The sequence below is a fragment of the Heteronotia binoei genome, chromosome 20 (assembly GCF_032191835.1).
Source record: "Heteronotia binoei isolate CCM8104 ecotype False Entrance Well chromosome 20, APGP_CSIRO_Hbin_v1, whole genome shotgun sequence".
Lineage (NCBI taxonomy): Eukaryota > Metazoa > Chordata > Lepidosauria > Squamata > Gekkonidae > Heteronotia > Heteronotia binoei.
Window position 1 is genome coordinate 8469616 of NC_083242.1, and position 60948 is coordinate 8530563.

The following is a 60948-nucleotide window of genomic DNA, read 5'->3' on the forward strand; positions in this document are numbered from 1 at the left end:
ATCCTTGCATAAAATTCTGCGGCACAAACCATGATGCACACTGAAGTAGTTGGGTTTTCCTGTTCCTGCCTCTGTTGCATCACTGGATTGACAGTTGCTGAGATTCTAGCTCAAGCGGTCAACTTTATTTTTTGCTGGAAACGATCCATGCAGCAATCCCCTTACCCACCCTACCTCTTAGCTGCTCACCTGGTGTCCAAAAGAAGCTTTGTGCCAAGATTGATATTATTCTACCCTGCAAGAGAAGAACATCAGTGGTTAAGTGTGCAGACTCTTATCCAGGAGAACCGGGTTTGATTCTCCACTCCTCCACTTGCAGCTCCTGGAATGGCCTTGGGTCAGCCATAGCTCTGGCAGGAATTGTCATAAGAACATAAGAGAAGCCATGTTGGATCAGGCCAGTGGCCCCTCCAGTCCAACACTCCGTGTCACATAAGAACATAAGAGAAGCCATGTTGGATCAGGCCAATGGCCCATCCAGTCCAACACTCTGTGTCACATAAGACCATAAGAGAAGCCATGTTGGATCAGGCCAGTGGCCCCTCCAGTCCAACACTCTGTGTCACACAGTGGCAAAAATTTTTATATATACACACACACTGTGGCTTGAAAGGGCAGCTGCTATGAAAGACCTCTCAGCCCCACCCACCTCACAGGGTGTCTGTTGTGGAGGAGGAAGTTAAAGGAGATTGTGAGCCGTTCTGGGATTCGGAGTGGAGGGTGGTATATAAATCCAATATCTTCTTCATCTTCTTAACGACACTAAAAATACATAATTCAATCCTGGCTGGTTTCCCAGCAGAGAATCCTGGGAAATGTAGTTTAGTCAGGATGCTGACGATTTGGGGAGAAAGAGGGGGAGAAGGAAGGACAGCAGGTTCACGCCTGTCACGAACAAACTCTGGTGCGTTGGTGACGTCTGAATGCCATATTCAGCGCAATATGATTTTTAAAGTACCATTTCTGCATCCCACTGCTGGAAACACTTTCTCGACTCCATGCTCCAATATGCATAACAAAGGCTTGTGGAGAGGTGCCCTTGTGGGGAACTCCCTGGAGGGAGGATGAAGGCCTTGAGCTGAAATCCAGGGAAGAACAAATGACACTGAAAGGTTTTGCGCGGCTGAATGCATTTTTCCAGTTTGATACATCACTCATAATGAGGGCAAAACTCACCCAGACAACCCCCCTCGTCTGTTGCTGCGCTGATGAGCCAGGAGTCATGTACAGAGCTGGTCTTCAAAAGTTGGTTGTGGGGAGGGCAGAGTGGGGTCTCCAATATGGCGTTGTGTTTACCCACACTGCTCTTCTTGAAAGCGACATCCTCTCTTCCCCCTCCCCAGTTCTGGAGAATTGTCAATGAATCCTATAAGTAGGTGGGGGTATAGCACAGAGATCAGCTGGGCCCTGTTTTAAGTGCCATTTGCCCCTAAGGTAATAATTCCAGAAAGGAAAGCGCATTTTGTCTGCTACAGAAGATTTAAACAGGGATTTCATGACGCCTTAAAGATATACAATTTTTGTCTTTTGAAAACAAAAATGTTTTGGGTCCCCCCCCCCCCCGCCCCCCATGCTAAAAAAGTCAAGGTAGTCCCCTGTGCTAGCACCAGTCGTTTCCGACTCTGGGGTGACGTTGCTTTCATGACGTTTTCACAGCAGACTTTTTACAGGGTGGTTTGCCATTGCCTTCCCCAGTCATCTACACTTTTCCCCCAGCAAGCTGGGGACTCATTTTACTGACCTCGGAAGGATGGAAGGCTGAGTCAAACTTGAGCTGGCTACCTGAACCAGCTTCCACTGGGATCAACTCAGGTCATGAGCAGAGGGCTCCGACTGCAGTACTGCAGCTTTACCACTCTGCGCCGCGGGGCTCTTCCCCCATATGCTACCACTGAAGAAAATGTCATGCATCCAGGCCTCATTTTGGGCAGGAGCTCACAGGAGTGGAGCTCTGGAACCTTTGCATTTTATTCTGCTCTTTCTCTCTTACCCCTTTTCCCCAATATAATTGCTACTGGGCGCCATTGTCAAAGATCAATGTTTACAAAGCGGTTGTGATGACAACCCTCATCTACGGCTCTGAATCGTGGGTTTTATACCGTCCTCACCTGCGACTCCTTGAGCGCTTTCATCAGCGTTGCCTTCGCACCATCCTCAATATCCACTGGAGTGACTTTGTGACCAACACTGAAGTCCTCAAGAGGGCGGAGGTTACAAGCATCGAAGCACTGCTGTTGAAGACGCAGCTGCGCTGGGTAGGGCATATTTCTAGGATGGAAAACCACCACCTTCCCAAGATTGAGTCAAGCCGAGAGAGAGAGAGAGAGAGAGAGAGAGAGAGAGAGGGCGCCATTGTTCAAACCCCCTATAAGAAAACTCTAAGATTTGACAAATTTTCTAATATTCTTCTGCACAAAAGGAAAATAACCAAAACGTTTCAAGCAGGCAGATGGAAATCTTCCTCACGCCACTGTGGCCACGTAGGAGAAAGTAATTTAAAACGTATGATGGGGATAAGGTTTTATGATGACTATTCTAATTCAAGAAGCATTTTAAGGTAGATGCTAAGCTGATATAATTTAGTACACCTTCTGGTGATGTCAGGATGTGTGCGGCACAGGGCTCTTTTTCTAGCAGGAGCTCCTCTGCATATTAGGCCACGCCCCCCTGATGTAGCCAATCCTCCAAGAGCTTAGAAGGCTCTTAGTACAGGGCCTACTTAAGCTCCAGGATGATTGGCTACTTTGAGGGGGGAGTGGCCTAATATGCTGAGGAGCTCCTGCTAGAAAAAGAGTCCTGGTGTGGCATATGCAAATGAGTTGTGCTAATGAGGTGTGCTAATGAGCTCCGGCACCTCTTTTTCTCCAAAAATGACCCCTGCGAGGCATCTAAGGTTTCACTTACATTTTCACGCAAGAGACAATTGCTCAAAGGATGAAACTGGACCGCCAACGAGGGACGAAGGAGCCATGAACGGATGATTCGCCCCCAAATTGCCACCTGAAAGCGAACCAGAATGGGAAACGATCTTAATTAAAGATAGCGCCAATACATATCCTGGAGAAATCACAAGGCAGGTTAATTAATAGCTTCGAAGGAGAAGAAGAAAAGCCACCGAAGGATTCTCAAGGCCTCCAACAGGCAAAGTGAGCTATTTTTCCTTGGAATGAGCAACGCTTACTCAAGCGATGCTAATGCTTTTTTTTTTTTAAAGTGCATGCCCAGTGAACCGAAATTTAAGAAATGAAAGCATTTGCAAATGAGCATCCTTGGTTCAGTCTTTCAAAGCACAAAATAATTTTTATTTTCCCTACGCAGAGACAGGTACGGTTCCAACCACTGCCAGGTAATTAAAACGCCGCTTCTTTGGAGACAAGGTCCGCCGTGGTTTAATGGATTAAGAACCTTTGGTTAAATGCAGGTTTAACCTGCCAAATCCCAGTAGTTTTTTTGTACTGTTAATTTGGGCCAACACGGTATTGCTATCTGATACAAGGAGGCTCACGGTGAACTTGGTGAAGCAGGTCGTTTAAGGATAATCACTGGAATTATTTCATTCTTTCTGGCAAGCAAAGTCATGTTACGCCGTGGTAATGTCAAACAACAATAAATTGTTACATATCATCCCAATAGAAAATGCTGCCTTGGCTCATCTTCGTGTCAGTTTGGTTAAGTGGGTGGACTCTTATCTGGGAGAACCGGGTTTGATTCCCCACTCCTTCACTTGCAGCTGCTGGAATGGTCTTGGGTCAGCCATAGCTCTTGCAGAACTGTCCTTGAAAGGGCAGCTGCTGTAAGAGCTCTCTCAGCCCCACCCACTTCATAGGGTGTCTACTCTGAGGCTCTGAGATTCAGAGTATAGGGCGGGATATAAATCCAATATCTTCTTCTCTTGTTGGGAACATGGCACAAAATGTAAGATCGGGAAGCAGTTCAGAAGACTGTCAAGACGTAAAGTTGCGGACATGCAACTGAATCATACTGAACCCCAGACTCTTGGTCTCTCAAAGTCAGTCTGGTCTCCTCTGAGGGGCAGCAGCTCCCCACGGCCTCACAGCAAAGTCTTTCTTATCACCAAATACATGATAGTTTCAACTGGAGGTACCAGGGCTTGAACCTGGGACTTTCTAGGTGAGAGAGATTTCCAGGCGCTGTACCGCTGAGCCAATGTTTCTCCTCATCTCAGTGTAGTCAAGCTGCTGTCTACCCTGTCTGGCAATCTCAGAGAAAAATATTTTACACAGGGATGGAATTCTAGCAGGAGCTCCTTTGCATATTAGGCTACACACCCCTGATGTAGCCAATCCTCCAAGAGCTTACAAGGCTCCTTTTTACATATCCTGGAGAAGGCGGACTCTTTGGCAAGTGGACTCTATGGCATTCTATTCAGCTGAGGTCTCTCCCTTTACTGACAGAAGCAACTTTGGTTGCTTAGCAACAGCCTCTGGCTAGCAGCTTCCCCAGGCTGAAGGAAGGAGGGAGGGAGGGAGGGAGTTACAGGAAAGAGGCGGCTGCCATGACCTCTGAGGAAATGCTTCATGAATTTCCTACCAACTGGCAACCCTAGTCAGGACTGGGCCAAATGAGTTCTCAATAGTCTTTCTGTCCTTTGCCCTTCCAGAGGAGGAGGGAGTGGAGCCCTCAGCCAATCGAAGGAAGGCTTTCTCCAGAGCTCTTTCCCTCTGCCTCCCTCCTTCAGCCAATTGAGGGAAGGCTTTTTTCTTCCTTCTTTGAAGCAGTGCAACAGGCTGCTCAGCCAATGGGAGAGTAGGGAGAGCCCCAAATTGCCAGAACCAAGGTTGGTTGCCCTTTACTGACAGAATCAGCTTGGCTGGCTAGCAACAGCCACTTGGATGGGAGAGAGGAGCGAATTCAACCAATAGCACACAAGTACTCTTGATTGATGGTTTGATGGACCAAAGATTGATGGAGTGCACTCCCAACCAATGGGAGAGCTCCGTTTCCAAGACGAAAGGGCTTTTAGGGTTAGGGATTAGGATTAGGGTTATACGATAGAGCTGGAAGGCGCCATACAGGCCATCTAGTCCAACCCCCTCCTCAATGCAGGAGCTGCCTAGAGCAGGAGTGGCCAAATTTGTAAGAGTCACATAGAACAAACATCCGATGTTTAAGAGCTGCGATACATGAGCATTAGATGTTTGAGAGGTGCAAAACTGGAAGGAAGAAAGGAAGGAAGGAAGGAAGGAAGGAAGGAAGGAAGGAAGGAAGGAAGGAAGGAAGGAAGGAAGGAAGGAAGGAAGGAAGGAAGGAAGGAAGGAAGGAAGGAAATAGATGAGAGGAAGGAGAGACGAAAGAAAGCAACTTTTAATGTATTCCCCAAGTCACCAGCTAGCTTGGAGAAGTGATTTAAACAGAGAAATGCCTTCTCTAAGCCAACTGACAGGGCAGTGAGGGCTTCGAGAGCCACAAAATATATGTGAAAGAGCTACAGTTTGGGCACGTTGGGCCTAAAGCATCCCGCACAAGTGTTTGTCCAGCTGCTGCTTGAAGACTGCCAATGAGGGGGAGGGCACCACCTCCCAAGAGGTAGCTAATTCCACTGTTGGACAGCTCTTACTGCAAAAAAGTTTCCCCTAATATCCAGCCCGTGCCTTCCCGCCCTTCATTTAGACCCATTATTGCGAGTCCTCTCCTCTGCTTCCAACAGCAACAGCCGATGTCAGCTATTAAGATCTAGCTGGAAGCTCAGCTCTCCTGCAACCGAATCAGCCCCACTCATCGATTCTTTATTGGCATGGTTCAAAGCGATGCCTTTGGAAAAGGAGAAGCCAATTGCTTTGCTCTTTGCACCAGGAGATTACATTTCCTCTGTTTGCACACAGATAGAGCAGAAGGTCTCCCTCTGATGAACTTTGCTGATCTTCCTCATTACACATGCTAGAGTCACGCGGAAAAGGACTCTGCGCCTGAAGACTTGTGCCGAAGGGGCACAAACGCTTGGTTTATATTTTATTGATGTTCAAAATACATTTTGAAAGGACACAATATGCTAAATTTTTTTTTAAAAAAAAAAACTTCCCTGCAGAGCTTTTTAGACTGGCTTATATTTGCAAAGAGATTTTTTAGGGTGTGTGTGTGTGTGTATATATATATCTCCCCCAAATTTGTGAATAAACAAAGGGGGGACATAATAAAAAGTAGTCCCCTGTGCAAGCACCAGTCAGTTCCGATTCTGGGGTGACCAATGGTTGATCAATGGTTGATCAATGGTTTTCCAAAATTTGGGACCATATGGCCATGGAAAAAATAGCATCAGGTCTTAATTCTATAGATCCCTACATGGCCCATGAAAAGTTTATTGCAAAATGGTTTCCGATAATTGGAAAGTTAGACAACGATCCTTGCTATGTAAATTCGCTCTTGAAATGTGAGAGTTATAAATTTCTGTTACTAATGTAAATATGGTTAGTTTTGGGCAGGCCTTTCGGTTGTAATTCGAAATATTTGGTTACAATTTGTTTAGGGGTTTTTGAGGATATATGTACACATATTTTTAAGAAGGATTCTTTTGACTATTTTGTATGTATACAATTTTATTTTATGTTCGTCTTTCTAAAAAATAAATTTAAAAAATCTACTAAATTGAATGGGGACATGAATTTTGCCAATTAATTAGATGGCGGGGCGGGGAGAGGGTTTTTATTTTTTAGTTGGCTTGGATAAATTATTAGTAGAAAGTATGTGTTTTTAGCTAGGTCTTTAAGAATATTAGCGGATAGAGTATTAAACTGAGTGAGTGGGTGGGAGGAGCAGAATACGTGACTGTGTGGTCTGAGACTGGTGACCTGAGACTCTGTATAGATCTTTGGTAAATGATGTCGGGTCAAGGGATTCCAGTGCTCCTGTGGAGGGGAAAGTACAGCGGTGGGAGCAGGCAAAACTGGAACGGAAGGAGACTGAGACATAAGAGGGCTCGTTCCCCTTCCAGCCTGTGTCCCATCCCAAAGATAGCAGGTAGATGGGCCAAGTGGAAACACTCGCCTCCGTCCCTGATATTGTGCAACGCCAGGTCCATAAATAATAAAACCTCAGTCCTGCAGGATTTCTTTATCAGTCAGGACACGGATCTGGCTTGCGTGACGGAGACCTGGGTGCGGGACGGGGAGACAGTGGCTCTCTCCCAAGTAGTTCTCCTGGGTTCTCTGTTCTTCATCAGGTTCGGACTAGCAGGCGGGGGGAGGGGTGGCTTTTTCATACGGGAGGATTGCTCCTTCAGGGCGCTCCCTCCGCCAAAGATCGTAGGCGTAGAATGTGCTGTCCTGGTGTGGGATGTAGGGGAGAGTTTAGCAATCTGGCTGGTGTATCGTCCGCCTAGCGCACCAGCCAGTGCCCTACCGTCCCTGATGGAGGCTGTAGCAGGCTGGGCATTGGAGCACCCTCGGCTTATAGTCTTGGGTGACTTCAATGTCCATGCCGAGGACGCAGCTTCCACTCGGGCGACGGACCTAGTGCTTTCCATGGCAGCACTGGGACTCTCCCAATATGTAACAGTGCCCATGCACCAGACTGGGCATACATTAGACCTGATTTTTGCAGTGGGAGTTGGAGTGGATCAGATTTTTGCCGAGGCGGTGCCAAGGTCTGACCACTATGCCCTGAGGGCTCGTGTGAATACGCCACCTCTACCCCATTTAGGCGGTGAGCAAGTTTTAACTAGCCCTCGTAGCCAGATTGCGGCTTCAAACGGCTATGCGGGATCCCTGGCCCTCTGGCGACTCGCTGGATGAACTGGTGGAGAACTGGAACAACCAGCTCTCCACAGCCATCGATGAGATCGCTCCCCGACGTCCTCTTCATCCTCGTTCACGATCCGCTCCATGGTATACCCTGGAGCTGCAGTCAATGAAACAGCGATTAAGATGACTAAAGATACAGTGGCGACATGGTAAACAAAATATTAGAGAATTGGAAATAGGCTGTGAGGCTTTTGCGAGTTTTTTCACAGATAAAGTCTCGTTGCTCCGACGCGACCTTCCCGCCATAATTGATACAGGGAAAGAACTTGGGGGCACCAAGCACATCTTCTGGTCCAGTTCTGGATTCCTTCAGTCCACTCAGCCTGGAGGAAGTCGACAAGATCCTTTTAGCTGTACGCCCTACGACTTGTAAGTTGGATCCGTGCCCGTCCTGGCTTATAAAAGCTAGCCAGGCGATGCTACGCGAACCACTGCAAGGTATCATCAATAGATGCCTGATAGAAGGGATCTTTCCCACACCCCTTAAAGAGGCTGTGGTCCATCCACTCTTGAAAAAACCATCTGCAGATCCGGCCGTATTGGTGAACTATCGGCCGGTATCAAACCGTCCCTTCTTGGGTAAGGTTATAGAGCGGGCAGTGGCAATTCAGCTACAGGGATTCCCGGAGGACACTTCCGTACTGGATCCATTCCAGTCTGGCTTTCAACCAGGTCACGGGACGGAGACGGTTCTGGTCGCTCTCATGGATGACCTCCTGCAACATCTGGATCGGGGCGGCTCAGCAGTGCTGCTATTATTGGGCCTGTCAGCCACTTTTGATATGGTTGACTGGCCGCCTTGCTGACGTGGGGATTCAGGGGTCCTCCTTTTAGTGGTTGACCTCCTTTCTCCAAGATCGGGGACGAAGGGTGGTGATAGGGGAGGAGTCATCCCAGAGGCACTCACTCACATGTGGTGTGCCTCAGGGTGCGGTTCTGTCCCCGATGTTATTTAACATCTATATGCGCCCCCTTGCCCAGATTGTCAGGAGGTATGGACTGGGTTGTCACCAATACACAGACGACACCCAGTTCTATCTATTGATGGGTGGCCAGTCCGACTGTACCCTGGAAAATCTGGACCTGGCTCTTCAAGCCATAGCATCTTGGCTCAGGCTGAGTCGGCTGAAGTTGAATCTGACGAAGACGGAGATTCTCTATCTGAGCTGGGGTGGTCTAAGGAGAGGGGTCCAGCTGCCGGCTCTTGATGGGGTGCCACTGATACCAGCCCCTAAGGCCAAGAGCTTGGGCGTGCTTCTTGAGTCCTCCCTTAAAATGGAGGCCCAGGTAGCAGCCACTATTAGATCTGCCTTTTTTCACCTCCGGCGGGTTCAGCAGTTGGCTCCTTTTCTGGAGCACAATGACTTAGCAATGGTGATCCATGCTACAGTCACCTCAAGAATAGATCACTGTAATGCTCTCTACATGGGGCTACCCTTGACGCTGACTCGGAAACTACAGCTAGTGCAGAATGCTGCGGCACGGCTGTTAATGAGGCTCCCTCGATGGGAGCACATTCAGCCAGTGTTGAAAGAGCTGCACAGGCTACCTATTGTGTTCTGAGTCCGTTTCAAGGTGTTGGTATTGACCTTTAAAGCCCTTTATGGTCAGGGACCTGTTTATCTGCGGGACCGCCTTTCCCCATATATCCCCCAGAGAGCACTGCGTTCAGGGACAAAAATTCTGCTGTCCACCCCTGGACTAAAGGAGGCCAGGTTGCGTTTGACACGAACCAGGGCCTTCTCGGTGGCAGCACCAGAGTTACGGAATGCTCTCCTGGAGGCCATAAGGGCCCTGCAGTACCTTCCTACATTGCGCAGGGCCTGTAAGACCGAATTGTTTCGACAGGCCTTCAATGCTTAAACTGAGAGAGAGCTGCCACCGGACATCAGCTAGAGTTTCCAGTGACCAACCGTCTGAAAAACAGAACCACCAACATAGTAATGGTACAGCACTGTGAAATAGTTTTTAAATTTTAATTGTATTAATGTTTTATAGATTTTATTGACTTATTGTTTTATATCGCGTAAACGAATGTTGTGAGCTGCCCTGAGTCCGCTTGCGGAGAGGGCGGGATAAAAGTTTAATGTAAATAAATGAATAAAATAAAGTAACCTCTCACCGTAGGGTTAGAACGGAGATCTTTGAAGACTGTTATGTCTTTATAGCCCGCCTTTCTCACTAAGACAGTGTTAAGCTGATATAGTCGATACGATAAGACATCTTCCTAGCAACGTACTTTTGGAGGCAGCGCTGCGACATAAAGCACAACTTTGCTTAAGACAAACAGGCCTAGCCAGTGCTTAGCCAGATGTTTACTGTACTAATGAACTGTGCAGTTGTAAAAAAAGCCGCATACGTCCTTGGAGAAAACCCAAAATCCCTTTAAATTGCAACCATAGCAGCGGATCGAGACTCCAAAAATGGTTGTCTCGAGAGGGGAAAAGACAGACGTCATTACCGGGAGAAGTCAAACTTAGTGCATCGCTCGTCCCTGTAGCTGGATCGTTTCCTGCCAGGTTGTGTACTTGGACCCCATGATTATTGCTCCCACCTGTGCAGTTTGTGTGAAATGTGTCTCGTTTTCCGAGACCCCCTCTCTCCCGCCCACCCCGGCTCCTGCCCGCTCAACACACCCTGTCTTCTGAATCTTATTCCTGAATTAGAGAAGCTCAGGAAAGGGTGAGCTGCCTTCCTGGGCCATTTTTTTGGCCTCCATTTGCATAGTTAACTGTGCATTTTCTCCGCAGCGGATGAATTCTTAAAAACCCTGCCAATAGTTGAGAAATTCCACATAACACGCAGAGCCGGTGCTAGGCTTTCCGGCATCCTAGACAAGTCACCCACGAGCGCCCCCGCCCCAACGTTTAAAAACATAGGGAAAATGACGAGCACCAAACTTGCAACTTTTCATATTTTTAATTTACTGTTTTTTAATTGTGATTTTTTTTTTTAAAAAAAATGTGATTAAGTTGTTTTAAAAAAATTGTGGGAATAAGGGCTTGCTGGCCATGCCAGAAAGGAGGGCGGCAGAACAAGGCAAGGCGGGAGGCCGCATCAGGGAGAGAGGGGGGGTGGCTTGGCTTTGCTGAGGGCCGCTTGGTGATGAGAGAGGATGAGGCGACAGCGGTCAGGAGCCAGAGCCGTGTGTCGGAGAGGGGGAGCCCAGCATCGCACCCTAGGCCAGATGGCGCCCTAGACGACTTCCTACTTTGCCTACTCCACGCACTGGCCCTGGTAACACGTTCCTTGCTACCAGGCGAATTACTTGGCGCAGCAGAAGGGATTCATCTGCAGCTATCAGCACCCAAACATACCACTACTGCCGTGTACGGAGAGAGCTTCTCTGTTGCTTGTTAAGTATAAGTTTTTGGTTTATTCTCCTGTATGCCCAACATGATCCTTAACTTCAGCAAACCTTCTTCCCTCCACAAGGGGGCAGTGTTCATCCAGAGCTGTGGTACCTGGCGGCGGCAAAGTGAAGATCTCATGCAGAGGTGTGATCCTTCTGCGATTTGAGGCGACAGTAATTTTATCTTCCTCTTTTTGAGGTTGGTCTCATTGCTTGTTAGCCTGTTCACAGCTTACCAGTGGAATTACTCTTATTTAATTAGCATGTTTGTATCCTAACTTTCCAGTGAGGAGTTCCGAGTGGCATGCGTGGATCTCCCCTCCTCTATTTTAGCCTCACTACCAGCCTGAAAGGTAGACTTAAGGGGAATAACTGGCCAAACGTCACCCATTAAGGTTTATGTTACATGGTTATTTGAACCCTGTGGGTGGACCTCTTGGTGGCACCTGGGTCTTGGCCACTATGGGCTTTTTCACACAGTCTATGTATTCTGGTATGGAAGCTGGTCAGTTACTGAACAGTAACGGGTTTCTGCTGGCATTTCAGACAGACCCGATTCAGTAACTGGCTGCTACCGGAAAACTCTCACCTTTTCACACACTCTCGCGGCTGTCCCGGTAGTGAGGCGTGCCTGAGTCGTTACAAACAAAGAGCAGCTTCTTCCACTTTTCAACCCCTCCTTCCGGGTTGAAATCGCTATGGGGTGCTGTGTGAAATGTCCAGTATCTAACCCGGGAGCAGTTTTCGCGCCCTTTTTTGCCCGCCGGTGCGCGCGATCTCCGGCTTTTTTTTTTTTGGAACGTCGGGCTAAGATCGCTATAGCGCTATAGCGATGTATCACAACAGCATCACCATAGGGATGCCTGGGCTCCATTAAGATGCCAGATATCGCCACCGCTGAAACCTGGTAACTTATCTCAATAGCCATCGCTATGGTGCTGCTGTTGTGATACGTCGCTATAGCGCTATAGCGATCTTAGCCCGACGTCCCCCCCCCCCAAAAAAAGCTGGAGATCGCGAGCCGGAAGGCAAAAACGTCTGGCGCTGGTGGAAGCGAGATAAGAGCAGAACAGTGTGAAATGGCTCGCTTCAATCACGGAACCCTACCGGAAAAAAAAAACATGTGTCTGAAAACTCCCATCCCTGTCTCGGATCACTGCAAGCGGCACAATACCGACTCCCTTCCAGTTTCCACTGGTAAGTGTGAAAAGGGCCTATGTAACACACAGTGTTGGAATGGATGGACCATTGGCCTGATCCAAGATGGCTTCTCTTCTGTTCTGATGTCTGGGGCAGTGATGCTCTGCATTCTTGGTGCTTGGGGGAGCAACAGTGAGAGGGCTTCTGGCCCTGCTGTGGATCTCCTGATGGCACCTGGGTTTTGGCCACTGTGTGACACAGAGTGTTGGACTGGATGGGCCATTGGCCTGATCCAAATGGCTTCTCTTATGTTCCTATGGCTGGGGCAGTGATGCTCTCTCTTCTTGGTGCCTGGGGGACAACAGTGGGATGGCTTCTGGAGTCCTGGCCCTGCTGGTGGGCCTCCTGATGGTCCCTGGGTTTTGGCCACTGTGTGACACAGAGTATTGGACTGGATGGGCCATTGGCCTGATCCAAATGGCTTCTCCTATGTTCCTATGGCTGGGGCAGTGATGCTCTCTCTTCTTGGTGCCTGGGGGACAACAGTGGGATGGCTTCTGGAGTCCTGGCCCTGCTGGTGGGCCTCCTGATGGTCCCTGGGTTTTGGCCACTGTGTGACACAGAGTATTGGACTGGATGGGCCATTGGCCTGATCCAACATGGCTTCCTATGTTCCTATGGCTGGGGCAATGATGCCTGGGGGATAACAATGGGATGGCTTCTAGAGTCCTGCCTCTGCTGGTGGACCTCCTGATGGCCCCTGGGTTTTGGCCACTGTGAGACACAGAGTGTTGGACTGGATGGGTCATTGGCCTGATCCAACATGGCTTCTCTTATGTTCCTATGTGACAGAGTGTTGGACTGGATGGGCCACTGGCCTGATCCAACATGGCTTCTTGTATGTTCTTATGTGACACAGATTGTTGGACTGGATGGGCCACTGGCCTGATCCAGCATGGCTTCTCTTATGTTCTTATGTGACACAGAGTGTTGGACTGGATGGGTCGTTGGCCTGATCCAACATGGCTTCTCTTATGTTCCTATGTGACACAGAGTGTTGGACTGGATGGGCCATTGGCCTGATCTAACATGGCTTCTCTTATGTTCTTATGTGACACAGAGTGTTGGACTGGATGGGCCACTGGCCTGATCCAACATGGCTTCTCTTATGTTCTTATGTGACACGGAGTGTTGGACTGGATGGGCCACTGGCCTGATCCAACATGGCTTCTCTTATGTTCTTATGTGACACAGAGTGTTGGACTGGATGGGCCTTTGGCCTGATCCAACATGGCTTCTCTTATGTTCTTATGTGACACAGAGTGTTGGACTGGATGGGCCTTTGGCCTGATCCAACATGGCTTCTCTTATGTTCTTATGTGACACAGAGTGTTGGACTGGATGGGCCTTTGGCCTGATCCAACATGGCTTCTCTTATGTTCTTATATGAAGCAGAGGTCAATCCATGGCTCTCAGCCACAAGGTCAAGACAGAATGATTGGCTCTGTTTTGTGCAAGTCAAAAGGAGGCCCTGTTCACTCTGTTCTCATCCACCCTGCTGGCAGTTTTCCCATTTGGCCTTGTATGGCAAAGGATACAGGATTTCCAAATCAGCTATTCCCAACATACCGAGCCAGAGAGGCTTCTGTTTCACTTCCTTCGGGGTTTCCCCAGCTCTCTGATTACAGCAGACAGAGGTGTGAAGTCAGAAGCTGCCTTGTGTACATTTGCATCAGTCATGAGTACCAGGAACAACCTACTGGAAAGAAGACAGACAGTGCCAACTTTGCTGCCACATACACCCAGACAGCACAATCACTGGGCCTAACAGCATTAACTACACCATCTCAGGCTCATGCACTTGTTCATCTTCCAACATTATATATGCCATTAAAAGCCAACAATGCCCTTCAGTTCTCTACATACGGCAAACAGGACAAACCCTATGCCAAAGGATAAATGGACACAAATCTGACACTAGGAATTACAGAACTGAGAAACCTGTGGGAGAACACTTTAACCTTCCACAGCATTCAATGGGTGACCTCAAGGCAGCTGTTTTACTGCAAAGGAACTTCAAGAACAGAATGGAGAAATTGCTGAATTACAAATTATTATGAAACTTGGAACAAACACCTCCCCAGGACTGAACAGGGATATTGGTTTTTTTTTAATCTCATTACATATGCTAAACCCACTCTTTGTGAGTATAGCTATACATCCATAATATTCCAGTGTATTTCTCTTTAATAATGTTTTATGTTGACACATTCAAAAAAGGGATATTGGCTATTTATCTCATTACACATACGTAACTCATTTTCATTTTATGTATTCTTTTTTTCTAATGGCAAACTAGAATGATGTTTATAATGTATAGCAGGGGTCCTCAAACTTTTTAAATAGGGGGCCAGTTCACTGTCCCTCAGACTGTTGGAGGGCCGGACTGTTGTGGTGGCTGCCATTACTGTACAAGGCCGCGGGCCGTCAGTTCTCCGTCTTCTGCATCTCTCTCCCTTCCCCACACCACACACCCCAGCCTGGGAACTCACCTCACCTCGGTATCGCCTCACACTCTGTCTCTGCCGCCTCAGCCCAGTGCCGGAAGTGTGCATTGCTAACGCGAGTTTAGGTCGAACGTCACTTCCGGTCTGATTTTGCCATAACCCGGCAGGCCGCATCTGGCCCGCGGGCCGTAGTTTGAGGACCCCTGATGTATAGATTGTTGTTGAGAAGTAAATTAGGTGGACAACAAGGGAAGACATGTCCTTTTTGTGATTTACCTAGACTTGCAGAAACACCAATTGTCAGGAAACTTTTATTACCTTTTATGGCTGTCCAGACCAAATGGCCTTCTAAATTGTCACACCGTTCCACCGTGCGATCCTAGCCAGTTTGCCCTCTTGATCAACAAACTACATGTATTTCAGCCCACTGTACGTGATCCCCTCGTCTGAAGAAGTGTGTTTTTAGCAGATGAAAGCTGACGTTCTGAATAAAACTTTGTTGGTCTTAAAGGTGCAACTTCACTCCTGCTTAGTCAATTCTTCTCTTTCTCTTACAAGTTTGGAAGTTCAGCACCGCTGTGATTACGGTCCCGGTGCTGGACCAGTCAGCAAAAATTTGTGCTGTAGGGTATGGGAATTACCCAGAGATGCTGCAACAAGACAAAAGAGATCAAATAAGGAGAATGCACTTTATATACTTTAGAACGAGATGAAAGGAGCTTACGAGTTTCGGGGTTATGACTTTATCCGCCGCGAGCGCATCTGAGCAAAGACAGCAGCAAAGTCTTCGCATCTGAGGTTAGAATTCAGTTGAGTTACTTGCTCTCGCTGAGAATTATTAAAATCCTGGAGAAATAAAACACTTTTTGGGAGGGGAATACTACCAAGGTACATTCCTGCTTGATCAGGGCTTTCTTTTGTATCAGGAACTCATTTGCATATTAGGCCACACACACCCTGATGTAGCCAATCCCCCAAGAGCTTGCAGGGTTCTTCTTACAGGGCCTCTTGTAAGCTCCAGGAGGATTGGCTACATCAGAGGGGTGTGGCCTAATACGCAAAGCAGTTCCTGCTACAAGAAAAGCTACAAGAAAAGTACCATACACAGCTTAAATATGAAAAAGGTCTTATTTGCAAGCCATTAAACACAAATGTACTTAACAGGCTGTTTCTCAGAGCACAACACATGCGGCCTCAACAACAGGAAAAGCGGCCACTGAGGCTGCGCTCCGTTTAATGGCCGAATGTGTGAAATTTAGTCTCATTAACACAGCAAAACACTTTTCATTTGTTGTTAAGGGCCTCTAATAAAGGTTATGACTTGCATGAATGGAAATTATTTTCATGTTAGCATGATAACAAAATAGAAATTGTAAAAAAAAAAAAAGGCGGGGTGCTTGGTGCTTAATTTTTACCAAATTCAGGAGGAAAAGGAAGCGGCTTCTTTGGAGTGTAGGGCTTGGGGTTGAGTGGAAAGGACTCCGTTATTAAGGGTTTTCAGGGCTTTTTGTGTGGGGGAAAAGTCCAGCAGATCATTTGCATATTAGGCCACACCCCCATGGCACCATTGTTTCACACTGGGCTTTTGGGTAGAAAAAACCCAGCAGGAACTTATTTGCATATTAGGCCACACACCCCTGATGGCACCATTGTTTCACGTGAAAAAGCTCATCAGGAACTAATTTGCATATTGGGCCACACCCTCTGATGCCTAGCCAGCCAGAACTGCATTTCTGCTCAAAAAAAAAAAAAGCCCAACCCAAACAGTTCAAAATCAAGCCAGGGAAATCTTGGGCCTAGAGGGCAAGAAACAGCTCTCAGTTAAGGATTGTTCTGTCTCCTTTTTCAAGCCCAGTGATCCTTTTTCGACCCTAAAAGTTGCAACGTTAATCAACCATTGGGTGTTTGTTGTTCCACTTTGGGTTATCAATTTCTGCATGGGAAATACCTGGAGACTTTGGGGGAGGTTGGCTTGGGACATAACGCCATAGACTTCACCTTTCCAGGCAACCATTTTCTCCAGGGAAACCAATCTCTTTGACCTGAAGACCAGTTGTAATCCTGGGAGATCTCCAGTCCCCACCTGGAGGTTGGCAACCCTAGATTCACTACACAATATAAATGGCCGCCCCTATGCAATATAAATGGCTGTAAACAGGAAGGGAGAAGAAAGGAGAGGAGAGAGTCAACTGCTGTATCAGCTCCACTGCCCTTTCCCTTCCTAGGCTATCCTTGCGTGCCAATCTTGTTTTCGCAGCCGGTGCACTTCCTTAAAAGGAATTGCGACATCCACATCCCATAAGAGGCAGGGCAGAAGCTGCAAGAGGCATATGACTGTGAGATCACAACTGCATCACAACAACAAAAGAAAAAGTTGCAGAAGGATTTCTCTAGAGCTAGCTGATGCAACTTCCCATGAACGTCAGTGGAAGTCCTTTTTTGAAACAGCTCCGGGGCTCTCAAGTGGGGCAGTCCCTTCCCCACATCCGGTTGGGCAGGAACCAGGGCAGACCTGGAAAGAGGGCAAATGGGTTGTTAAGCCACTAAGACAATGGGGCATTAAGTGGGCCTGCTGATATGATGCCAAGGACATGGTCAGAGAGAACATGAGGGCAACCATCTTGCTGAAATTGAGCAGGATTCCACTTGACCTGTGACAGAGGGGCGAGATTTCCAGGAAATCCTATGACAGAAGAAAAGCAGGATCTAGCTGTAATTAACTACAACAGAGCCCTTTCCTAGTAGGTATCGCTTATCTTGTATTCTTGGTGCTTGGGAGGGGCAGCAGCAGGAGGGCTTCTAGTGTCCTGGCCCCACTGATGGACCTCCTGATGGCACCTGGGTTTTTTTTGTCCACTGTGTGACATAAGAACATAAGAGAAGCCATGCTGGATCAGGCCAATGGCCCATCCACTCCAACACTCTGTGTCACACAGTGGCCAAAAAACCCAAGTGCCACGGAGCGTTGGATTGGATGGGCCATTGGCCTGATCCAACATGGCTTCTCTTATGTTCTTATCCAGCACATTTTTATTCCATCCGTGTGGCCAGGAGCTCGAGGTGGCATTAGGGTAGCCTTGTCCTTCTGCCAAGCTGGCAGGGGGTGGTGGGGGTGTACTTTTTGGGAGGGAAGGAAGAAGCCTATGCTGCTTCCTGGGCAGTGATGCTCTGGTTTGTGGGCAAAACTCTATGGTAGATTAGCTTCAAACCATAGAGTTTTGCCCCAAAACCAGAGTGACCCCGCATGTCACTGATGTCCTGTGTAAGTTCTGGGTGATGTAGGCACATTATATCTATTTTTGGTTTCTTGCCTGTTTTTGGGGGAGTAATCTCTGCCCTGCCCCAGGTTTAATAGCCCTGACGTGAAGGGAAAGTTTCAAACCAGGGGAAACCCTGCCCCCAACTGGGAACGGGAGTGGCATACCTGATTCTCCTTCCCCCCATTTTATCCTCCCAGCAATCCAGGGAGGCCGGTCAGCCTGACAGAAAAGAACTGACCTGACTGAGCTCCCTGATAGAGTGGGATTTTGAACCCAGGACACCCAGATTCTAACCTGGTATTCCAAAAACTACACCACTAGGGGAGGTTGTCTTCCTTTAGCCAGTTTGGTGTAGTGGTTAAGCATGTGGACTGTTATCTGGAAGAACCGGGTTTGATTCCCCACTCCTCCACTTGCACCTGCTGGAATGGCCTTGGGTCAGCCATAGCTCTTGCAGAGGTTGCCCTTGAAAGGGCAACTGTTGTGAGAGTCCTCTCAGCTTTACCCACCTCACAGGGTGTCTGTTGTGGGGGGGAGAAGATATAGGAGATTGTAAGCCGCTTTGATTCAGAAAGAAGGGTGCGGTAAAAATCCACAATTCTTTACTGGAATATTGGCTACCCTCGCCGAAGAAGCAGTCGTCTTGAAGGAGCATCCGCTCTCCTTGGCTGTCGACGGGCATGACAGTGCCCAAGATCGGGAGACGATTGTTATTCCACGCTAATCCCTCCATTGATTTTGTACTGTAAGGTCACCACAAAGGCTGGGAGGAGGGGAAGAACACAAAGAGATGCTGCTGGGATAAAGTCACATCCTATCCGTTACGCTGCTCTGCAAAGCCTGGCGTGCCATCCATCAGCGGCGTCCTTTGAGACCCATCAATATCCTATTGGGAGGTTGGATTCGAGGCAGGTGCTGAGATGTCGTTCCAGCCGAAGCCTGAAGTACTCCTTCAAGGAGGTCGGGATGCATGCCCTGCCTCTCTGGATGAAGCTGTAGGTAGGCTCCTCCAGTGTGGAAAACCACAGCTCCCTAGGGCTTATCAGCTCAGGGGAAAAGTGAATAGGGTGGGGAGTCTTCAGCCAGTTTGGTGTAGTGGTTAAGTGTTTGGACTCTTATCTGGGAGAACCGGGTTTGCTTCCCCACTCCTCCCCACTTGCAGCTGTTGGAATGGCCTTGGGTCAGCCATAGCTCTGGCAGAGGTTGTCCTTGAAAGGGCAGCTGCTGTGAGAGCCCTCTCCAGCCCCACCCACCTCACAGGGTGTCTGTTGTGGGGGAGGAAGGGAAAGGAGATTGTGAGCCGCTCTGAGACTCTTCGAAGTGGAGGGCGGGATATAAATCCAATATCTTCATCTACCTCACAGGGTGTCTGTTGTGGGGAAGGAAGGTAAAGGAGATTGTGAGCCGCTCTGAGACTCTTCGGAGTGGAAGGCGGGATATAAATCCAGTATCTTCATCTACCTCACAGGGTGTCTGCTGTGGGGAAGGAAGGTAAAGGAGATTGTGAGCCGCTCTGAGACTCTTCGGAGTGGAGGGCGGGATATAAATCCAATATCTTCTTCTTCTTCTCCGTCCAAGTGCCATGTAGGAAAAGGTTAATGGCTCCTAGCCATTGTGACTAAGGGGAACCTCAACATTCAGAGGCACTAATCTTCTGAATCCCAGAGCCAGGAGGCAACATCAGGGGAAGGCCTCCACTTCAATGCCCGCTCGTTGGCTATACAGAGAAATCGGTTGGCCACTGTGTGAGACAGGATGGACCACTGGTCTGCTTTAGCAGGGCTCTTCTGACGTTCTTCTTAAGGGAAGACCTCAGTCTCTCTGCAGTGTTATTGGCCCTCCAGAGTTGCTGGTTGGCCACTGTGTTTGAGACAGGATGCTGGACTAGATGGACCATTACAAGTTGATGGGGTGTGAACTGGCAGAGACTGACCAAGAGACAGATCTTGGGGTTGTGGTAGATAACTCACTGAAAATGTCGAGACAGTATGTGACTGCAATAATTAAAAAAGGCCAATGCTATGCTGGGAATTATTAGGAAGGGAACTGAAAACAAATCAGCCAGTATCCTAATGCCCCTATATAAATGGATGGTGCGGTCTCATTTGGAGTACTGTGTACAATTCTGGTCATTGCACCTCAAAAAAGATATAGCATTAGAAAAAGTGCAGAAAAGGGCAACTGGAATGATTCAAGGGTTGGAACACTTTCCCTATGAAGAAAGGTTAAAAGGCTTGGCACTCTTTAGCTTGGAGAAACGTTGACTGCAGGGTGACATGATAGAGGTTTACAAGATTATGCATGGGATGGAGAAGATAGAGAAAGAAGTACTTTTCTCCCTTCCTCACAATACAAAAACTCATGTTCACTCAATGAAATTGCTGAGCAGTTGGGTTAGAATGGATAAAAGGGTGATTAGCACATGGAATTCACTGCCGCAGGTGGTGGCGGCAGCTGCAAGCATAGACGTGTGTCTTTGCTATAGAAGATACGCACATTTGTACATGCTCTTGCTATTCAAGAGCTCCAGAGGTCATCTTTCACTGTGTGACCAAATGAAGTAACCCCACCTTTTTAGGCTGGCTTGTTGGGTTATGAAACTATCTGGCTCCACCCCTCTCTCATATAAAGCTCAATCCGATTTCATCTGCACTGGAGTAGAGTGAATCAGAAGAGATTGTGCAACTGCTGCCTTTAGCTCTGAGCCCGGGAAGGTGAAACGGAACCAAGGAAAGAACAGCCAGCTGGGAGTCAAGATGGATTTCCTGCCTGCGCTTTCTCCTGAGATGTTACTTCTCATTCTCTTCCTTGGCCTTGTCATGCTGTATGTATTATTTTGCTGTTTCCACTCCCTGTCATTCTACTGTTTTATAATCTGTAAAGGGAGCTTAAAAAAATTAGTTATTCTGTTTCTCTGAAGAGTGTAGGCCAGGGGTGGCCAAACTGTGGCTCATTACACATGTGGCTCTTACACACACATTGTGTGGATCTCAAAGCCCCTAATGCCCCATTGGCCGGTGGCTTGAAGAATGCATTTAAAGTTGCTTTCCAACTCTCTCTCCCCTACCTATTTCCTCCCTCCCTCCCATCCTCCCTCTATTCTGTCTTGCGGCTCTCAAACATCTGACATTCAAGTCTTGTGGCTCTCAAACGTCTGATGTTTATTCTATGTGGCTCTTACATTAAGCAAGTTTGGCCATTCCTGGCTTCTGAACTGCCAGGTAAGCCTAGTCCGGGAGACGCCAAAGAATTTAGCTGTGTGTTGCTTGCGGGTTACTTAAATCGCAATTCAGAATTCCATGCCTCTTTTTTTTTTTTTAGAGATCATACTTCTCTGCTTGTAGCAATTGCATGGCCAACAGAATACCACCTGGGGCAGTTCCCCACCAATGAATCTATTTCCATGCTAACAAATTCCATACTAACAAATTCTGTTGAATACCTCAAGGGTTTGCAGGTCCCCACTGGCCACTGTTGGAGTGGGTGGGGGAGTCATGGGAAACTCCTGGAAATTTGGGGGTAAAGCCTGGGGAGGACAGGGACTTCAGTGGGGGCATGCAATGCCATAGAGCAGGGGTGGTCAAGGGTAGCTCTCCAGATGTTTTTTGCCTGCAACTCCCATCAGCACCAGCCAGCATGGCCATGGCGGGTGGACTCTATGGCCATAGAGTCCACCCACCAAAGCATTCATTTTCTCACGGCTTCTACTTCTGAAACTGCTTTAATGATTAAGAGCAGTTGTTTTCATTTGGGGCAGGAGCTCACAGGAGTGGAGCTCCAGAACCTCTACATTTTATTGTGCTCTTTCTTTCTTACCCCTCCCCCCCAAAAAAAATTGCTTCTGAACTCCATTGTTCAACCCCCCCGGTGAGAATATGGCTGAACTCTAAGATTTGAAAAACTTTCTAATAGCCCTCCTCCCACACACACACACAGAATGGGACAATAACCAAAACATATAAAGCAGACAGATGGAAATCTCCAACCTGGCCACCAGTGTTCCCTCGAAGCTGAGCTAGTGTGAGCTGAGCTAGTGCAGTTTTTTCACCTCCAGTTCACACATTTTTGTCATAGCTCAGAAAGGATGGCCCCAGAACAAATTAATTTATGCCGTAACATAATCGCCTGCTTACAGCTTTCATGCCAGTCGCTCATGAAGTAGCATTTTTGCTCACAAGACTCCACAGCTTAGAAGGAGTATGGTATGCCTCTGTGGCCAAATAGGAAAAAGTAATTTGAAAAGTATGATGGGAGTAAGGATTTATTATGACAATTCTAATTCAAGAAGCATTTTAAGGCAGATGCTGAGCTGATATAATTTAGTATACCTGGGGTATAAAACCAGCTCTTCTTCTTCTTTGAGCTGATATAATTTAGTATACCTTCTGGCGATGTCAGGGGTGTGTGGCATATATGCAAAATGAATTAAGCAAATGAATTGTGCTCATGAGCTCCAGCATCTCTTCTTCTATTAAATGACCCCTGGTCGTGTTAGAAAATGGTATAGCAGGAAGACCAAGAGATAAATTCTCTTGACTGCTGCATCCGCATAAAGTAGCACTTGGTGAAATGAGACCCTTTGCCAAAACGGGGATTATTTCGATCACCGACAATTTGAGAATGTGGCGTATCATTTCTTCTTGTTAACCTACAGCTGGGTGGGGTGGTCTAATGGACCCCATTGCCTTTCTCCTAACAGCGTCGCTTTAAATCTAGACACAGATCTCTACATTGAATGGGAAATTGCAGAGGAATTTAATGTAGCAAATGTTGCGAGGAGTGGATGGGATTGATGCATCTTCAATATTCTTTTGTGATCAGTTATGGCCCCCACATGTACCCATGGTTACAACAGTTATAGGGGCCACATCAACAGGTGCATTTATTTATAAAGTTCGAAAGGGAAGAGAGAAAGCAGAATACACTTCTGGAGGATGAGAGTGTACCTGTCCTGGCACAGCGCCAGTCCAAAGGTTGCCCTGAAGGAAAAACATGCCGCGGACATCTTTACAATGGCATAAGCAAGCATGTTGACGAAAGGAAAGAACAAACCTTTGAAATGGTTTGTTGTTTGAAACCGCCAAAGGGAAAGAACAAGCCTTTCAAATGAGGAATCAGCTGTTGGACTTTGACAGTTTTGGTCTATGCCTACAGATAACGGGGTGGTCCATTGACTAAGGTAGGAGAAAGGACTTCAACCACTTCAAACTCCAGGAGGTTCTCTGCAGTCCAACTCGGAACTGACAGAGGACAGTATGGAAGGAAAGTGCTGGCGCTAGCAAAATTCACTGAGTCTGTCCTGACAGTGAATCAGAATGCTTTTGGGGTCTTTTACAAAGCAACTCATTGCTCCTATATCATTCTGGTATTTACTATGTGGTCGGAAGAATTTTTTTCTCATTTGGGTAATGAAGGGCAGGGTATAAAACCAGCTCTTCTTCTTTAACACACACACACACCCCTCTCCCAACTATTTTCAACATAAGAAAAACACACTACACTGAGTGCTTTCACATCGCCACTGTTTGCGAGTGGATTTTTCCATTTCACACTGTAAAATCGAATAGCAAACTGCATTAAAACAGATTATTGAGCGTGTGTGAAAGCACCCACTGTCTGATATAATCACTACCTCCCATGAAGCATCACTTTGCTAACAGCAGGGCTTTTCTTTTTCTTTTTTGTAGCAGGAACTCCTTTGCATATTAGGCCGCACCCCCCTGATGGCCTAACCTCCAAGAGCTTACAGTAGGCCCTGGAAGAAGAGCCCTGGAAGCTCTTGGAGGATTGGCTACATCAAGGGGGTGTGGCCTAATATGCAAAGGAGTTCCTGTTAAAAAGCAAAACAAAACAAAAGCTCTGGCTGAAACCATTGTATCCAGATCTCGGTCTGGCAATTTTTTGCCTTCAGGTAGAACACCAGAGTCTTATCTACCACCAGAGTGCCAGAGCCAGGAGAAATCTGGGATGTGCTGATAACATCCCACCTTGATCCACCTGCAGAGAGAAATATGGGGAGAAGATGCCAAAGGAGGCTAACAGTTGGCTGACAATCACTTGCAGGGCTTTTTTTGTAGCAGGAGCTCCTTTGCATATTAGGCCACGCCCCCTGATGTAGCTAATTATCCAAGAACTTACAGGGCCTCCTGTAAGCTCCTGGAGGATTGGCTCCATCAGGGGTGTGTGGCCTAATAGGCATAGGAGTTCTTGCTACAAAAAAAGCCCAAATTGCTTGGAATTGCCTGTGACCACCAGGACTGGTTCAGAGCCCTAAAGGAGAGCCAGTTTGGTGTAGTGGTTAAGTGTGTGGACTCTTATCTGGGAGAACTGGGTTTGATTCTCCACTCCTCCACTTGCACCTGCTGGAATGGCCTTGGGTCAGCCATAGCCCTGGCAGAGGTTGTCCTTGAAAGGGCAGCTGCTGTGAGAGCCCTCTCCAGCCCCACCCACCTCACAGGGTGTCTGTTGTGGGGGAGGAAGGTAAAGGAGATTGTGAGCCGCTCTGAGACTCTTCGGAGTGGAGGGCGGGATATAAATCCAATATCTTCATCTACCTCACAGGGTGCCTGTTGTGGGGGAGGAAGGTAAAGGAGATTGTGAGCCGCTCTGAGATTCTTCAGAGTGGAGGGCGGGATATAAATTCAATATCTTCATCTACCTCACAGGGTGCCTGTTGTGGGGGAGGAAGGTAAAGGAGATTGTGAGCCGCTCTGAGATTCTTCAGAGTGGAGGGCGGGATATAAATTCAATATCTTCATCTACCTCACAGGGTGTCTGTTGTGGGGGAGGAAGGTAAAGGAGATTGTGAGCCGCTCTGAGACTCTTCGGAGTGGAGGGCGGGATATAAATCCAATATCTTCATCTACCTCACAGGGTGTCTGTTGTGGGGGAGGAAGGTAAAGGAGATTGTGAGCCGCTCTGAGACTCTTCGGAGTGGAGGGCGGGATATAAATCCAATATCTTCTTCTTCTTCTAAAGGAGAGGTGGGACATTTGTGGATGATTGCCAGAGTGGTGTTACTCATCCAGTGGCTCCGGAGTACTATTTCCCAATATTTCCCACCCCAAGTTCCAGAAGAGCGTGCAGGGTCATTGCCCTGTAGGGCTTTTGGCTGCCAAAAGACTGGAGTTGCAGTCCTCCCTGAGCTGGGGGTCAGGGTGGCGTAAAGGGCCCAGACATTCCAATTACCTTCTCCACAGCCTCTGGGCTCAGAGGTCACCTTGTGCTTCTTGGAGACCCGCCCACAGCTCCATCCGATAGGCAGTGCCTTTGTTCCCACCGGAGAGCCAGGGTGACATAGTAGTTAAGAGTGGCAGGCTCTGGAGAACTGGGTTTGATCCCCACTCCTTCTCAACATGAAGCCTGCTAGGTAATCTTGGGCCAGTCACAGTTCTCTCAGGACTCTCTCACAGGGTGTTTGCTGTGGGGAGAGGAAGGGAAGGGGATTTTAAGCTGCTCTGAGATTCCAAGGGAACTGATCTCTGTCATCTGGAGATCATTTGTAATAGGGGACTCTAATCTGGGAGAACTGGGTTCAGTTCCCCAATCCTCCACATGCAGCTGCTGGCGTGACCTTGGGTCAGTCACAAGTTCTCTCATTGCTGTTCTCTCAAGAGCAGTCCTCGAAAGAGCTCTCTCAGCCTCACCTACCTCACAGGGTGTCTGTTGTGGGGAGGGGAAGGGAAGGATATAAATCCAACTCTCCTCCTCCTCCTCTTCCTCCTCCTAACAAGGGTCTCCAGTTTGTGTGCCTGACAGTGACAAAGTGTTCACTCCCCCTCACCCCAAGTAGGATGCAGGGGTGGAATTCTAGAAGGAGCTCCTTTGCATATTAGGCCACACACCCCTGAGGTAGCCAATTCTCCTGGAGCTTACAAAAAAGAGCCTTGTAAGCTCTTGGAGGATTGGTTACATCAGGGGTGTGTGGCCTAATACGCAAAGGAGCTCCTGCCAGAATCCACCCACCTGAGTGTATGCGATTGTGCTGACAGCACACTGAGCCCCAAGCTTCTCAAGAAGTTTTTGTACTCTCCTGAGAACCAATGCAAGACAGTGGTTGGAGTGTTGGACTAGATTAGAACATGGGAGACACAAATCCCCACTCTACTGTGGACTGTGTAACCTCAGAGGTTCGATCTCTCTCTCTGTCTAGCCTACCTCACAGGGTGATTGTGAGAATAACATGGATTGGGAAACATATTATTTTGCTTGTGTTTTATTTTGGTTGAAAGATTGGATTTCTTTGGGGAATACTCGTATATTAGCTTTAGAAGGTTTTGATTTACAGGCCGGGTGGCATGCGAATTTATGGTATGTTAATAAGGGACAGAAATATTTTAGGAACCACTTAATTCGCAAAACCATTTATGATGTTTGGTTGAAAATTAGAAGAATAATTTACAATAAGACACCGAGATGGCTATCCCCTGAAGAAGCCTCAACTCTGCCACAGTTATGGAACCCTGCTAGGATGGCTAGGTACCAGGATCTCCTAGATGAGAAGGATAATTTAAGAAAGAAAGATGATCTTGAATCTAGGGGGATAAAATTTGATTGGTGGACGATGAACCAGATAATAGCCAAATATAATATGGACAAGTTGAAAGGATTTACTAAAAGTAACTTCGATTTTGATAAGCTTTTACTTATAGATGAGGATAAAGTAATTAAGAAAGTATATAATTATATTGTACAGATTAAATTAGAAGATGAAATGGTCAAAGAGTCATCGATAAAATGGTCCCAAAATCTGCAAAAAAACATTGATTTAGAACAATGGTCCAATTTTTGGAAAGTGAACTATAAGATTATTAAACCGATTAATTACAGAGAAAATTTTTTTAAGCTCTATCATAGATGGTATATTACCCCCCTGCAACTATCTAAAATTAATCAATCTATCTCACCCATGTGTTGGAAATGCGGTTTAGTTATAGGTTCCTTTTATCACATTTGGTGGAACTGTAAAGTCTCTAAAATTTTTTGGAAAAGAGTATATGATATATTAAAGGCAATACTACTATTAGATCTGCAGTTCAAACCGGAGGTGATGTTGCTGTGATTTGTTAGGAAAGTTGTACCTTCTGAGGACGAACATATGACGGTATATATTCTTACAGCGGCAAGGATAGTTTTTGCCAAATATTGGCGACAAAGGATTTGTCCTGAAATGAATGACAAAATTTTTAATGCTGCCGAAATGGATATACTTTCGAATATGTTAAAAGGAGAGTCCAAAACTGAAGCTAGTAGAAAATGGGTCAAATTTTATAAGTGGTATGAAGCGAAAGAAGGTGTGAATATTATATTATAAAATAAGATATATTTGAATGTAGTTGTATACCTTGTATAAGGAAACTGGAGGGAAAAAAAAAAGAAGAAGAAAAATGACAGACAAATGATTAATTGTTCGCATGCCTTTATTTGTTTTTTATGGTTACGATAGATTCCTCAGACAATCCTCCTCAAGGATGAATGAAATGCCAATGTTATTTTGTATTTCACTATGACTAATGTTAGGTTATTGGCTGGTATGTATTCTTGTGTGTTTTAAATTAATAGAATAATTTAAAACCAAAAAAAAAAAAAGAATAACATGGAGGCGGGAAGACCTATGTAAACCACGTTGGGTTCCCATTAGGGAGAAAGGCAGGGTATACACACATAAAATATTGTGGAGAAAAGCAGAGAATATTCAGGGGGGGGGGGGTTTGTAGCAGGAACTTCTTTGCTTATTAGACCACACACCCCTGGTGTAGCCAATCCTCCTGGAGCTTACAGCAGACCCTGTACAAAGAGCCCTGTAAGCTCTTGCAGGATTGGCTACATCAGGGGTGTGTGCCCTAATATGCCAAGGAGTTCCTGCTACAAAGAAAAAGGCCCTGATTATCTAAATAAATATTTGGCTTGTGAAGGTTTTATCTCAACCTTATACCTTGTTGATTATTTTTTTTTTAAAAAAAACAGATATGGAATATGGCCATATGGTGTGTTCAGGAAATTAGGAATTCCGGGCCCCACGCCAATACCTTTCCTTGGGACCGTCCTGAACTACCGTCACGTAAGTATCTGAGACATCCGTGCCCTGCCTGTGAGCTTCCCCGTGTCCAAAACAAAGCACTGGTTTAGATGGTCTGTTCCAGCAGCTTCATTTCTCTCTCCCTTCTCCAGGGTTTCGTGACATTTGATAGCGAGTGCCACAAGAAATATGGGAAAATCTGGGGGTAAGTAATCTTTTTAATGCCAGTTTGTATTTCAGAGTGCAGCCTAAGTGATCAGAAAAAAAATACCCTGAGGAGGAAGTGTGCTTAAAGAATGCTTTATCTGCAACTGGATCTCTTAGAAAGATCTCCAGTCCAGGCCTATGCGATAATTCGTCCACTCCAGTTATGTGAGCATTAGTTAGTAGGGTTGCCAATCTGCAGGTGGGGGTAAGGGATCTCCTGGTTTGGAGGCCTTCCCCCTGCTTCAAGATAATCAGAAAGCGGGGGTGGGGAAATGTCTGCTGGGCACTCCATTATTCCCTATGGAGACCAATTCCCATAGGGTATAATGAAGAATTGATCCATGGGTATCTGGGGCTTAGGGGGGGGCTGTTTTTGAGGTAGAGGCACCAAATTTGCAACATAGTATTCAGTGCCTCTCCTCAAAACACTCTCCTAGTTTGAAAAAGGGGTCCAATTCTATGAGCCCCCAAAGAAGGTGCCCCCATCCTCCGTTATTTTCTATGGAAGGAAGGCATTTAAAAAGGTGTGCTGTCCCTTTAAATGTGATGGCCAGAACTTCCTTTGGAGTTCAATGATGCTTGTCACAACTTTGCTCCTGGCTCCGCCCCCAATGTCTCCTGGCCCCACCCCCAAAGTCTCCTGGCTCCACCCCCAAAGTCCCCAGATATTTATTGAATTGGACTTGGCAACCCTCTTCCCTATGGAGACTGATTCCCATAAGGTATAATGGAGAATTGCTCCGTCGTTATCTGGGGCTCTGGGGGGGGGGCTGTTTTTAGAGGTAGAAGCATCACATTTTCAGAATAGTATTCAGTGCATCTCCTCAAAACACCCTTCAAGTTTCAAAAGGATTGGACCAGAGGGCCGAATTCTATGAGCCCCAAAAGAAGGTGCCCCTATCCTTCATTGTTTCCAATGGAGGGAAGGCATTTAAAAGGTGCGCGGTCCCTTTAAATGTGATGACCAGAACTCCCTTTGGAGTTCAGTTAAAGGTAAACATGCAGGAAGGGTAGGGGAAGACAATTGCTTAGTTTTAATTTATGAGGGCCAAGGGTGGGAAGGCCCAGATTCAAATCTCCATGCCTTCAAAATGCTTGACCTTGGACCAATCACAGCCTGCCCTACTTCACAGAGCTAGATAAATAGAAAGACATACCAGAGACCTGCAGCTAAATTCTGTGGCTTGTTTCAAAAACAGTAGGTGAGCTTCTGCCGTCCTCTGTAGACCTTCCCCTCTCTGCTCTCTTCCCCGCAATCTCCCTTCTTCTCATTCTTCTTGCCTACTGTCAGTTTTCCATCAATTTCCTATGATCTCTGCCACAATGGGTCCCTGCTGCCGCTTCCCCATCCCCTTCTACTAGTGCTGCTTCGCTATGACATCACAGCAGGTTAGCCAATCAGAAGGAGACTGCAGATTTATACCCAACCCTTCTCTCTGAATCAGAGACTCAGAGTGGTTTACAATCTCCTATATCTTCTCCCCCAACAACAGACACTCTGTGAGGCGGGTGGGGCTGAGAGGGCCCTCACAGCAACTGCCCTTTCAAGGACAACTCCTGCGATAGCTATGGCTGACCCAAGGCCATTCCAGCAGCTGTAAGTGGAGGAGAGGGGAATCAAACCCGGTTCTCCCAGATAAGAATCCGCACACTTAACCATACACCAAACTGGCTTTGCTTACCCTTTGTGACATGGCAACAGCAACCAATGCCACAGACAACAACTCCACCTTTCCAAACACACTCAATAATTTCCATTGTAGACCATCATTAGAAGAACCTGACCTTGCTTTCTTATCCTTATGGCAGAATTTATGATGGCCGGCAACCTGTATTAGGTGTACTGGACCCCACCATCATCAAAGCTGTACTAGTGAAAGAGTGCTACACCAACTTCACCAATCGCCGGGTAGGCACTCAATTGGCCTGGTGGGAGGAGGGATATTTTTACATTCATCATCCAATCCCCAACTTACTCAGCACTTACTGGTGTCACATTTCCCTGCGGAAGGGCTCTGAAATCTCCAAGTTCAGGATCGGCCTTGTGTTCAGATCCTGACACCGTGGCTAGAGAAAGCTGCATAACCACGTAGGGTTAACACGGTTTCCTTTTTGGACTCTAGAGAGTAGACTTGGTGGGAATGCTGGATCAAGCTGTCTCAATCGCAAAGGATGAACAGTGGAAAAGGATTCGCACAGTGCTGTCGCCGACCTTCACCAGTGGGAAGCTGAAAGAGGTAAAAATGCAGGAAGGGTATGGGACATCTAAATAAGAACATAAGAGAAGCCATGTTGGATCAGGCCAATGGCCCATCTAGTCCAACTCTCTGCGTCATACAGTGGCCAAAACCCAGGGGCCATCAGGAGGTTCACCAGTGGGGCCCAAACTCCAGAAGCCCTCCCACCTTTGCCCCCCCCCCAAGCACCTAGAAAACAGAGCATCACTGCCCCAGCCATAAGAACATAAGAGAAGCCATGTTGGATCAGGCCAATGGCCCATCCAGTCCAACACTCTGTGTCACACAGTAGCCAAAACCCAGGTGCCATCAGGAAAGGTCCATCAGTGGGGCCAGGACGTTAGAAGCCCTTCCAAATCTGGATTTACTCAGCTCTTGAGCTGGAAAACATCAGCCGCTCAGCTCAAACTCAGTTTCCACGGCCTACTCAGTGCCTGATTTATAGCTAGTGAGAGTTGCTACTGGCATGAACTGCTGATTGGCCAAACTGCTGTGATGTCATAGCATTTGAGAAAGCCCAGATTTCATATCTCATCTCAGCTGTCAGATGGCGTTGGGGAAACTGCCTAACAGTGCCATCCAAAGGGCAGCTATGCCTTTCGGAGTCCGCTGAAGTGAATGTTCTGAAGAAGGGTATAAGCCAGGGCGTCTCAAGCTTTTAAAGCCAGCGGGCGCCTTTGGAATTCCGAAAAAGGGCAGCGGGCACAACCACAAAAATGGCTGCTGCGGGAAGCCGAGCTGACCACAAAACGTCAGGGATCTAGGTTATCTAGAACTCCGGTTGTAACTCTTCAGCATTTCAGGCAGAAACTCTGTTTAGCAGGACTCGCCTTCTCAGGCTTCTTAGACCAGGTCCCTGCTCCTTGTGTCTTTCAGATGTTTCCTATTATAAAACAGTACGGGGAAGTTCTGGTGCAGAACGTGCAGAAGAAAATGGAAAGGGATGAGCCCATAAATGCCAAGGAGTAAGTAGCTCGACCAGAAAAAGATGCAAATCCTATCTGAAGTAACTTTTAGATCCATTCCCCTATGCTAATCCTAGCAAGCTGTATCCAGGGTTTTTTTTTTGTAGCAGGAACTTGTATATTAGACCACACACCCCTGAGAGGCCCTGTAAGAAGAGCCCTGTAAGCTCTTGGAGGATTGGCTACATCAGGGGTGTGTGGACTAATATGCAAAGGAGCTCGTGCTAAAAAAGAAAGCCCTGGCTGTACCAACTCTAAAGAGTAGGATTGGGGGGGGGGGCATGACAGGGGAGGGGGGAGAAGTTATGAAGTCAACCATAGGAAGAGGAAGGGGGGAGTCAATAAACAGTTTCACAAACTGACAAAGGAAAATACCAACCTTTTCACTGGATACCTAAAATTTAACCATGACGATGGAATTCCTTCCCCTAAAGGTGTCACCACAAAGTAGGCGCTGTCTGCGCTACTTTGCCTCCAAAGGGAGCTCATATTGGTGAAGTGCTTCCGGCACCAATTACAACTTATGGATAGTTTAGTTGGGTCGCTTGCGAAAACAGGCAACATTTTTGCGACCTGCTTTTTAATGCACAAAACCCCCACCAGCCTTAGATGCTCTGTCTCTCCCCCCCCCCCCCCCAGGGTCTTTGGCGCATACAGCATGGATGTTGTCACCAGCACCTCATTCGGTGTGAACATTGACTCCATGAACAACCCCCAAGACCCTTTTGTCAAGGAGGTCAAGAAGATGACCAAGTTCAGCTCTTTTGATCCACTCTTCATCTTGATATGTAAGTCCAGCACAGGTCTACTGTACTCTTGTAGGCGTCATCTTTTAAACAAAATTGTGTCCTGACCACGGACCTCTGAAAGTTTCAGTTTTTCATGGGGTTTAATTTAATTTAAAAAAAAAAAACAACAACTTTGGAATCCTGACTACAGACTGATGAAAGTTTGGCAATATTTCACAATTTTTGGATCCTGATTGCAGACCTCTGAAAGCTTAGATATTTTTCTTTTTGATATTTTTTTCTGGTTTTTAAAAACCTTTTATGAAGTCGTCAGTTTGGATCTGTGAATATTTTGCTTTCCTTTAAAACTTTTTTTCAGTTGATTTTCAGATTCTTACTATGAATCTGTGAAAGTCTAGCCCCTCCCTCCCTCCCTCCCTCCCTCCCTTCCTTCCTTCCTTCCTTCCTTCCTTCCTTCCTTCCTTCCTTCCTTCCTTCCTTCCTTCCTTCCTGTTTTTAATGTTTTAACTATGTAAAATGTTTAAATTTGATATTTTTATGTTAGATTTTATGTGCTGTGAGCCGCCCTGAGCCACCTTGGTGGGAAGGGCGGGATATAAATAGTAAATAAACTAAATAAACTAAACTAAACTAAACTTCCTTCCTTCCTTCCTTCCTTCCTTCCTTCCTTCCTTCCTTCCTTCCTTCCTTCCTTCCTTCCTTCCTTCCTTCCTTCCTTCCTTCCTTCCTTCCTTCCTTCCATGGAATAGGTGCTACTACTGAGAAGGCCCTACATCTTGGCAGATAGAAATTTTGTACAGAATAGGGTCATCAGTCTCTAGGTAGTGGGGCTGGAACTCTTCTGGAATTACTACTCATCTCTAGACAACAGAAGAGCCCCGAGGCGCAAAGTGTTAAAGCTGCAGTACTGCAGTCCTAAGCTCTGCTCACGACCTGAATTCGATCCCTGGCAGAAGCTGGGTTTTCAGGTAGCCAGCTCCAGGTTGACTCAGCCTTCCATCCTTCCGAGGTCGGTCAAATGAGTCCCCAGCTTGCTGGGGGGAAAGTGTAGCTGACTGGGGAAGTCAATGGCAAATCACCCTGTAAAAAGTCTGCCATGAAAACGTTGTGAAAGCAACGTCACCAGAGTGGGAAACGACTGGTGCTTGCACAGGGGACCTTTCCTTTCCTTTTCCTAGACAACAGAGATCAATTCCTCTGGAGAAGATAGCTGATGGGGAGGGTGGACTCTATGGCATTTTATCCAGCTGAGGTCCCTCTCCTCCCCAAATCCTGCCCTCCACCCCACAAATCTCCAGGAATTTCCCAACCCAGCATTGGCAATCCTTGTACAGAAGGAAAACAGAGCATAGCTTTCATGGAGGGCCTGAGGGATAGATGTGACCGCATGAGACCAGGGCTTGTTCCTGGCTCCTTCCTCCTATGTACTGAACATTTCCACTGTGTTAGGAATAGGGCTTTTTTGTTGCAGGAACTCCTTTGCATATTCGGCAATATACCCCCTGATGTAGCCAATTCTCCTAGAGCTTACAATAGGCCCTGTACTCAGAGTCCTGTAAGCTCCAGGATTGGCTACATTGGGGGGCATGGCCTAATATGCAAAGGTGCATATATGCAAAATATGAGACCCTGGAGAGCCGCTGCCAGTCTGAGAAGACAATATTGACTTTGATGGACCAAAGGTCTGATTCAGTATAAGGCAGCTTCATATGTTCATATGTCCTGCTGCAAAAAAAGCATGCAACCTTGAACGTAGACTGCCAAACATGACAATCCCACATGCATGCGTTTTCTGTTTGTGGGCATTTGTTGAGAACTGGCAACGGGCAGGTGCAGAAAGCAATGGGACACTGGCAAGCTGTGAAGGTCTTCCCCACAGAAGGCAAAAGTTAGGTTTCGCACCAGGGGGTGTGGATGCTCCCTCTTCACAACAAGTTTCACTTCTTTTGCAGTTACGTGCCCGTTCCTCGTACCTCTCCTCCGGTTAATGAACGTGAACTTGTTTCCCAATGACGCCCTGGACTTCTTTTCAAGATCAGTCAGAAAAATAAAGGAAGAACGACAAAAACAAGGCAAAGGGGTAAGAACTAGGATGCCGCCGGATTTTGGCACCGAACATTGACAGCACAAAATGATGGATTGTCCTGATTGGCACCTGGCTTGGTGGAGTTTGTTTTCAAGACACGTGAGGTGTTTTGTCTAGGAGTGGTCAGGGGTTTATTTGTATCAGAAACTCCTTTGCATATTAGGCCACACACCCCTAACGTAGCCAATCCTCAAAGAACTTACAGGGCTCTTCTTACAGGGCCTACTGTAAGCTCCAGGAGGATTGGCTACATCAGGGGTGTGTGGCCTAATAGGCAAAGGAGGTCCTGCTAGAATTCCTTACAGGGCTCTTCTTACAGGGCCTACTGAGAGCTCCAGGAGGATTGGCTACATCAGGGGTGTGTGGCCTAATAGGCAAAGGAGGTCCTGCTAGAATTCCTTACAGGGCTCTTCTTACAGGGCCTACTGAGAGCTCCAGGAGGATTGGCTACATCAGGGAGGTGTGGCCTAATAGGCAAAGGAGGTCCTGATAGAATTCCTTACAGGGCTCTTCTCACAGGGCCTACTGTAAGCTCCAGGAGGATTGGCTACATCAGGGGTGTGTGGCCTAATAGGCAAAGGAGGTCCTGCTAGAATTCCTTACAGGGCTCTTCTTGCAGGGCCTACTGTAAGCTCCAGGAGGATTGGTTACATCAGGGGTGTGTGGCCTAATATGCAAAGGAGTCCCTGCTACAAAAAAAGCCCTTGGAATGGTGATGACGTCATTGGGATGGCCAGTGCTACAGTGCCACTGAGCGCCAATGGAACCTGTTCTCAGGGAGGGCACGGTCACTGTTTCTCGATAGTGCAAGACGTACTCGAAACCCACCGCAACGAGATAAACAGCACGAAAGCTGCAGCTGATGTGGAGCAGGAGAGGCACAAAGTGGCTGAATGTTTTCGCCCTGTTCCTGGATCGGCAACAGCATCTTCCCTCCCAGATTTCAGTTCTGAGAAGACTTTGAGAACAAAACGACAGCCTTGTTAGGGATGAACAAAATGTATGTTGTCCAGAGTTCCACTTCAAACGGCAGCCAGACAGATCCCTTTCCAAGTTCACAAGCAAGGCCAAGTTAGACTGCCTCTGCACACAGAAGCTCCATTTAGCTACCACGGTTAAGAGCTAGCTGTCGACAGACCTGTCCTCTTTTCTCCATTTCAACTCCCCACTGACCCATTCATTCCATTCCCAGGACCGGGTGGATTTCCTGCAGCTGATGATAGAAGCCCAAAATGTAAACAGCAATGGCATCAACGGCCATCAACAGAGCAATGGGGTGGATCACTCATTCAAAGGTAACGACACACAATTCTCCCCTTGAGCTTTGTGATTTGGGGGTCCTTGAAGTGAGGGTTCTTTGAAGAAAGAAGAAGAGGAGGAGATTTTTATACCCTGCTTTCTCTCTTTGGTGAAGTGGTTAAGTTTAGTGTAGCGGTTAAGTGCATAGGCTCTGAACTGGGACTCTTAACTGGAAGAACCAGGTTTGATTCCCCACTCCTCCTCCACATCCAATCAGCTGGGTGACCTTGGGTCAGTCATAACCCTCTCAGAGCTGTTCTTGGAGAGCTCTCTTAGCCCCACTTACTCACAGGGTGTTTGTTGTGGGGAGGGGAAGGGAAAGGAGGTTGTAAGCCACCCTGAGACTCTGAGTGAAGGGTGGAGTATAAATCCTCCCTCTCCTCCTCCCCCTCCTCTTCCTCTTCCTTGAGGAGTCTCAAGGTGGTTTATGATGACCTTCCCTTCCATAACAGTCACCTTGTGAGGCAGGTGAGCCTGGGAAGGCCCTGAGAGAGCTGTGACTGACTCAAGGTCACTCAGCAGGCTTCATGGGGAAGAGGAGTTGAGAATCAAACCTGAAAATGTCCCTTTCTGCTGGGGTTAAGGGAACCCCTGAGGGACACCTGCCCACAGGCCCTCCAAACCCAGGACCTGGCAATCGGTTCACATGTCAGGAATGCCCAGGGTTGCCAAATCCAATTCAAGAAAAATCTGGGGACTTTGGGGGTAGAGCCAGGAGACATTGGGGATGGAGCAAGGAGACATTGGGGATGGAGCCAGGAGACATTGGGGGTGGAGCCAGGAGCAAGGGTGTGACAAGCATAATTGAACTCCAAGAGTTCTGGCCATCACATTTAAAGAGACTGCACATCTTTTTAAATGCCTTCCTTCCATAAGAAATAATGAAGGATAGGGACACCTTCTTTTGGGGCTCATAGAATTGGGCAACCTGGTCCAATCTTTTTGAAACTTGGGGGGTATTTTGAGGAGGGGCACTACTGAAAATTGGGGGCCTCTACCTCAAGAAACAGCCCTCCCAAAGCCCCAGATACCCATGGATCAATTTCCATTATTTCCTATGGGAATGAGTCTCCATAGGGAATAACAGAGTTCCCAGCAGACATTTCCCTCCCCTCCCCCTGCTTTTTGATGACCCTGAAGCGGGGGGAGGGCCTCCAAACCGGGGGATCCCCTGCCCCCACCTGGGGATTGGCAACCCTTGGAATGCCTCAAAGGTTCCTCTCCTCGACTTGGCAACGAATGAGGCGTTGACAGAATCCACAAAGCAACCTTGGCAAGACGTCAAGTTTTCTTTGGTGTGTTCCGTAAACATGAGCCACTTAAAAAACAACTCTCCTCTGCTCGAGGTGCAAACCGGGAAGTTCTTTCCTAGAGACTGAAGGAGGATTACAAAGAAAACAAAGAATCGTGTGTGAACTTTGGGGGAGGGGAAGAGAGGAACGCACGATAGAATTGTGTTATTGTGCTCTCTTAAATAGAGGCCCAAGAAACCTTGAAGCATTTCTCCAGCACATTCTCAGAGTTTGGGAGAGTCCCGCAGAACGTTATTGCCTGGTTTGCACACTCCACTGTTGTTCTGTGTAGGATAAACACACCCCAAATCCTGGCATATGATCATACAGTGTAAGGACAGGGTAAGGCTCTGGGGGGGCTGTTTTTTGGGGTAGAGGCACCAAATTTTCAGTATAGCATCTAGTGTCTCTCCCCAAAATACCCCCCAAGTTTCAAAAAGATTGGACTAGGGGGTCCAATTCTATGAGCCCCAAAAGAAGGTGCCCCTATTTTTCATTATTTCCTATGGAAGGAAGACATTGAAAAGGTGTGCCGTCCCTTTATATGTGATGACCAGAACTCCCTTTGGAGTTCAACTGGAGTACTTGGGCTTCAGCTGTTCTTGCCTCCTTTTGTTCACAGGGTTGACCGACGCTGAAGTCCTGGCCCAAGCGGTCATCTTTATTTTCGCCGGTTATGAGCCGTCCAGCAATTCCCTCGGTTACATCGCCTACCTCTTAGCCACTCACCCGGATGTCCAGCAGAAGCTTCAGGACGAGATAGACTCTGTTCTCCCCAACAAGGTGAGCACACAGATGGTGCGTCAAAAGTGGCCGAGGTCTCTCTTGGGTTCACTCAACTCCTCCAGTTCGCCTCAATGAACAACACCCGTCTTCCAAAACAAAAATGTCCCCTAGAACAGGGGTCCTCAACCCCCGGGCCGTGGACCAGTCCCAGGCCGCAGCCTGTCAATAACCAGGCCGCCCAGCCTCACCGCCCCCTGCGGCCCTACACAGCCTTGCTGCTAGGGTTGCCAATCCCCAGGTGGGGGCAGGAGATCCCTCGGTTTGGAGGCCCTCCCCCTGCTTCAGGGTCGTCAGAAAGCGAGGAGAGGGGAGGGAAATGTCTGCTGGGAACTCTATTATTCCCTATGGAGTTTTATTCCCATAGAAATTGATCCGTGGGTATCTGGAGCTCTGGGGGGGCTGTTTTTTGGGGTAGAGGCACCAAATTTTCAGTATAGCATCTAGTGTCTCTCCCCAAAATACCCCCCAAGATTCAAAAAGATTGGACTAGGGGGTCCAATTCTATGAGCCCCAAAAGAAGGTGCCCCTATCCTTCATTATTTCCTATGGAAGGAATTGAAAAGGTGTGTGGTCCCTTTAAATGTGATGGCCAGAACTCCCTTTGGAGTTCAATTATGCTTGTCACAGCCTTGATCTTGGCTCCACCCCCAATGTCTCCTGGCTCCACCCCCAAAGTCTCCTGGCTCCACCCCCAAAGTCCCCAGATATTTCTTGAATTGGACTTGGCAACCCTACTTGCCGCCCCCTGCCTGCAGCGCCTCCTCCCACCCCGTGCCTCCTCCTCCCTTTGTTTTTACAACGTTAAGGCTGGGTAAGGGGCCGTGAAGTGCCTTCTGGGCTCTGTAAAGGCCGACGCCCCCCCACCGATCAGCTGATTGGCAGAGAAACCAAGCGAAACCATGGCAGCAGCGGCCAGCGGCCTGCTGAAAAAGCCGTGCTGCCCTTGCCTCCTTCCCCCGTCCAGAAAGGAAGTGGGAAGGAGGCTAGGGCAGTGTGGCTTTTTCAGCGGGCAGCTGGCTGCTGCTGCCATGGTTTCGCGTGGTTTCCCCGTTGATCAGCTGATTGGGGGGGGCGGCCTTTACAGAGCCCGGAAGGCACTTCACGGCCCCTTCCCCTGCCTTAACACTGTAAAAACAAAGGGAGGAGTGGTGCGGGGGGGGGGGGGGCAGGGCGGTGAGTCTTCGCGGTGTCGCGGGGGTGGGCGGTGAGGCAAAATTCAGTGCTCCCACCCTGCTGGCCTTGGGGCCATGGTGGGCCAGCCGGCCCTGGGGCCAGTCCTTGGGGCCAAAAAGGTTGGGGACCACTGTCCTAGAATCAACAGGCAGCCCTGCCGTCCTTCAGTCACTTTGAGCGATACAAGAGAGACGATAACTGGTCCTCAGCTCATTGAAAGTACAGTGTTTAGGTGCCAATTTCAGTGGCAAGGCCCAAGCCCCTCCTGCTCGTTGCAGATTTAGCTACCTTATCCCTCCTCTAACTCTGAGGATATTCGTCTGCGTTGCCCTCCTAGGCTCATCTTAGACGTCACAGTTCCTTTTGTACCCTTCTGACTCTCACACTTGTAAAAATACGTCTGAAGGCACATAGAGAAAATACTAAGTAACTTTACACTGTTCTAAAAATAAAGGAATGAATGGCTTGCTGGGAGTCTACACACAGTACACTTTACGTCTTACGTGGTATCTAAGACTGCAAATAAAGCACGTCCCCCCCCCCGCCCCAACCGCAGGGTGAAGTTTTTCATATTCTTAGTAAGAACGTTATGCGCTCCCCAGTTCCCTGAGAGGTGAGACTTCTCAGAGGATGCGCTAACAGGTTTAATTTGTATTGGATAAGGACTCAGCAAGCAGCCTAACAAAACAATGGTTGACCAGAAGCCCTAAGAATAAGATCTCACCATTTTTAGTATGTAGTTCTGTATACAGCCAGGATTTGTTTGTGTTGGGTGTGTGACCAATTTCCCACTCACCTTACGCCGCTCTCACGCTTCTCTTCTCAGCAGGGATTTCACACTACCTCAGAGAAGACAGGAGATTGTAAGCCGCTCTGAGTCTCTGATTCAGGGAGAAAGGTGGAGTATAAATCTGCAATTCTTCTTCTTCCTGCCCCGCGGCTGCAACTAGCGGCAGCTTTTTCACACAGCAAACAGAAACTGGGTTTTAGAGGTTTCTGTTTGCTGCATGAAAAAGCTGACGCTAGTTGCAGCCCCGGAGCAGACAGTGTGAAATCGGACGAAACCCCCGCTGAGAAGAGGCGCGTGAGTGGGAAATTGGTCTCTCTCTCTGTGTGTGAGAGAGAAAGAGATAGGCAGACAGGCAGAGACACAGACAGAGAGATAGAGACCCAGAGGGAGAGACAGAGAGAACAAACCCTATTTAGGCTCTTCTAAGTATGGTCATTGTTTCCCTTTATTCTCTCCAAAGGCTCCTCTTACGTATGATGCTATAATGCAACTGGAGTATCTCGACATGGTGATTGATGAAACCCAGAGGCTCTATCCCCTGGGGGGGCGTCTTGAAAGGCTCAGCAAGAAAGACGTTGAAATAAATGGTGTGATTATTCCAAAAGACACGGTAGTCATGATCCCACCTTTCGTTTTGCACCGAGACCCAGAATACTGGCCAGAACCAGAGGAATTTAGACCTGAGAGGTAATGCTATTTCGATGACTAAGTCATAGAGTATGCAGGTGGGGGTCTGGCGTCCCCATTCTGCGTCAGCTTTACTTGGGCCCCTATTTTTATTGGAGCAATTGCATGGGGGGATGGGTTATGCCTTTGAACTCCAGTATCGTGGAGATGGTGGAAAGCGCCATCGAGTTGTAGCGGATTTATAATGATGCCGTGGGGGTTTTCAAGGCAAGAGACAAAAAGAGTAGGCTTTCCATTGCTGGCCTGTACATAACAACCCTGGCCTTCTTTGGTCATCTCCTCTCTAAGTACTACTATCATTATCATAAGGAATTGTTCGTAGTATAGCCAGGAGATCTTAAGTTTGTCTGGCAGCCAGAAGTTCTAGATCTTTTTTAGCATTATGCGCCACTAGGTGGCAAGCTAGACTTGTTTGGAGAACCTGGAAATCTAACAGACATGTTTTGAACCTTGTTGGTCTTCTACGAATGTATTGTAAAGATTGGATTCCAGTGATAAATAATCCTCCAAACTGAAGAGAGATGGATGAAATGTCTTGATACCCAGAACAGATGTCTTTGGAAGGGCTTCCTTTAACCCCATGAAGTAAATACTGGAACATGGATATTCCTTTATAATTGGAAAGTTTTGTTGAACTGTTTTTGAACTGTTTTGTGGGAATATCCTTTTGAAGCATGTTCTTGTTCATTCAAAGTTCTATGTGCAAGCCTGGTCAGAACACCACTTCACATTACACTGTTTTGTCATTTAAAATTTATGGTGTCTCTTAGCGGTTTTTTATTTACACAATTGTACACTAAGATCCTATAGTTTCGCTAGACTTGTTTTTAAGGCAAGAGTGATTTCAGAGGTGGTTGTCTGCTTCTACGTCACGACCCTGGTATTCTTTGGAGGTCTCCCGTCAAAATACTAGCCAAGGCTGAGCTTGCTTAGCTTCCGGGATCTGACGAGATGGGGCTAGCCTGGGCCGTCCACTTCAGGGCCCAGGGTCATGGCTCTGATCCTAGTTGTGCTCTCCCCCAGTCAATGACAACTTGTTTCTAACATTAAAAGGAAGCATTTAATACTGACATGTCCAGATTAGCGCTCAGACATCTGACCCGCAGTCTTTCATTTCTCTCGTCTGTTACAAATGCAACCAGGTTCAGCAAAGAGAATAGAGAAAACATTAATCCTTACACATACCTGCCCTTCGGAGCCGGTCCACGGAACTGCATCGGGATGAGATTTGCGTTGGTCACGATGAAAGTCGCCATTGTGAGGCTCTTGCAGCAGTTCTCCTTCAGAACCTGCAAAGAAACCCCGGTGAGTGTCCCCAGAGGGAGGAAACGGTCAGGTTGTACGATCTTAAAAGGATTTTAGGCAAATTCAGGAGGAAGTCGACACGATTTTTCATGTCAGATAATTTAACTGTAGCAGATCCCTGCCACTGGGATTCTTCGCCTGTTGTATGACTCAGTGCTTCCCGCCATCTTCCGCCAAACTGTTTCTGAGTGGAGGTAGGAAAAAGAAGCAGGAAGGAACGTGAACATCGAAAGTCCCTGCTTCAATCCCCAACATCTCAGAGAGCCAGTTTGGTGTAGTGGTTAGGAGGGCGGGGTGTAATCTGAGAGGACGGGGTTTGATTCCCTACCCTCCACATGCACCTGCTGGTGGGACCTTGAGTCAGTCACAAGTTCTTTCAAAGCTGTTCTCTCAAGAGCAATTCTCAAAAGAGCTCTCTCAACCCCACCTACCGCACAGGGTGTCTGCTGTGGGAAGGTGAAGATGCTGTGGGGAGACTGTACCCAGCAGTGTTCCCTCTAAGCCGAGTTAGTGTGAGCCAGCTCACATGTTTTTAGCCTCCAGCTCACACATTTTTTGTCTTCGCTCAGGCAGGATGACCCCAGAGCACACTAATTTATGCAGCAGCTCACAACTTGAATGCCAGTAGCTCACCATGTAGAATTTTTGCTCACAAAGACTCTGCAGCTTAGAGGGAACACAGATTGAACTTTTTCACACAGCCTATATATTCCGGTATGGAAGCTGGTCAGTTACTGAACAGTAACGGGTTTCTGCTGGCATTTCAGACAGACCCAACTCGGTAACTGGCTGCTACCGGAATACTGTCACCTTTTCACACAGTCCCGCGGCTGTCCCGGTAGTGAGGCATGCCTGAGGCGTTACTAACAAAGAGCAGCTTCTTCCAGTTTTCAACCCTTCCTTCCGGGTTGAAATCGGTATGGGGCGCTGTGTGAAATGTCCAGTATCTAATCCGGGAGCAGTTTTCGCGCCCTTTTTCGCCCGCCGGCACGCGATCTCCGGCTTTTTTTTTTTGGAACGTCGGCTTTTTTTTTTTTTGGAACGACGTATCACAACTGCATCACCATAGGGATGCCTGGGTTCCATTAAGATGCCAGAGATCGCCGCCGCTCAAACTTGGTAACTTATCTCAATGGAGCCTAGCCATCTCTATGGTGGTGCTGTTGTGATACGTCGCTATAGCGCTATAGCGATCTTTGCCCGAGGTTCCAAAAAAAAAATAAGCTGGAGATCGCGAGCCGGGAGGCAAAAATGGCTGGTGCTGGTGGAAGCGAGATAAAAGCGGAACAGTGTGAAATGGCTTGCTTCAATCACGAAACCCTACCGGGAAAAAAAACCCACATGTGTTTGAAAACTCCCATCCCTGTCTCGGATTAATGCAAGGCGGCACAATACCGACTCCCTTCTGATTTCCACCGGTAAGTGTGAAAAGGCCCATTGTAAGCCACTCTGAGACTTGAAGGGTGGGGTATAAATCCAATCTCTTATCCTCTTCTCAGGTAATAGCTGATGTTATAGAAGGTTGCTAGAGAGCAGTACGAGTAGACAATGACTGCGACAGACCACTATAGCAGCTTCAAAGACCCTCTTAACTGTTGCAGCCACGGCTTTTTTTTTGTAGCAGAAACTCCTTTGCATATTAGGCCACACACCCCTGATGTAGCCAATCCTCCAAGAGCTTACAGGGCTCTTCTTACAGAGCCCACTGTAAGCTCTTGGAGGATTGGCTACATCGGGTGTGTGTGTGTGTGGCCTAATATGCAAAGGAGTTCCGGATAAAAAAAAGCCCTAGTTGCAGCAAAAACACACAACAAAATGCCCTGCTCTGTTGCCTAGGTTGGCACACACATAACAGTATATATGTCCAGGGACAGCTCTACCACTAGACAAACTAGGGGATTGCATAGGGCGCCAGCATTTTGGGGGTGCCAAACTGGGTGTCCCCCATGTGAGGTCATCAAGGAGAGAAGGGGAGGTAATTTCTCTCTGGATACTTTTATCTAGACCAAGGAAACCTAAGAGTTAAGGCACCAGACCAGACCTCCAATCTCATTAATCTGTTCTTCAGTTGGGAGAACCGGTTTCTTCCCTGGGATCAAAATATTCTATAACCTCCTGATTTGTACATCTTTTTTTTCTACCTGAATCTCTCACTGCTGCAGATTCCCCTGGAGCTGAATTCTCAGGTCTTCTTAATGCCAAAGAAACCGATTGTTCTGAAGTTAGTGCCGCGCAAAACGGAAGCCTGATTAGGGATTTGGACCCCCCTGCAGAAGACGCAAGCTGTTGAGATGCTGCACGGTGCCCGAGGCAGATTCTACAAAGAGAAACTCAATTTGTTCGGAAGACAACATCTAGGCATCTGCTGACAGACAAGACTGAGGGATGTTACTAGCTTTTGTAATGATTAAAGTCAACATGATTCCTCTGATTAAGGCTTATCTGCGCTTAAACATGCATCAGTTCGATTCCACTTTAACTGTCATGGTTTCTCAGCAGAGAATCCTGGGAAATGTAGTTTGAGGAAAAAATGCGGAGGATCTGTTTTCAGTCTCAGCACACACAGGAGGGAGGGAAGGAGTGAACCGGACAGTATAGCAGGTTTGTGTTTGTCACGAACAAACTCTGGGGTGTTGGTGACATCTGAATGCAGTATTCAGCCTGATATCGATGTTAATTACCAGTTCCGCATCCCATTGCTAAAACCACCTTGAATATACTATCATGCTGTGTTTAACTTTGTATTGTGATGGCCAATGGCTACATACAATAAACCTGCTGCTGCTGTTACTATCCGTGACCCAAACATGCACACCGACAGCTTGCAAAGAGGTGTACTTGCAGGGAACTCCCTGGAGGCAGGACAAAGGTCTGGAGCAGAAATTCAGGGAAGAACAAATGTCGCTGAAATATTTTGCAGAACTGAGTAATTTTTTTTCTGGTGTGATATACCACTCAAAATAACGGCGAGGCCGTGAAAACGATGCTCCTAGCAACACCCAGATCCCACCCCCTTTGCCTGTCATTGTCTTGGTGTTCCAGGTGTCATATACAAATCTAGTCTTTATGTGGTAATTGCGGTGTGTGTGTGTTTATGTGTGTGACAAGAGTCTCCAGTAATGCATTGTGTTTCATTTCCGTTTCTCCCACGCCACGTCCCAGTGCTAGATGAATCTTATAAACAAGTAAGGATAGAGCATGAAAGAGAGTCAGTCCAGTGTAGTGGTTAAGTCCGCGGATTCTAATCTGGGAGAACCGGGTTTGATTCCCCACTCCTCCGCTTGCACCTGCTGGAATGGCCTTGGGTCAGCCAGAACTCTTGCAGAGCTGTCCTTGAAAGGGCAGCTTCTGGGAGACCTCTCTCAGCCCCACCTACCTCACAGGGTGTCTGTTGTGGGGAAGGGAGGTAAAGGAGATTGTGAGCCTCTCTGAGATCGATTTCGCACTCACCCTTACGCCGCTCTCACGTCCATCCTCTCAGCGTGGTGTCCTCCCGATTTCACACTATTTGCGCCGGGCCTGCAGCAAACATTGCAGTTTTCGTGCAGCAAACGGAAACCGCTAAAAACCAGTTTCCCTTTGCTGTGTGAAAACCGCAATGTTTGCTGCAGCCCCAACGCACATAGCGGGAAATCGGGAGGATGCAGTGCTGAGAAGACAGATGCGAGAGCAGCGTAAGGTGAGTGTGAAATCGGTCTCAGAGCGGCTCACAATCTCCTTCCCCTTCCTCCCCCACAACAGACACCCTGTGAGGTGGGTGGGGCTGGAGAGGGCTCTCACAGCTGCTGCCCTTTCAAGGACAACCTCTGCCAGAGCTATGGCCGACCCAAGGCCATTCCAGCAGGCGCAAGTGGAGGAGTGGGAAATCAAACCCGGTTCTCCCAGATAAGAGTCCGCACACTTAACCACTACACCAGACTGGCTCAACTAGCCCCATCCTACATCTCAGCTAGTGGTCAGCTTGCCAACCTCCAGGTGGTAGCTGGAGATATCCTGGGATTACAACTGATCTCCAGGAGACAGAAATCGGTTAACATGAGAGCCAGTTTGGTGTAGCGGTTAAGTGTGCGGACTCTTATCTGAGAGAACCAGATTTGATTCCCCACTCCTCCACTTGCAGCTGAGAGAATCGGGTTTGATTCCCCACTCCACCACTTATAGCCTTGGGTCAGCCATAGCTCTCACACAGCTGTCCTTGAAAGGGCAGCTTCTGTGAAAGCTCTCTCAGCCCCACCTACCTCACAGGGTGGTTGTTGTGGAAGATAAAGGAGATTGTGAGCTGCTTTGAGACTTCGCGATTCAGAGTGGAGGGCGGGATATAAATCCAATATCTTAGATTTGTATCCCGCCTTCCTCTTACGGGCTCAGGGTGGCTAACAACATTTTAAAATCAACAATTCAACTTAAAAACAAGACAATATAATAAAACAGCATATACCAACTTACAGAACTGTAGGCTAGTCATCCAAGATTTCTTCTTCTGAAGAAGAAAATGGTCACTTTGGAAGGTGGACTGTACGGCATCATACCCTGCTACACTCCCTCCCCAAACCCCACCCTCGTCAGGCACCACTTCCAAAATCTCCAGTTATTTCCCAAGCTAGAGGTTGCAAGCCTAGTTAGTGGGCATTGCAGTCTTTGTCACAGTGAAGCCAACATTTGGATTTCTTCCCCCCACACCCACCCATATACTACCAATCAGGGCTTTTTTTTGTAGAAAAGGCCCAGCAGGAACTCATTTGCATACTAGGCCCCCTGATGCCAAGCCAGCCGGAACTGTGTTCCTGTCCATTCCTGCTCAAAAAAAGCCTTCCTACTGATGACAAAAATGCCATGCATCTAAGGATCCACCCACTTTTTCCATGCAAGGGGCAATTGCTTGAAGCGTGACATTGGACCACCCAAGAGGAAAGAAGGAGCCATTAAACAGACGATTCGCTCCCGAACTGCCACCTGCAAGCGAACCACAATGGGAAACGATCTTAATTAACGACATCCATACAGATCCTGGAGAAATCACTAGGCAGGTTAATTAACAGCTTCAGAGGAGGAGGAGAAAAGCCACCGAAGGGTTCTCACCAAACAAGATGTGCTATTTTCCCTTGGAATGAGCGGCTGTTATTCAAGCAACGATAATGCATTGGAAGAAAACCTGCACAAAAACCTACGTGCCCAGTGAACTGAAATGTAAGAAATGAAGGCATTAGCAGACGGGTGTCTCCAGCTCATTCTTTAAAAGCACAAAAGGAAAAAAAAAATTCAATCCTTTGCCATGCAGAGACAGCTTCAGATCCAAACCCTTCTAGGTAATTAAAATAACACTACTTTGGAGATAAGATCTGCTGTGGTTTTAACGGACTAAAACCCTTTGCTTAAACGCAGGTTTAACCTTCAAAGCCTCAGTAGTTTTTTGGGGGTTTTCTGCTCACCCATTACTTTAGGCTAATGGGGCACCGCTATCAGATGCAAGAGGTGAACTTTGTGCACTGTGCTGTTTTATTGTTTGACAGTAATAAATGATGATTATTTCATTTTTCTTTGGCAAGCAGAGGCATGTTGACAGCACACCCTGGTCATGTCAAACAAGAACAAAGTGTTACATAATCAAAACAGAAAAAAAAAACCTGGCTTTGGCTGATCTTTATGACTCTTGTTGGCCATGTGGCATAAAAATATACACTCTTAATCAGTCACTTTAGTGCGATCGGAAGGAGGACACCTCAGAGTGTTCGGAATACAGAACTGACATACTGAGCCAGATTCTCAGCCTATAAATGTCAGTCTGGTCTCTGACCGACAGCGGCTCTCCGTGTTCTCAGGTCAAAATCTTATAACCTACCACGTGATGCTTTGAATTGAAGATGCCGGGGATCGAACCTGGGACCTTTTGCATGCAAAGCAGGTGCTCTGCTACCGTGCCAAAGTCTCTCATCTCTGTGAAATCCATCAAAGTCACTCTTGTCTACTCTGGTTAGCCAATTGCTCTCTAGGATCTCAGGAGAAGGTCTTACACATCGCCTGCTACCGAAACCTTTTAAGTGGAGATGCCAGGAACGGGACTTGAGATCTCTTGCACGCAAATAAGTCCCTGAACCTAAATGAAGGGAACACGAGAAAACTGCCTTCTGCTGAAGCACAGCCTTGGTCCATCAAAGTCAGCGCTGTGACTTAAAGTGGCTCTCTAAGGTCTCAGGAAGAGGTCTTAGCGTGGTCTCGAGCAACTGGCTTTTGTCTGCTCCCTTCTCCCTCTCTCTTCCTTCCTTCTGCATCTCAACTTGCTTTGCCAGGCTTGCTCAATCACACAGAAGCCACAGAGCAAAACCTCCATTTTCTCCACTGGTTGAGGCTCCTCCCCCTCCTGGTCCCCTGGGGAGGGAGGGAAAGAGCCAGAGCTTCCTTTGCCCAGTTCCCTGGATCCCATGGGAGAAAGACAAAGAAAGCACCTTTAAGAAGAAGAAGAAGAAGATATTGGATTTATATCCCGCCCTCCACTCCGAAGAGTCTCAGAGCGGCTCACAATCTCCTTTCCCTTCCTCCCCCACAACAGACACCCTGTGAGGTAGATGAAGATATTGGATTTATAACCCGCCCTCCACTCCGAAGAGTCTCAGAGCGGCTCACAATCTCCTTTACCTTCCTCCCCCACAACAGACACCCTGTGAGGTAGATGAAGAGATTGGATTTATATCCCGCCCTCCACTCCGAAGAGTCTCAGAGTGGCTCACAATCTCCTTTACCTTCTTCCCCCACAACAGACACCCTGTGAGGTAGATGAAGATATTGGATTTATATCCCGCCCTCCACTCCAAAGAGTCTCAGAGCGGCTCACAATCTCCTTTCTCTTCTTCCCCCATTACAGATACCCTGTGAGGTGGGTGGGGCTGAGAGGGCTCTCCCAGCAGCTGCCCTTTCAAGGACAACCTCTGCCAGAGCTATGGCTGACCCAAGGCCATTCCAGCAGCTGCAAGTGGAGGAGCGGGGAATCAAACCCGGTTCTCCCAGATAAGAGTCTGCACACTTCACCACTACACCAAACAAGTGCAAATGTTTTAAGCATGTTTTATTTTAAGGTGTTGCGTTATTTTTAAATCTTTAGCCATGCTTGTCTGCATCCTTTAAACAGTTTATATTTCTGCTAGCTAATCTTAAAGAGGTACACACATGGCCCGGCCTGACATGGCCTGGCACAGCCTGATAAGGTCTCATTTATGTCGGATCTGGGCCTTGTAAGAAATGAGTTCAACACCCAATTGCCTAGCTTGCCTAGCGGCAGGGCCGGCCCTGGGTCTCCTGCGCTGGAAAGAGGCCTCCCTCCTCCTGCTGGCACTGTCTGCTGAGTAGCGGCGGGGGGGGGGGGGGGTTGGGAATTGCTTAACACCATGACATCACTTGCAGCATGGCATCAAAGGGAATTCATTGCACTGGGCAATGCTCTAGATTCACCCCAAACTCTATGGTTAAACCACGGCATGATGGGCAAATGCTAGAGCAGGGGTGGCCAAATTTGCTTAACATAAGAGCTGCACACAATAACCGTCAGATGTTTGAGAGCTACAAGACAAGGAAGGAAGGAAGGAAGGAAGGAAGGAAGGAAGGAAGGAAGGAAGGAAGGAAGGAAGGAAGGAAGGAAGGAAGGAAGGAGGGAGGGAGGGAGAGAGGGAGGGAGGGAGGGAAGGAAGGAAGGAGGAAAGGAAGGAGGGAGGGAAAGAGGGAAGGAAGGAGGGAGGGAGGGAAGAAAGGAAGGAGGGAGGGAAGGAAGGAAGGAGGGAGGGAAGGAAGGAGGGAAGGAAGGAAGGAAGGATGGAGGGAGGGAAAGAGGGAGGGAGGGAAGGAAGGACGGATGGAGGGAAGGAAGGAAGAAGGAAGGGAAGGAAAGAGGGAGGGAAGGAAGGAAGGATGGAAGGAAGGGAGGGAGAGAAGGAGGGAGGAAGGGAAGAAAGGAAGGAAGGAGGGGGGAAGGAAGAAAGGAGGGAGGAAGGAGGGAAGGAAGGAAGGAAGGAGGGAGGGAGAGAAGGAGGGAGGGAAGGAAGGAGGGAGGGAGGGAAGGAAGGAAGGAGGGAGGGAAGGAGAGAAGGGGAGGGTAGGAAGGAAGGAGGGAGGGAAGGAAGGAGGAAGGGAAGGAGGGAGGGAGGGGAGGAAGGAGGGAGGGAGGGAAAGAGGGAGGGAGGAAAGGAAGGAGTGAAGGAAGGAAGAAGGGAGGGAAGGAAGGAGGGAGGGAGGGAGGGAAGGAGGGAGGGAAGGAAGGAGGGAGGGAGGGAAGGAAGGAAGGAGGGAGGGAAGGAAGGAAGGAGGGAGGGAAGGAGGGAGGGAAGGAAGGAGGGAGGGAAGGAGGGAGGGAGGGAAAGAGGGAGGGAGGGAAGGAAGGAAGGAAGGAAGGAAGGAAGGAAGGAGGGAGGGAAGGAGGGAGGGAAGGAGGGAGGGAGGGAAAGAGGGAGGGAGGGAGGGAAGGAAGGAAGGAAGGAAGGAGGGAGGGGGGGAGAGAAGGAGGGAGGGTAGGAAGGAAGGAGGGAGGGAGGGAAAGAGGGAGAGAGGAAAGGAAGGAAGGAGGGAAGGAAGGAAGGAGAGAGGGAGGGAGAGAAGGAGGGAGGGAGGGAAGGAAGGAGGGAGGGAAGGAAGGAGGGAGGGAAGGAAGTAAAGAGGGAGGGAGGGAGAGAAGGAGGGAGGGTAGGAAGGAGGGAGGGAGGGAGGGAGGGAAGGAAGGAGGGAAAGAGGGAGGGAGGGAAGGAAGGAATTGTATTTATACCCCACATTTCAACAGACACCCTGTGAGGCAGGTGGGGCTGAGAGAGCTCTCAGAGAACTGCTCTTGAGAGAACATCTCTGAAAGAACTGTGATGGACCCAAGATCATCCATAGCAGCTGGAAGTGGAGGAGTGTGGAATCAAACCCAGTTCTCCCAAGTCAGAGACTCGCACTTAACCACTGCACCAAACTGGCTTTCCAAATTTCCCCATCCTGCCGTTCCCCTGATCCCCCAGGAGCAGCATTTTGAGGAGTTGTTAGGAGATGGAGGGGCCGAAGAAAGCCCCATTCTGCTGGTGGAAATCTCTTCCACTGGCTCTAACCCACAGATTGGGGTCTTGCCCCAACTGGAGTAACATCAGCCTCATCCACCGCAGGGACCCTGATAAGATCTCGCCTGAACTCAGCTGCCCTACAACCACACCAGCCTTGCGCATTGTTTGTACATTGGCACCGATCTCAACAGTGCCTCAGGAAGAGGAGAAATCTACAGCTTTGTTCTTTGCACCAGGAGATTATTTTCCTCTGTTTGTGCAGGGACAGAACAGAAGGTCACTCTCCAGTGCTGAACTTGGCCGACCTCCCTCGTGAAACAAATATGTTGATGCGTGCAGGTAACTTTAAAGAGGCTTTGCGCCTGCCAAGGGCTTTTGTGCTGAAGGGCAGAGGAGGGAGAGGTGAAATCCTGATTTACATTTCATTAACGTAACGCACCTTGGAAAGGCATGCAATGCTCATCTTCCTTCTCAGGGTGGGTTGGCATCCCCACAGTGCTTCTCTGGCCTCCTTTTATTCATGAAGGAACGCTTCAGAAACATATGTGCATCCCTCCCCCCAGTTTGTAAATATACAATACAAAATAATATTCTCCTTTCTCTTCAAATCGCCTGCCAATGTTCCGCTTTAATTATTTTCCTTTTACATTGGCGGATTTGCTCTGCTCATTTTACATAGCCAAACTTCTATATTTCCTGCTGAAAGCATTTCAATTTTTTTGGGGGGGGCGCGCGAGTCTCTGATCAGAGGGCAGCCGGAATAACAGTGCTTAGTTAAATGTATACGATTGCATGGAAATGGTGTCACCACTGCAAAAACAATGCACATTTAAATTACAAGATGAGGCAAGCAATGATATGTAAAAAATTTCAAGTGCTGTCAGTTCTCATGCAAATTACTGCACCTTGTGGCTTTTGGAGGAGTCTTTTAAAACACATGAAAACTTCTACAATACAAGTTTGAAACGCCTGTAGAGAAATGACTGGATCAAAACTAGTTTCGAGAAAAACGTTGCAGCAGCAGAGCTGGAACTCATCTCACCTAAACAAATGTAGATGCTTCGGGCAGCAACGATGCAAACAGTTGTGAGAACGTTAGGTAATGTAAAAGGTGAGTTTCCAATGCGGTGATAGAGCGTCACAAACTGTCAGTGTGAAAACACCCATTGGCTCCCACATCAACCCAAAGGGAGACTGCGACCAAGAAATCAAAAGGAGAACGAGACTCAAAAAGGCAGCCATGAAGAAGCTCGAAAAGTATAAGATTGTGTCATTGGAAGGCCTCATTTTGGGCAGGAGCTCACAGGAGCGGAGCTCCGGAACCTATATTTTATTGTCTTCTTTCTTTCTTATCTCCGCCCCTCCAAATACTTGCTTCTGGGCTCCATTGTTCAAACCCCCTGTGAGCATTTTCTGAACTCTAAGATTTGATGAACTTTCTGCTATTTCCCCCCACAAAGAAATGGGAAAACAACCAAAGCATATCGGACACTTCCGGGGAGGAAAATGGCGAGCTGAGTTGTCTCTCGTAACGGGAGCAAGCTGAAGGTCTTGTTCGGGGTAGTGGAGGGCAAACCAAAGCCCACTGCCTACCTTTCTCAGTGAGAGAAAGGTCCAAGACTTGCACTAAAAACTTTAGAAGAGATTTACCTTGGCTGAAAAGGAGCTTTGGAGAAGGGTCCTTTGAGGCTTTGAGGAGTCTCAGAAGTTTGCAAAATTATCGTCTGCAAGATCTCTCAGAGCCATGGATTTGGCATAAGCTCGTCACGATCCTAACCTTCTGGGACATTTTTAAACAACTAAAGTCTTGGAAGACCAGTGGAACTTGGATAAACAGAGGAAAAAAGGTACAGAAACTCTTCTTTCACTCCGGAGCTATTTACAGACTAAAGAGACGTTTTAAAGGTGGAAATAAGGGGAAAATATAAAACTTGCAAGTAGAAGAAGGGAAGGGTGAAGTTTGGACTATTTTGACATAAAAGACAGTGTTAAAAACTGCTAAAAATTGAAGAGAAATCATTGTTGTGTCTACTTACGATTTGTGGAATGTAAACAACCATACTGCGCAGGAATATACTGGAACAGTCCTTTAACTCTACTGAGCAAGACAGGAAGTGCGTCAAGCAATCTATAAGGTTGAAGGTGACAGAGACAGGAAGCAGTAAAGAAAAAAGCCTACTCTACATCATAGAGAAACATCGGCAGCCATTGCTGGGAGGTCCAATTTAAAACATCGTTTTAAAAAGATTTGGGACTTTAAAAAGTGACAGAAACGACAGGGAAAAGGGTAAGAAGATAAGAACTATTGACTACATTATTGGTGGGCTCCTGGGGTGATTTTAAAAGGGGAAAAAAAATCTTTAAAAGGAGAAAAAATCGCAGCCGCCATTTTGGATTTTTTAAAGACTTTTTTGTTAAATATCTTTGCTTTGGGGGCTCAGAAACCAGCGAAATTGGGCTTGCTGGAAAGGGCAAGCCCTGCTCTATTGAACCTGACTGTCAGATTTTAAATTGGTGAGGTCAAAAATTTCGTCATTTTTTTAAAGGGGAAAAATTCTTCAAAAATTTATATCTGGGCCTGGGAAGCTCAGAAGAAAACAGAACAAAGTTTAATTGAGAGAGAAAATTTAGACCTTCTGAACTTGGTAGTCAAACTTGCAAATTGTGCGACGGAAATTTTTGGTATTTTAATTGCATCCCCCTTGCTCTTTGCTTAAATGTCAGAGCCCAGGCAGCCCCGAACAAGAGCCCTTTCATTAGATAAAATGCAAGACCAAATGGAGGCTATGGAAGCCAGGATTATGAAAGGAGTTAAGAAAATGATGGAAGAGTTGAAGGAAGAACTTACTACAGTGATTAAAAAAGAAGTGGATGACCTCAAAAACCAAATTGGGAAAATAGACAAGAAAGTACAGGAGGTGGAGGAGAAAGTTAAAATACATGATACCACCTTGCTGAAAGTACAAGAAAAAGTGACGATTCACGACTGCAAATTAATGGAAAATCAGCTACGTTTGAGAGGAGTACCTGAGGAAGAGAATGATGATTTGAAAGGATATATAACAAACATAATCGCAGAATTCTTAGAAGAAGACCCTGATAAGACTAAAAGCATGTATGATCACATGTATAGAGTCAACTCGCTATATGCCAAAAAAAATAACTTACCAAGAGATGTGGTTGTAAGATTCATGACAAAGGAAATGGTGGGAAGGATTATGAAGAGAAACTTTGAACAATCATTGATAGTAAGAGGTAGCAGAGTGAGAATTATGAAGGAGCTACCGAAAGAAGTGATAAATGACAGGAGAACATATAAAAAGTTGACAGAAAAATTGAAAGACAATGGCACAAGGTATAGATGGATAATCCCCGAGGGTGTGAGCTTTGAACTTCAGGGGAAGAGAGTCACGATCACAAATGCCCGAGAACTGAGGAGATTTTTTGAAGAAAATAAAGAATTTGCACCATGATGGATTACAAACTATTGTCTTGGAATGTTAATGGACTAAATTCACCACAAAAAAGAAGGGCAACCTTTCATTGGATTAAAAAGCAAAATTGTAATATAATTTGTTTGCAAGAAGTCCACATTAAACAAAAGGATTATAAATTTTTATGGAACAAACAATTGGGAAGGGAATTTTTTTCGTTAGCTGACCAGAAAAAAAGGGGAGTAGTTTTTTATATTAAACAAGACCTGGAGCCAAAATTGGTATTTAAAGATAAGGATGGAAGATTTGTAGCAGTGGAAATAACATCAAATGGGAAAAAAACGCTGTTATTGGGACTATATGCACCTAATGGTGCAAAAGATGTTTTTTTTAAAGACATTACACAACAACTAGATGAGTTGACCTACGATCAAATACTCTTAATGGGAGATTTTAATGGAACAGTTGAGAACTCATTGGATAGATCCGGAGGGAAAAAAAATAGTGGAAAAGAAGGAAAATTGCCAAAGTCTTTTTTTGAATTAGTAAAACAGGAAAATTTGGAGGACATATGGAGAAAGTTTAACCCTGAAGTGCGGGACTATACTTTTTTTTCTGCAAGACATAAGACATTTTCTAGAATTGACATGCTATGGGGAACCAGAGATTTAGGCCTCATAACAAGAAAGATAGAGATTTTGCCTAAAATTGGCACTGACCATAACCCAATAATGTGGATTACAAAACTGTCCAAAAGATTGAGAAGATGGAGATTGAATGAGGACTTGCTACAGAACAAAGAAACAGTGACTTTCCTAGGAAAAGAAACTAAAGAATTTTTCCAAGTGAATGATAAAGAAGATATCGATTTTCAGACGGTCTGGGATGCTTATAAAGCAGTAATGAGAGGGTTGCTGATTACTTTGAACAATAAAGATAAAAGGGAAAAAGAAAAACAACTACTGGATATTCAAAATGAAATAAAGAAAAAAGAAGGAGAGCTGAGGAAAAGACCAGGGAAAAAGAAAATTCTAAGGGAAATTTCAATATTGCAAACTCAACTAAGACATTTATTAAACAAAGAAGTAGAATGGAACTTGAAAAGGCTCCAGCAAAAATCGTTTGAAGGAGCAAATAAGACGGGGAAATACTTGGCGTGGCAGCTGAAAAAAAAGAGGGAAAATAAAATAATTAATAGAATTGTGATAGATGAAAGAGACGTAGTTACTCAAGAGGGAATAAAAAGAGAATTTTTTAAGTATTATGCCAAGCTGTTTAAAGGTGCTGAAGTAAAGAGAAAAAAGATAGATGAATATCTACAGAAAATAAAAATTGAGCCATTAACTGAGAATATGAGAAAAATTTTGAATGACCCAATTGAAAAAATAGAAATTGAGGCAGCAATCAACGTGATGAAAAATGATAAAGCTCCCGGGCCAGACGGTTATACAGCTAAGTATTTTAAAATGTTTAAAGATGAATTAATACCAAATTTACAGAAGCTGATGAATGCAATAAGAGTCAAAGGGAAGGTACCAAATACATGGAAAGAAGCTGTTATTTCTTTGATACCTAAAGAAGAAAGAGATGTTACAAATGTGAAAAATTACAGACCAATTTCACTTTTGAACAATGATTATAAAATATTTACAAGAATTCTGGCAGAACGTCTTAAGCAATATTTGATAAATTTTATAAAAGAGGACCAAGCCGGTTTTCTTCCCAAAAGACAAATAAGAGACAATATTAGAACTGTTGTAAATATTGTAGAATATTATGAAAGACATCCAGAAAAGGAAGTAGCGCTATTCTTTGCGGATGCAGAAAAAGCATTTGACAATTTAAATTGGGACTTTATGTTTGCAGTGATGGAAAAAATGGAGCTTGGAGAAAGTTTTATAAGAATGATAAAGGCAATATATTCTGAACAAAGTGCAAGGCTGTGCATCAACGCAGATCTTACAGATGAAATGAAAATTAGTAAAGGTACCAGACAAGGCTGCCCGCTTTCGCCATTGCTGTTTATAATGACTCTTGAAATTTTACTAATGCAGATTCAAGAAGAAAAAGATTTAGAAGGACTACAAATAAAAGGATTTACCTATAAATACAGAGCATTTGCAGATGATATAATGTTTATAAATGAAAATCCTTTACAAGTTACACCTTTGTTGTTAATGAGAATACAAGAGTTTGGGGAGTTGGCGGGACTTTATATAAACAAAGAAAAATCAAAAATCTTATGTAAGAATATGCAGAAAAATAGACAACAAGAACTACAAAGACTAACGGGTTGTGAAGTTACCTCTAAGGTAAAATACCTAGGGGTAGAGATAACAATGAAAAATATTGATTTGTTTAAGAACAATTATGAAAAGCTATGGCGTAAAATAGAAGAAGATATGCTAAAGTGGAACAAGCTCAATTTGTCACTGTTGGGTAGAATAGCTGCAGTAAAAATGAATATTTTACCAAGGATTATGTATCTGTTTCAAACCATCCCCATTGTGAAAGATGCTAAGCAATTTGATAAATGGCGAAGAAAAATTTCGGAATTCGTGTGGGCCGGGAGGAAACCTAGAATTAAAATGAAAGTCCTGATAGATGCGAAAGAGAGAGGTGGATTCCAATTACCAGATTTGAAACTGTATCATGAAGCAATTTGTTTAGTATGGTTAAAAGAATGGATAACGTTATTAAATAAAAAACTTCTAATGTTAGAAGGCCATGGAAAAAAATTCGGCTGGCATGCATATTTGTACTATGGAAAAAAGAAGATGGACGGTCTTTTCTCTCACCATTATATAAGGAGTAGCTTATTAAATGTGTGGATAAAGTACAAGAAATATGGTGATGAGAGGAGACCTTTATGGATAGTGCCGGCTGAAGTGATAAAGTTAACGGCCAAAACAGTCAAGGAAAAACAACTATCATACAACCAGTTACTAAAAATACAAAGCGGGAAAATAGAATTGAAAACTGCAGAAGAACTAAACTATAAATATGATTGGTTTCAAATGCAACAAATAAAAAGTTTGATGGAGAATGATATCAAAGCTGAAGGAATAAGGAAAGAACAAACAGAAATGGAAAGAGTTCTGCTTGGAGATAATGAGAAATTAATTTCAAAAGTGTACAAATTACTTTTACAATGGGCTACAGAAGATGAAGTAGTGAAATCTCAAATGATAAAATGGGCAATTAATGTAAATAAAGAAATAAAGATGGAATCTTGGGAATATCTGTGGAAAAATTCCATGAAACTCGCAACATGTCATAGTATTAAAGAGAACTGTTTTAAGATGATGTATAGATGGTATATGACTCCAAAAAAATTAGCAAAGATGAACAATAAGATGCCAGATAGGTGCTGGAAATGTAAAAAGCATGAAGGTTCTTTCTACCATATGTGGTGGACTTGTGAAAGAGCTAAAATGTTTTGGCAAATGATTCAACAAGAGATATCTAAGATCCTGGGATATGAATTCAATAAAGAGGCAGAGACTTTTCTGCTGGGATTACAAATGGAAAAATTTCCAAAAGAAGATAGAACGTTAATATGGTACTTGCTCTCAGCTGCTAGGACATTGTATGCGCAGTTGTGGAAGCAAGAAAAAATACCAGAAAAATGGGACTGGATTATGAAAGTTATGTCATGGAGTGAAATGGACAAATTAACAAGAAAATTAAGAGACTGTGATTTAGAACTTTTTAACCAAGAGTGGAAGAAATTCAGAAGATATGTAGAGAAAGAGTGGAAAATAAAAGGACATTGGACAATTTTTGAGGATTAAGATTTTTAAGATAACAATACAATTCTTGAAGGGGGTTCTTCTTCCCTATGTTTCTTTTTTGTTTCGTTTTTTTTCTTGATAGTTAAGGGTACCTTTAATATCTGTTTTTTTAAAGAAAATAACACTGGCGGGGGTCAAGTAATTGGGGGAGGGGTGGGAGAAAGTAAGATGTGGGGTAGAATGATGGTCTTTTTCTTAATATATATTAAGCTTTTTATAAGTTGTAGTTATAGTTCTACTACCATATGTTACTAATAAAATTGTTTATTTGAAACAACCAAAGCATATCAAGCAGACCGATGGAAATCTTCATCATGCCACTGTGGCCACAGAGGAGAAAGTCACTGGAAAAAAGTCTGATGGGAGTAAGGTTTTATTAGGACAATTATAACTCAAGAAGCATTTTAAGGGAGAGGCTGAGCTGATTGAATCTAGTACACCATCGGGTGATGTCAGCGGTGTGTGGCATATGCAAATGAGTTATGTAAATGAGTTGTGCTAAAGAGCTCCAGTACCTTTTTTTCTACAAAAGGACCCCTGGGCCTGGTGACCAAAATCAAGATAATTCATATTATAGTATTCCCCATTACAACGTATGGGCCTGAAAACTGGACAGTGAAGAAAGCTGACAGGAAACTGATTCATTCGAAATGTGGTTTTGGAGGAGAGTGTTGGACTGCCAAAAAAGACAAATAAGTGGGCACTGGGCCAAACGAAGCCTGAGTTCTCCCTAGAAACGAAAACGACTCAACTGAGGCTGTCGTTCTTTTGTCACATTATGAGAAGACAAAAGTCCCTGGGAAAGACAGTCATGCTAGGAAGAGTTGAAGGCAGGAGGAAACGAGGAAGACCTCCCAACAAGGGTAGAATTCACCCTCCCGATGTAGCCAATCCTCCAAGAGCTTACAAGGAGCTCTTGGGGAATTGGCTACATCGGGGTGTGTGGCCTAATATGCAAAGGAGCTCCTGCTAGAATTCCGCCCCTGCGTCCCAACGGGAGATGGATTGACTCAGTCAAGGAAACCACTGCTCTTCATTTGCAAGGCCTGAGCAAAGACGTCAATGATAGGATATTTTGTTGGTCATCATCTCACGGGGAGTCGTAAGCGAGTTGGCAGCACACACACAACACACTCGTGCATGCTAATCATAATATATTCCAGGAATTTACATGGACTTTCTTATCTACATACAGTTTTTGGAAGGGGTGCAACAGAAGGCTTGCCTCATTGCAGCTGAACTTGCTGTCCTGGGGATATGCAAACCCTGCATTCAGGTCAGGGCACCGTAATGCAAAAAGAAGCCATCAGGCCAGTCCTGGTTTCCACTGATCACCTTGCCTTCCTTTCCCCAAGAAACCTTGGGACGATCATTCTAAGAAGCACCCGGGAAACTTCAATAAGGAATTCTGAGGGTCCAACAAAACTAAGCCCCGGTGTGTGTTGTGGGGATCTGTGATAAAGTCGTTTCAGTTTGCTATCTAGTGATGGTATCCATTAGGGCAGGGGGTGCCTGTGGATGACATGGCACCTGCCAACACCTTTCATGGTGCCCACCCAGGCCTCAGATTCAGCAGGAGCTCACAGGAGCGCAGCTCCTGAACCATTCGGAGAGTTCCCCCTCTTCCTCCCCACCTAGATCTCTAGCCAGTCCAAGCAGGCCTCGCTCGTCTGGGGCTCTCCTTTCTTTCTTCAGGTTGCTTTTGGCCGGGGAGGGGGGGTGGCGGCATATGCTAATGAGTTATGCTAATGAGCTCCACCACCTATTTTTTTTTCCCACAAAACAACCCCTGTGCCCACCAAGTGTTTCTAGAAAGTGGGCAGGGGAGCTTCTTACTGGCCACTGGAGATTTATACAGATTTTAAAAACATGGCTTGGCAGTGGGTGATGCTACAGCACAAGGACATTCGCTGCGCGGCTAAAAGAAAGCGGCGGCAGCCATTTTGTGGCTGGCTCCACCTCCTGTAGCAGCCATTTTGCGGCTGCACCCACAACGCTGTACAGGTGCCCTCAGGCTCCGAAAAGCTGGGGACCCCTGCTATAAGGGTTGTTAATGTCCCCCGTCAGCAGGGCCAGCCCTAGACCGCCCGGCACCCTAGGCAAGGCTAACTTCCGGTGCCCTCCCTGTACTGATAACATCACCAAGTCACATGGATGGCGCCCAATTTGGCGCCCCCAGAAGGCCAGTGCCCTAGGCAGTTGCCTGGTTTGCCTAGTGGCGGGGCCGGCCCCGCCCATCGGACCGTAGCTGCTGCCTTTAACAGAGGTTTGGTGTGCAGAAATCAGCGCCTGAAGCTTTCCACTTAATTCCATTGCATTTCCCCACCCCTGCCCCCGAATGTGCATCGCGGCAGAATATTTCACGCTGCGCTATCGACTCTGACAACTTTACAGCGGTTTTGCAGCACTGTCAGCAAGATATACCTAGCTTCCAGGCAATAGCCAGTTTCTGTGTTTCCATCTGAAGGACAACTTGAGGAGCTAGATTCTGAAGAAGAAGAAGAAGAAGAAGAAGAAGAAGAAGAAGAAGAAGAAGAAGAAGAAGAAGAAGAAGAAGAAGAAGAAGAAGAAGAAGAAGAAGAAGAAGAAGAAGAGGTGGAGGAGGAGGAGGAGGAAGAATTGGTTTTATACCCTGTCTTTCACTACCCTAAAGAGTCTTGGAGTGGCTCACAATCTCTTCCTCTTCTCATGACAGAAACCCCGTGAGCAACGTTCCCTCTAAGCTTCAGAGTCTTGTGAGCAAAAATTTTACTTTGTGAGCTACTGGTATTAAAGGTGTGAACTACCACATAAATCAGTTTGCTCTGGGACCATTTTTCCTGAGCTAGGACGAAAATGTGTGTGCTGGAGTCTAAAAAACTGTGAGCTAGCTCATACTAACTCAGCTTAGAGGGAACACTGCCTGTGAGGTAGGTGGGGCTGAGAGAGCCGTGAGGGAGCTGTGACTTACCCAAGGTCACCCAAATGGCTGCATGCGGAGGAGCAGGGAATCAAACCCAGCTCTCCAATCTCAACTCAGATTTGTTATTTGAGTCTGCTTTTTGCTCTGGCTCTTCCCTAATTAAACACAGAAGTATCTCTGCCCATGTCTTC

At 46.6% G+C, this 60948-nt stretch overlaps 1 protein-coding gene across 1 annotated transcript; it reads left to right on the forward strand.

The window, feature by feature from the left end:
- The first annotated feature begins 20665 nt into the window (after positions 1 to 20665).
- On the forward strand, positions 20666 to 44403 carry LOC132588160 (cytochrome P450 3A9-like). The gene is made up of 13 exons (XM_060260501.1): positions 20666 to 20840; positions 27983 to 28076; positions 28187 to 28239; positions 30051 to 30150; positions 30365 to 30478; positions 31355 to 31443; positions 32083 to 32231; positions 34145 to 34272; positions 35471 to 35573; positions 37492 to 37652; positions 40079 to 40305; positions 41448 to 41610; positions 43773 to 44403. Exons 1-13 carry the CDS (start codon positions 20773 to 20775, stop codon positions 43857 to 43859), a joined length of 1536 nt encoding a protein of 511 aa, XP_060116484.1. The 5' UTR covers positions 20666 to 20772; the 3' UTR covers positions 43860 to 44403.
- The last annotated feature ends 16545 nt before the right edge of the window (positions 44404 to 60948 follow it).

Bases quoted from the DNA above. Each gene is read 5' to 3' on its own strand.
- LOC132588160 (XM_060260501.1), top strand. From the start codon at position 20,773: ATGGATTTCCTGCCTGCGCTTTCTCCTGAGATGTTACTTCTCATTCTC. The intron at 30,479-31,354 runs GTAAAAATGCAG...TGTGTCTTTCAG, and splicing joins CCAGTGGGAAGCTGAAAGAG to ATGTTTCCTATTATAAAACA. The intron at 34,273-35,470 runs GTAAGAACTAGG...TTCCATTCCCAG, and splicing joins GACAAAAACAAGGCAAAGGG to GACCGGGTGGATTTCCTGCA.